This window comes from Mytilus edulis, chromosome 3, assembly GCF_963676685.1.
Source record: "Mytilus edulis chromosome 3, xbMytEdul2.2, whole genome shotgun sequence".
Taxonomy (NCBI): domain Eukaryota; kingdom Metazoa; phylum Mollusca; class Bivalvia; order Mytilida; family Mytilidae; genus Mytilus; species Mytilus edulis.
The window spans coordinates 54688544-54749491 of record NC_092346.1 but is presented as its reverse complement, the minus strand read 5'-3'; the positions used below and the strand labels follow the sequence as shown (position 1 = coordinate 54749491).

Sequence of the window (60948 nt, the reverse complement as noted above, 5' to 3'; positions counted from 1 at the left end):
TTTAAATTGACTGTCCCTCTGGTATATTTCGTCCCTCTTTTAAAGATACCATACAAATTCTTGACAACTAATGCCCCCTTTTTTTTTTACTAAAACCGCGCCGTATAATTATACTGTATCTCTGTTTGAATCGAGAATTTTAATAGTAAAATTTCTTGTCACGTATTCAGTATGAAAATGTAAAAATTTTTGCGCAGACATGTGAAATCTCACTCATTTGTGGATCTTTGTGAAGGGAAATGAAGTAACGGTCGTTACGAAAATAAGTATTTTAAAAGTTTATAAAATTAATAATATAAGATAAGAAAAGATCAGAAACAACCGTTATAGAACAGAGTTAAATTCGCGTCATTCATATAATGTTCACTTTTTACTACAAATACGGTAACAACCCATAATGTTATGAGATCATCCAGACGAACTATTTGTTATATTAATGCGCGCATAAACAAACTTACCTGTAAAGTGCATAAAATATTTCGACACAAAATATCTATCTTAAAAAAAGTTTAAATATGCATATCTACACAGATTATAATGAAACTAGAGATCTGTACTAGTAGATTAAAAAAATGTAGTGAAATATCAAATTACAACTAACGCCGATCACGCACTATATTTCATTCAATCGGAAATTACAGAGTCGGTTCCCGCAAATCTTCAGCAGCCAAAAGCCGGTTGTGTTTACCTTGCTCTTGCGTATATTGAAAGGGATTTAAATTTTGCTAGAAGGGGACTTAGACAGATTATTCAGGTAATGTATAATGTCTTCTGTCAATTGAATTTTGCATCATGGCTTGAATATGAAACCTGCAACAGTGGGAAAACCGGTGCCAATATTTTCAACATGGCGGTGATGTATCGATGAAAAATGATAAACATGTTGACCCGAATAGTAGATCTTTGATCAGTTTTTCAGGACGCAGGTAAAATTCACCCATATTTAATAGCTATACTGGATAGTAATTAAACGTGCATATTGCGTTTAATTAACGTAATCAACAAGTTGCATTCCGATACTTCCATCACATCACAGTATGCAAGATGTTGAATCAGCTTCACAATCAATGATTTAGTGGATGTAAGCTTCTGAATAGATAAAGTGTTAATCATAATTGAAACAGTCATTGTTACTAGTAATGTTGAGTGATCATATGCAAAAGGACTAACAATATTTTCGTGTTGTAATGGGTTTCTTTATTTCAATATCTGCATCTGTGTTTTGATAGCTGGAAGAACTTCAGGATACCAGCGATTTATCTTTTGGATTGCATTAACTCTGGATATATTTTATCTTCTACATATAATCACCAAACGTGTGAGTGAAACTACACTTTTACATTTGCATATCTTGTATGCATCTTGACCAAATCAGTTCAGTTTAGATCTCAATTAATTTATTGTAATCGTAACATAAGATTAACAGTAGTCTCGGTCTTTGCCATATATTATAGTAATATGCATAATATATAGAGTAATGTGAAATACCATTTTAATTATTGTAAGTTTGTGGGTTGAACTAAGCATTTTGTTTACCTATATAAATGTTTAAGAAGGGCAGCAAAAATTGAAAATAAGAAACCTTGTACAATGTAATTTATCTATTAAAGCAAAATAATCTGAATCCAAAGAAGATACTAATCAGTTAAAGAAGATTGTAATCTTTAATAAAATAGTTAAATTGTAATTATTTTAAGCTGTCAGAACAGAGCCTTCCATTGTAAGAGTAAAAAGAATTGTGTATTCAAGATGCAAGATCTGTATCGGTTTTGATTCCCAAACTTCCTGACAACACAAAGTAGCACAGAGTTTTGTCTTATTTTGTTTGTGAATTATGGACCCAGGATAAGTTTTTCAATGTGTTTGGACTATTGAGAACTTTGTTACAATAATGTACAAATGTATATTAAATAGTACATGTACATGGTACTTTACATTGCAATAATTACTGTAATCTATTAGTAAATCGTTGTTTGTTTTCTTCAGCTTCTGACAGTGAAGTACAGAGTTAATGAGTACTGACAGAACAATTATTACACCATGTACATGTACTTATTTAAAACCAAATCTACATCTACATACAAGCATTTATTATTATAAGTGACTTGTTTTCTGTTTAATTGTTATTTTTAAGTCAAATCAACTGATCCTCTCCCTAAAATAGTAGAAATTTTATAAACTTTTACAACCTTTTTATACTGTGATTTTAAAGATATCATCTGCTTAATTACTTGCCTATTTTTGAAAACCCTACAAGCTCTTAGACATGGTGTGTACATTTATCTCTCATGTTGTTGGGTTGCTACATGTATCTTTAGATTTAATAATTGTATAATGTTGCCTTTATCAACATTTATACTTTGTAAGCATGAATAACAATACCTACATTTGAAGTTGGTGTAAATTTTGTCACTTCATTTGTAAGAAATATTTTTAACATATTTGGGGTCACCTTGACCTACCTTTAACTCCAGAACTTCTTTCTTTGCATTCGTGTTTAAATTAAAAGCAGACACCCTTAGAAGTAAAAATAGTGCAATAATTGATGTGTGTCTATATATATAGCTACAAGTACATTATCTTGCCTGAAATTTCATCTGAAACCTGAGCTGATGAAGTATTTTTGGTTTCCTTAAATTTATGATACTTATATGATAAACTAATCCGGGCTGCACTGAAAGCTTTTTTTAGTTACTGGTCCAATAAAAATTGGTTCAATTTTTTTTTATGTATATGCACAATGTATATTTATGTATTAAGGCTTGTTATAATTACTTGTCTTTACAAAAAACTTGTTACTGGCTACAATAAGTTCACTGTCATGCATTAACAAGTCAGCTCTTGTGTTTGGCTATTCAAGGAAGGATGCTAACTATTCATAATACTGCTACTATTGTTGTCATACTCAATTGTATATACAAAACGTACATGTATATGAAATACAATGGAGGTTCTTAATGGTGATGTCAGATGTATCTAAAAATAATTCCTTTTAGAATCAAGTGCTTTACTATCTTTTTTGTACTTGCATGTAGCTATACTGCTACAGCTAATAAGATTTAGATAACAATCCAATATTCCATTTTTCAATGATCATATAATTTTTTTGAGCTGCCTGTTCTGTTAGTATGAGTTAAGTGAAGAATATTTATGCAAGTTCTATCAAAAAGTCGGTTTTGAATTTCATATTAATATTTTATATTAACCCTTTCGCCGATGAGTCCCGGTTTACCGGGATTCACGCTTCAGACAGCTGACGATGAGTCCCGTTTTACCGGGATCAGAATACATCTTTTATATTTCCCGCTCAAAACAGTGCAAACATGAGTTATCTTTCTTTGATGAATACCCGGATGAAAGTGTAAACATGTCGCTTCCGTTTGTTGAAAACCTTGTCAAAATCGAAGGAAATTTACGGAATTTACGAGAATTTGAAATGAGGGAACATTTTTTTTGAAAGAATATGGAAGAATTGAAGCCAAACTAGTATACTTTTTTGACATAAAATGTCGTTTTATGTACAAAACACTTGGAATGGACATCGTTCAGTGTGAGGAATTTGTACAGCCTCATAATTTTTTTCAAAATTTTGCCGTTTTGGGTTAAAAAATTACGATTTGGGGTCTAAAAGCAGAATTTTGAGAATTTCACATAAATAATGCCGAAAATTTGAAAATTTGAATATTTTATGAAGAAAAAATTATCAAAACATAAACAAAACTGTGAACATTGTGTTAGTGAATGAAATAAATACACAAATAACTACAAACAAGTTTTTATTGACATTTATTATGAAGATCTCCCACTTGAGTAAAAGTAGCCAGGGAAGCTATCGTCTCAGAGTAGCTTCTGTCTGGGCAGCAATCGGTGAAAGGGTTAAGGACATTTCTTTGAGAGGAAATTGAATTACAATCAAACATGTAATAGGTTACTAAATGTACTTTATCAGTAGATTTCCTGAAGTACTAGACATTTCCTGTGATGTAGTGTTCATAATAATTAGCTCCCTATAACTTTGATCTGAAGATTAAAGGCCAAACCATTTCTTAATGAATTAATGTCATTGTGTCACTACAAAGTATAAAGATCAAGTTTTGTTAAAAAAGAAAAATGCTGTTTTTCTTTAAAGACAGAAAAAAAAGGGTATGCATGTAAACTATACATATATTTCTGCCATTTTCCATCCTGTATATATCATCATATCCTAGATAATTTTACATTTTGTTCAAGATGGGATGGTTATAACGGTTATAACCAGGTAATTTTACCTGCCTGGAATTAATGTTACATGAACATAAAGATGATATTACGGTCCTAAAGTCATTCAGTTGCATATTACTGAAATTATCTCCTGAACAAATGTATTTTGAAACATATTCACATGCATATAGATACATTGTATAAGAAAATGTGGTTTGAGTGCCAATGGGACAACTCTCCATCCAAGTAAGTTTTTGAATTAATTGTATAGATGTGTATGTTGTTGAACTTGATTGGGACATCATCACATGTACAATAAGTTGAGTCCATAAAATTTGACTCCTTTCACACTGTGTTTAATTCTTGCCACAATAGAACACATCTAAAATAGTCAGCTACATGTACTCTGGTGAAAAATTTTGTCATTCAAATAAATACAGGTACTTTTACACTGAACAAGCAGACTACTGTTTGGGTATATCAATATTACAGCTGAGTATATTTGATACATGTATATGTACAGTACTTAAGGATAAATGTTAATGAGTTTCAATAATACTTGGGGACAAATGATCATGAGTTTCAATAATAAGTTGTACTACACAAAAACAAAATGCATGTTCAAATGTATGTGTAAATGGTTGTGTACACATGTACAATGTACATGTATGTTTCAATTTCAATTTTGTGATTTTATCAACAAAGTTTTATTTTGAAATTTAACGGTTCATTTAACAACAAAGTCTCAGTTACATTTTGTACATACTAATTTTAACTGGGAATAAAAGGTTCTGATTATGATCTAGATATACTGATCATTCAATATTTTGGCATATTTGACATTTTAAATTGTTTAAAAATTGATGTGTTTAGGACACATAAAGTGATATTTTAAATTTCATTCAATTGTTAACAAATTGTAAAGGATTTGAGTGAAGCAGATCTATGGGACACCTCAATTTATTTAGATACACTTAATTATATTTGATTTTGTCTAGATCATATGATTTTATTTTCAGGGAGTTGTGGCACCTTAAGCCACCATGACTGAAATAGAGTCCTACCAGAATAACACTGGTGTACGGTGGGACCCAGGCCAGATAGAAGATGACTTTGATGCTGCAAGTAATTCAGCAAAGTTGTTTGAGAGGTCCAGAATTAAAGCTCTAGCAGGTAACCTATTATTTATGATAAACTGATAAATGTTAAAATTCAAGAGATTTGTAGCAATACATATTATGTATGAGTTGTGGTACTGTTTTAATCTTACATGTAAAGTGCAAGGAATTATTCTATTAAAAGTCATGTGACTAGTGTTGAATAAACTTTTGGAAAAAAATTATAGCTATATACATTCTGATTTGAATTTATAGGTGAACTTAAAACAATAAGTTGAATAACATTTGTATTTATGAATATTGTGTACACTTCATTGACTGTTATTATGGTCTTCATAAAAAATCTCATTCATAAATTTAAAAGACCATTTACGATAACATTTACAAACAGGTAGTACTGATTACACTGTTGTATTTATAGTTATCGACAAAGGTGACTTTTCAGGTGTTCCTCCATGCAGAAAGGCTTGTGTTGTCAACTTACAAAATGTATTTTCAACAAGTCAAATGTCATTGTGTCTGTAAAAGGAAAATTTGACCTTCAAAAATAAGTGTTTTTTTAAATGATATTTTACTGTAATTCTACAATTTTAAAGTAGTTTAAATGTATGTAAAGCTTTCCCTTGAACAAATTGTCTCAAGAAAGGAACAAAACATACTTTTATTTTGTTTTGATTTTTTATGGATCATTTAAAAAACATTTAAAATTTGATACTGAAGGATTTCGTTTTAACTTCGTCATTTAACTGATGTTATAATTGAAGTAGTTTATGGGCCATTGCCTCTTTTTTAAGGTGCATATTTCTCACTAACTTCAATAATCATTTACATATTATAATAAACAAAAAAGCTCTCAAAATGTTCATTTGACATCTTAGTTAAATTTTTAATTTGTAGCAAAAACTTGCTTCTTGAAATATTTTAAGGTTAAATTTATGAAAAATATATAGCAAATCTGTAAAAAAAAAAAATGATTTAGTTTTTTCCCCTTATGGATAAATCCATTTTGCTTTCATTTTTGTTGAAAGGTCCATGTGCACTGAATAAAATTATCATAATATAGCTTCATTATCAGGCCTTTCATTTAAAGGTGCTACCCATAACTTTACCAGTACCCCTTTCTAAACTTAAAAGTTACATTGTAAACCAAAATCAAAGAATTATTTTAAAACAAAAAGTACCATCTACAGATATTAGAATATCTATAACCAGTCAACATTGAAGACATATAAGATGACGAAACCCTTTGTACACACAGACTAAAAATCCTAAATGTCACAGGATGTACTGTATTGTAGACCTGACTGCTTCTTCAAATGACAAAACCATTATAAACAGATCAGTTACATTTGGTCTTTATTCACATGCTTATCCAAAACTCTAATAAGGGACATATTGACGTGCATACATGTACATCCAAAATTGTGTACAATGTATTAGTATAAATTTATTTTGTGTATCTACAGTAATAGGAAATGACTTGAGGAAAGTACTTGTATTATAATTTCCTTTTCCCACTGTCTAGGAGTTGTCCCTAATTTATATTAAGTAACTAAATTTGTAAATAGTACACTGATAATAGAAGATTGTATTGAGAAATACAAATGTCAGGTCAAATTATATCTGGGTTCCAGGAAAAGGAATATATCAGCAAGATCCGTCAATTATCAGGTAAATGTACATGTATACTTGTGTTCACAGATTTTCCAAGTCTTTTTGAGTTTGATATATTCAGTTATTCACCAACTCTATAGTTGATCATGGGTTATAAACTTTTTTCTTTTCCTGACGCCTAAGGTCTAGGTCGTTGAAGAAGGTTTGAGTAGTATGTGTTAGATTATGTCTCATCAAGGTTTACTCTACTCATGTAAATTCTATCTGAATTACTTTTTAAACATGATTGGTCAATGATGTGCCAGAATTGCTATGATTTTTCTGCAGTCCTGCAAGAAATATGTTTAGTGGTTGACATATTTTGACAGCTCTGTCATTTATGCTGAATACCAAATAATTAGACAGTCAATGACACTTCTTACTGTGAGATTTTGTGTCCACTCCATTATACCCACCTCCAATAAATTGTAACCTAACTGAAAAATGCTTTCACATTTTTCATTTGAATTTGAAATTAAAAAAAAAAACCAATTTGTATTTAGATGAGAGAGAATCTGTACAGAAGAAAACTTTCACAAAATGGGTAAATTCCCACCTGATCAGGACAGGCTGCAGGATAGCAGATCTGTATATAGACTTGAGAGATGGAAAGATGCTGATGAAATTGCTGGAAGTGCTTTCTGGAGAAAGACTGGTAAGTTTGTAGTCTACTGATATTATGTGCAAGTGAGAAGGTTTAAGAAAATGTGATACTTCTTAGTATCTTACCGTAAAACCTTTTCCTTTCTGAAATGTCTATACAACAGAAAAAAATGTTTTGTTTTAAAGAAGAACAGAACTTTTGTTGAACTATTTATTATCTTTTAATCATTATGAGCCTTTCCTTGTTAAAATGTCCATAATACAGTAAAAAAAAGAAGATAACTATTGTTTGTTTTTGACTTTTAACTTTCATTTAATTATTCACATTTTTTTTATAAAATTTGTATTGAATTGAATCTCTTTTGCTATTGCTTTTAATTATAACCTTTTTTGTAGCCAAAACAAACCAAGGGAAAGATGAGAATTCATTGTTTAGAAAATGTTGACAAAGCCCTACAGTTTCTGTATGAACAGAAAGTTCACTTGGAAAATTTAGGTGCTCATGACATCGTAGATGGAAGTTCTAGATTAACTCTAGGTTTAATATGGACCATAATTCTTAGATTCCAGGTATGTGCTATATAGACAATACTTAAAATGATGATATGAACTCCAGTTTAATCTGTGGAGGCAGATATGTGATAACTAACTAGTGGAACATTGCATGTTATTTCTTGATGAATTAACATTTTACCGGTAAAATATTTTCAAGTCATTATTCAAATTCAAACTTTTCATTTCTCGTTTAAAATTTTATACAATAAAGTTTAAAACTAAAGCATAATTTAGTTTATTTGCATCTTACAGAGAACATAACATTTTCAGTCACAGAGCCTTTTCAGACTATAGTTGGTCAAATTACTTAAATGATATTTAGACCAAGTCATTATTCAAATTCAAACTTTTCATTTCTCGTTTAAAATTTTATACAATAAAGTTTAAAACTAAAGCATAATTTAGTTTATTTGCATCTTACAGAGAACATAACATTTTCAGTCACAGAGCCTTTTCAGACTATAATTGGTCAAATTACTTAAACGATATTTAGTCATTAATAAACTTTATTAGTGTTCAATGCTTACAATTGCATATTGTGTTTTAGATCCAAGACATCACAGTAGAAGATGCTGGAGATACGAGTGAGACAAGGTCAGCTAAAGATGCCTTATTATTGTGGTGTCAAATGAAAACTGCAGGATATCCCAATGTTAATGTCAGAAACTTCACAACAAGCTGGAGGGATGGTTTGGCATTTAATGCTATCATCCACAAACACAGGTAAATATGATTTCTATATTATTTCAGAAATATTTTCTTGAATTTCATATGATAAGGACAAAGTTAATGACAGTTCCCCATTTGCAGTCCATATGGGAACAGATAAACAGATCTAGTTCAATAGATGCCCTTTATTTTAATTGGCAATCAAATGAACATGTCTGCCGATTTTGCAGAAGATTATTGTCATTAGTATGAGATTTCTTCAAAACATTGTAGTAAATTACTCAGTGCTACTTGTATATCATTTTAAATATTTTGATTATAAACCATTGATCATTTGGTCCAGATGTAACACAATGTCTGCATTTTTAATAAGTTTCCACTCACAATGATTTTGGAATGGGGGTTTACTTAACTAACCAATACTGTTTCTCATCATCAATTAAGTACCTTCATTCTTTATCATATCTTCAAATGAATATGGAGGTGTTCATTCATCAAAACTTAGGAAAAGTCCAAGATTAAATAAGATAAATCGGAAATGGGAAGTATTCTTTTAGGTTGGGAGCATAGATGTAATACCCATAGATAAAGCTCGCCAAAAGTTCCCCATTACAATGCACATAGAACCTTTGAAGTCAGGGTTGAGCTTCATCTATGGGTATTACATCTATGGTTGGTATAATCCATTAAAAAAAGACTTAATTTGGAGTAGCAGATAAAGGATAAAAACCCTTTTTGAAGTAATGGCTTATTCCATGCTACATATACAATAATTATAGTAATCTCCCCTTAGGGCTGTTAAGTAGCATGTAAATGTGATGCAATCGATAATGAATATTGAAAAGATTGTACATCAAGATGTTAAAGCGTATTTTTCTGTTTACTAGGATGCTATTTGAAATGTGTTGGAAGAACACTTCTATACACAAACCCAACACAATATTTTATATTGGTATTGATGTGCAAAATGTCATTAGGTTCTTAAAATTCTAAGAAAATTTTAGATATTTTAACCAATTTATGGTTCAAGGATTAGTGTTATTCTTTTCAAATCAGATTAAGTTTTACATGTAGTTCATTAAAATGTTCATGTGTAGTTGATTGAAAAAATAGCATGGAAAAACTTAGTTCTTCAGTTCAGCTGAAAGTAAAACATTTGGTCTGAACTTGTCAGTAAATGAGGTATGTCGGGTTCCAGTTATGTAAAAAACATTCTATTACTGTATTTCCCTAGACTATTGTAACATAGATCAATATGTTTTCCATGTATTGGATTTTTCTCCTTACTGTTAGTACAGTTGATGGGTTTTGTGATACATTTGATAGATGATAGGCTTGATCAGTGGGTTTATTACACATAAAGGAAATATCAACATAGAAGTTGTTGTTGAAGAGGGAAATCTTTGTTTTATCATCATTGTACTGACTCTTATAACTGTGATCTAATTCTGACATGGGTAATTAGTGATCTTTGTAAACATGGACAGGAGCCATTAATTGAAATAGAAATAGCAAAATACTAATTTTATGACTTATAGTTTCATTTGCCTTTTCTCTGACATTTGTGTATTTTTAAATGCATTTCTGAACATGTTTTAACCCCTTGAGCCTTTTCTACAAAAATTTGTTAAAAAATATTTTATCCAGCAACTCTGATGAGCTAGGTTAAGGGGTACCTGTGTTATGTTATCTTTTCTAACATTTTTTCTAACTCTTTCACACTTCTAAGAATGTTGGGGATGTGCCAACATTTTTGTGTACACATTTAAAGAAAATCTTTAGACTATCCAGATGGCGAAGAACAATGTAAATAAATTAAATGAATAGATTTCAGCAACCCTTTGAACTGAGGGTACCCTTTTTATCCTACAATTTTCAACCCAGAATTTTGATAATATTCTTAAGGAAGGATATTTACTAGAATTTAAAGAGAATACTTTTGAACGCAAAGCAAATGCCTTTTTCGCGACCTTCTGGTCTAGTAGTATTGCCTTGTAGAATACAAAACATAAATATTGCAATTCGTCCATTTTGGTCTATGATCACTTATTCGATGTTACTCTGGTATATGAACATGGGAGAAAAAATGTATGTGGGTGTTTTGAGTAGCAGTTAGCTTTATATTGATTTGAGTTTTGTTGAAACGAAACTAATTATCATGATCCTGTAAATGCATGTAGAATGACTAAAAAAAATCTTGCATTTTTCTATATCTGTATTGCAAGGTAGACTCTTTTATTATACATGTTAGACTAAAAAATTAGTTTTATTACTGTATGAAATTTAGAGCACCAGGATTAATTGTAAGCTCTCACATTCCTTTCGATTTCTAGCAGACAGTCGGTAAACATGTTCAATATTTATAGATGTTTATAAACAAGAGGAGTTGGCTACAAATTTAAGAGGTGAATTACAGAATGCCAAAAAGATGCTTTTAAATTATAAGAGAAAAATCAATGTTCTCGTAGAACAACAGTCAGATAATAGACTAACATACAATATTGATCATCTGGGCACATTCCCCTCGCTATTTTAGTCAGAGAGAAAATTATTGCTGACTAACTAAATTACAAATGAAGTGGAGGTTGTTTACTGTATAATCCTGTATGACTAGGCACTAGACTGTACATAGGCGTGGCTTATTGAAGCATGGAATCGATGCAATATTGACCTTGAATAAAGTTTAGGAATATTATGAAATGATGATAGCTCAACGATTAGTTTAGCATTCATAAATAATTCTGTTCATGTAAAGGTGTGGTCTGTTGAAGCGTGAAAATTTCAATGGTTGTTAGTATGCAAGTTGTCGATCACTTCAATACATAGATATGTAAATTTGAATCTATTTCCTATACAGAATAAACTGTTCATTTATCACTTTGTATCTACAAAGATCACTGCATTTATATTTCTGACAAGTGTTTGTGTGTGTATTCGAGAGAGGTTGGGTTTTAAGATACTGTGAAACCATTTAGCTTTGTGGATAGTTGATTTCAAGGTTTTAATGTTTTGTACATACAAGAGTTCAAATTGTACTGTGTAAAACTTTGAAATTGGTTGTTCACCTGTGTGCATGAAATCCATGACTATTAGTATCCCATAAATAATGATGAATGCATAATAGTGAAAGGTCATTTCCTACTGGTATTCAAGTCAGTCACCTGATCAAAAACCACTAAATGTTGTTTTATAAAATGTGAATGGATGAATGGCCTGGGAGTATTTGAAGTGACAGGATAATTGTCAGCATAACATCTTAGACATTCATTTACCTTGTTCTATGACCTTATTTTACCTATAAACAAAATATGTAGGTGTTAACTTGTATTGATAGAAAGTTTTTTGTAAGAGTCCAAATAAAAAAATGGTTTTTATACTTTGATTCAAATGTTTCAGGCATTTGGAATGCGAGATAAAAATATAGCTAATGGGTTCATTTATTGAATTTTCATCAAAACATTTCACATCATACATATGCCTTTAGTAATGGTTTGTAAAGGATAATCTTGCAGCTGAAATAGACATTGTCTATTCCCAAGTTACCATTCTTTTCCAGGATAAAAAAAGTATTAAGAGAAAAACATTAATAAAGATATCCATAGCCTAGATAACCTGTTACTGTAGAAGTAATTGTGAAGCATATGATACTCTTATTAAAGTATGTAACATAACTCCACCCTTAAAACTTGTTCATAAGTCATTATATACCATACTGTTATAGTTAAGATATGAAATATAGTTACTCCTAATATTTTGTTACAGAATGAATTATGATAGAAAGGTTCAACTTTTAAAATGTGCAAAACTTTTTTTCATCTGATCCATTTCCCTAAAATAGTGTTCACTTGAACATCTTATTGTTGTGTTAGAAATCAGTTTAAATGAATTTTTATCTTCATTTCTCGAAGTCCACTTGTGATCCCATTCTCCTCTGATAAAGGGGTAAATCTGGAATCTATAAAGTAAACATATGCAAATCTAGCTAATAAAACAGTGATTTCCTAAGAGATTTAACCAAAGGTCAGCTTAAGTCTTGATCTTTATCTTGATGATTGACTAAAAGAATGATTCATTATTCAGTATTGATAGCTAGAACATTACATTCTATAACTATCGATGATCCCATGTGACCTGCTGAGCTCATAGTTGGAGTTTGACAACTTATGCCATGCCCCTTTAATTAACCTTGGCATGTAGCCCATATTTTGTCAAACTGAAGCCACCTGGTGGGGGATGCTACTGATAGATATCTGTGGAATGCTTCTTACTGTTTTGTAATTTAGTTTCCATGGTAACTGAATCATCCAGAGGGATGTGTCAATTACCAGAAATAGATGATTGTATCTTGTCTTGATACATGCCATCAGATTGTGTGCCAGATGTGGAGCTTTTATTTGATCTAATTATTTATCTTCCACATAACACCCAATAATAACACATAACTTTACTGATCATATATAATACCATAGTTGTGGTAATAAACTTATTAAAGGATTAGACATCATTTATTCAAGGAGTATTAATGAATAATGATATTAGAAATAAACCCTTGAAAGTTTCAATCTCTAAACCAAACATATTACATGTATCTAGTGGGTGGATAATTCACACTGTATAAATACACTGAATTTAGTAGTGTTTAATGGACTGAGACTACCCACTGGTGCAGAAATTTGACAAGTTGACGTGAAATATCTGATTTGTTATTTTGTAAATTTAAGAATGACATGTCAGGAGGGATGTATTTCTTAGATGGAAGATTAAAATTAGAATTGTATAATTGAAATGAACATAAAAATGACAATGCTTTAGTTGCCAATTTAAGTTATTTTTTCATAACTTCACAATGCTTGAAAAACTGTGGAGGGATACCCATATGAAAAAGTTTATTTCATATATCTTGGTCTAATATCAGTGCTAAAAACATTTTGTTAAAGTTAAAAATACACCCACTTTTGTTAAGATCTAAAAATTACACTTACAAAAAAGATTGCTTTCTGACATATTTTTGATTTACCGATTACTAATAAATGCTGTGTACTGATTTACCACTTGTATGATTTCACATATTGGCAGCAGAACCTGTTACTGACTTAGAGGAGAAATATTGATAAATAACAGTTGTGATTCACTACTAGGTTAATACAGAAATCATGTTGCCCCATTAACTTAATTTTAGAGAACTGAAGAAGGGTTTACAAGCAAGCCATTGATGATTTCCTTTGAAATAGATAAAAAATATTGCCTTTACACACTGTTTCTATGATAATTTATTTTGGATTGTAGATAAAATTGTATTGATAATGAGAATTAACTCTATGATATTTATGGAATGCTTACAATTAAATGTAAAAAAAAATCTGTTTCATGAGTTAGTTACACTATTTGATTTATTACAATATGTTATTTAGATTTAAGAATATAAAAACCAGTGTGTGATGCTTCAAAGAAGAAAAATTAGGTTTCTCTCTTTATGAGGTTGTAAAATCAATCAATGTGTCAGGCAACAAACTATACTGATGAATGAATCTTGGTAAGCAATTAAAATGATTAAATGTAAACAAAAAGGTGAGAGGAGAAAAATATACAGAAAGTCGACTACACAATTTAAATAAATGAGTGATTAATGTAAAATTTCTTTTATTTTCAGACCTGACTTAATCCAGTATGAAAAACTACAGAAATCTAATGCCTTGTACAACCTCAATAATTCTTTTGAAGTGGCTGAGGACAAACTTGGTCTTACAAGACTTCTTGACCCAGAAGGTAATTCAAAGTACACACTAGATAATACCTTCATGACAATAAATACATCTGGCCTAAATCCAGGGTTTATAAAATTATGACAGTTTGTAGTATGAGCAGATAGTGCTGTTTGATTTGACTGCAGATAGTCAATGTTGAGAATTTCAGATAAGCTGTATCTGTTGGAAAGGATTATAATGGTTAAATTTTCACCTTGAAATCATTTATCTTCAAATCAAAAGATTAATATATGAGTTCAATGCTCAATATTTCCGCATCAGGAGATTATATATATTTTCTATTACAATAACTTGCAACAAGTTTATACACATCATACAACCTGGTGCAGAAATCTGTGTATGCTGTAAAAAGCATTTACAAGTTTTCGCATTGTAACAGGTGTTCAAAAATGTCCTTGAAATCAAGTTGGTGTATGAGTGTGTTCGTTTACTACACAATATATGTGGTTGCCATGTTAACAAGTAGCAAATAAAAATAAAAAAATGTTTGTGCAGACACGAGATTGCTACTGTTTGACTTTTAAAATTTATTGATTGATAATTGGTGATTTAATGATACTCTCAGCACACATGGCTACATCATGAAGGTCATGCTTGCCTTTAAGAAGTTTTGTTATAATCCCAGATCTAATATTGATTGATTGTTGGTTGCTTAACATCCAGTGGCAAATATTTCATGCATGTTCTGGATGACCCAGATCTAATACTTTACCATGCTAGTAGTTATATTTATAAAAAAAATAGCTAATTTAACAGAAAAAATACAAATATTTAATTTCATTTCAGATATCAATGTTGAATTTCCTGATGAAAAGTCTATTATTACTTATGTTGTCACATATTACCATTACTTCTCTAAGATGAAGGCTGAATCTGTCCAAGGAAAGAGAATAGGAAAGGTGTGTATCTACAGGAAGTGCAATACTTATTAGATTTAATCACCACTTGAGGTCTAGTTGAGATTTGCAGAATGATAAATTCAAATATAATACAGTGGAAATAAAGAGAGCCCCACCTTCCCCAAAAATAAACCAAAATTAAAAATATTGCATCATATTCATAAAAAATGTTGATGTAAATCACTAAATAAAATACTTAGTCACTGTAACACCACAGTCAAGATAAGAACTTTAATTGCAAATACCTCTGTTGTAGCAAAATCCAAGATAGTTCTATTGTCAAACGGAAATCACTTCTTAACTTAACATTTAATTAACTAATGGGAAGTGTAATATGGTTATCAATATTATGTAAAAAGGAGTCTTAACCAAAAGCATGATAAAGTTATTGATATAATATAAAAGGGGACTTAGCCAAAAGCATGATGCAGTTATAAATATAAAATTAAAAGGGAACTATACAAAAATCATAATACAGTTACAAATATCACATAAAAGGTGGAATAAACCAAAATCATAATACAGTTTCAAATATCACATAAAATGGGGACTAAACCAAAATCATAATACAGTTACAAATATCACATAAAATGGGGACTAAACCAAAATCATAATACAGTTACAAATATCACATAAAAGGTGGAATAAACCAAAATCATAATACAGTTTCAAATATCACATAAAATGGGGACTAAACCAAAAGCATAATACAGTTATCAATATTCATTAAAAGAGGACTACACCAAAACAAAACACAGTTTTCAATATTACATAAAAAAGAATAACAGGAATCAACTGATAAAAATCACAGTATAAGAGAATTAGTCAACCACCACTACCCAACTCCTAAGGAAAAATAATGAACAGCACATGATCAAGGTACTAGCCTGACTTCGTGCATGCTCACAATTTGTTGTTGAACAAGTTTTAAGTAGACTATTAATTTACCTCATTGTTTATTAATAAAAAAAACAAAATAAAAAAATAAATCATAGAATAAATTCACTTTCCTATTTACACTTCTAAATTTTTTCAGCATTAAATAAATTTTCTGAACACTTTTTTTTTTTACAGGTAATTGATAATGCACTGGATTCTGACAGATCTGTTCAAGAGTATCAAACCTTCACCTCTGATCTCCTGGACTGGATAGAACAGACCATTGTTATTCTGAATGACCGACAGTTTGCCAATTCTATGTATGGTGTTCAACAACAGTTGGCAGCATTTAATACCTACAGAACCAGAGAAAAACCAAAGAAGTAAGAATGGTGTGAAGAGATGAAACTCCATAAAGAATAAATTTATTAAAGCATAACTTTGTTTTACACATATTTATATTTAATAACAGCAGAAGTTAGTCATATAAACAAATGCTAACTATATTTTTGATTAGGTTATAATAGTATATGATTGGGAAAGCATCACATATGATTTTTAATTGTCCTCAAATATACTGTCTTTTTAGCTCACCTGGCCCGAAGGGCCAAGTGAGCTTTTCTCATCACTTGGCGTCCGTCGTCCGTCGTCCGTCGTCGTTAACTTTTACAAAAATCTTCTCCTCTGAAACTACTGGGCCAAATTTAACCAAACTTGGCCACAATCATCATTGGGGTATCTAGTTTAAAAAATGTGTTCGGTTACCCGGCCAACCAACCAAGATGGCCGCCATGGCTAAAAATAGAACATAGGGGTCAAATGCAGTTTTTGGCTTATAACTCTGAAACCGAAGCATTTAGAGCAAATCTGACATGGGGTTAAATTGTTTATTAAGTCAAGATCTATCTGCCCTAAAATTTTCAGACGAATCGGACAACCGGTTGTTGGGTTGCTGCCCCTGAATTGGCAATTTTAAGGAAATTTTGCCGTTATATGGTTATTATCTTGAATATTATTATAGATAGAGATAAACTGTAAACAGCAATAATGTTCAGCAAAGTAAGATCTACAAATAAGTCAACATGACCGAAATGGTCAGTTGACCCATATAGGAGTTATTGCCCTTTATAGTCAATTTTTAACCATTTTTCGTAAATCTTAGTAATCTTTTACAAAAATTTTCTCCTCTGAAACAACAGGGCCAAATTTATCCAAACTTGGCCACAATTATCTTTGGGGTATCTAGTTTAAAAAATGTGTCCAGGGACCCGGCCAACCAACCAAGATGGCCGCCATGGCTAAAAATAGAACATAGGGGTAAAATGCAGTTTTTGGCTTATAACTTAAAAACCAAAGCATTAAGAGCAAATCTGACTATTAGAAAATTGTTTATCAGGTCAAGATCTATCTACTCTGAAATTTTCAGATGAATCTGACAACCTGTTGTTGGGTTGCTGCCCCTGAATTGGTAATTTTAAGGAAATTTTACTGTTTTTGGTTATTATCTTGAAAATTGTTAAAGATAGAAATAAACTGTAAACAGCAATAATGTTCAGCAAAGTAAGATTTACAAATAAGTCAACATGACCGAAATGGTCAGTTGACCCATATAGGAGTTATTGTCCTTTATAGTCAATTTTTAACCATTTTTCGTAAATCTTAGTAATCTTTTACAAAAATCTTCTCCTCTGAAACTACTGGGCCAAATTAATCCAAACTTATCCACAATCATCTTTTGGGTATCTAGTTTAAAAAATGTGTCCGATGACCCGACAATCCAACCAAGATGGCCGCCATGGCTAAAAATAGAAGATAGGGGTAAAATGCAGTTTTTGGCTTATAACTCAAAAACCAAAGCCTTTAGAGCAAATCTGACAGGGGGATAAATTGTTTATCAGGTCAAGATCTATCTGCCCTGAAATTTTCAGATAAATCGGACAACCCGTTGTTGGGTTCCTGCCCCTGAATTGGTAATTTTAAGGAAATTTTGCTGTTTTTGGTTATTATCTTGAAAATTATTATAGATAGAAATAAACTGTAAACAGCAATAATGTTCAGCAAAGTAAGATTTATAAATAAGTCAACATGACCGAAATGGTCAATTGACCCCCTAAGGAGTTATTGTCCTTTATAGTCAATTTTCAACAATTTTTATAAAATTTGTAAATTTTTACTAACATTTTCCACTGAAACTACTGAGCCAACTTCATTATAGATAGAGATAATTGTAAGCTGCAAGGATGTTCAGTAAAGTAAGATGTACAAACACATCACCATCACCAAAATACAATTTTGTCATGAATCCATCTGCTTCCTTTGTTTAATAGTCACATAGACCAAGGTGAGCGACACAGGCTCTTTAGAGCCTCTAGTTTATTAGTGCATCTGGTATTTAATTTACTTTGCCTGTGTTTTCTTTAGGAAACCAAAATACCAAATAAAAGAATGTTTATACTTGTAGTAGCAACAATTGGGTCACTGATCAAATTTGGTTAGTCCAAATTTTAAAATCTGGCTTCCTTGGCTTACTAAATGGCATCAATTGACTGACATCAGTCACTTTTTGTTGACTTGTAAACAAAATTTAATGCATTTTCTCACTTTGTTCTTTTAGGTTTGATGAAAAGGGAAACTTGGAAATAATGTTGTTTACTATCCAAAGTAAAATGAGAGCAAACAATCAGAAACCTTACCTTCCCAAAGAAGGTAAACTGATCTCTGATATCAACAAAGCCTGGGACCGACTAGAAAAATCAGAACATGAAAGAGAACTGGCCTTGAGAGAAGAATTGATCAGGTAAATATTAATCTCTAGATTTAAATTACATAAGTTTTACATAAAATATGTTTCTGAGCCTTGAATTAATATAAGAATACAGAGATTTGGTATGATTGCCAATAAGACAACTGTCCACCATAGTTCTAATGAAGTGGATAGTTGTTAGTGTGGAGATTATGTTAAGGTTAAAGGAAAACTCACTGAAGGATGGTTATGGTCTGCAAATTAGAATTGTGCCTTGGATCAAATGTATCTAACAATTACTCTTATTTACCATGAGACTTATTAGTGACGCTTCTAAGATGACATATAAGAAATTGATGAAGTTTTTGCAGAATGCAATCATTTAATGAATTTTTATCTTGAAAATTTAAATGAATTTGATTATATTTTTTAGACAAGAGAAATTGGAACAGTTGGCTGCCAGATTTGACAGAAAAGCTGGTATGCGTGAAACATGGCTTAGTGAAAATCAACGTCTGGTGTCACAAGATAACTTTGGCTTTGATTTGGCTGCTGTAGAGGCTGCGACAAAGAAACATGAGGCTATAGAGACCGACATTTATGCGTATGAAGAACGGGTTCAAGCAGTTGTGTCTGTGGCTAGTGACTTACAACAAGAAACCTACCATGATATTGACAGAATCAATTCAAGGTATATAACATGATGATAAATAGATATAGGAAGATGTGGTATGAGTGCCAGTTAGACAACTCTCCATCCAAGTCATAATTTATAAAATTAGTCCCTAATTTAAAGTATGATCTTCAACACACAGGAATTGCTCACACCGACAGCAAGCTATAAAGAGTAAAAAAAATGACTTGTGTAAAAATTCAAATAGGAAAACCAACAGTCTAATCTAGATAAAGAAAGGAGAAACACTTATGAACCACATCAACAAACGACAATTACTGAACATCAGATTCTTGACTTAGGACAGGAGCAAATAAATGCAGCGGGTTTAAACGTTTTAATAGGTACCAACCTTCTCCCTTATCTAAAATAGTAGTATAACATCACAACATGGAAAGATACTACACTATGAAATATCAATTGAAATGGCCTAAGTCAACAGGTGCCATGTACAGTATTCCAACTGACACAATTACATTGTGCTGTTCCTCAAATGTCAAGTATATGAAAATTCAAATTATATTACTCAAATGCATTTTGCTGAACCATTACAATTTTTTCTTTTGTGTAAGAGGCATTGGAAGAGCAGAACCATTGTGATTGGAATTAAGCTACAATAGAGAGTTTATAGCTTTGGTGTATAAATTGACTAGAATCTATTGTTTTATGACCATTATTTTGAATTGCTTTTTCAGAAAGGACAATGTACTGAAATTATGGAACTACTTGATAGAACTTCTCAAAGCCAGACGTCTCCGTCTGGAACTTTCGCTTGGCATACAGAGAATCTTCCAAGAAATGTTATATATTTTGGACTGGATGGAAGAAATTAAGGCAAGGTTGTTATCTGAGGACTATGGTAAACATTTGATGGGTGTGGATGATCTGTTACAAAAACACAGTTTGATTGAAGCAGACATTCATGTTCTAGGAGAAAGAGTTAAAACAGTCAACACACAAGCTGACAGATTTGTTGATGGGGACTTCTCAGATGTTGGAGGTAAAAACTTTATTAGGTGTAGCTTAAATATGGAAATCCCTTTGTTTAATCCAAGTTGAATAAAAAATGAACATTCAATTTAGAAGCTTAAACTGAATACATTTCACAAGTTAAGGAGTAAGAGGAAAGAATTTAGGATAAAGCTCCTTATCATACCAGCATGATCTGAAAATAAAAGAAATGTTTCAGTATTCTACACATTTGATGATTGTTACAAATGAATATAGCTAAAAAGATTAGAGAGGTAATTTCAATGCTAGGTTCATACAGAAAGACAATGAGCTGTTGAATTTAGTCACATATATCACTATTTGCCTTATTCTACTATTCCATGAAAAATTGTTTAGACTGACATATGAAATTTAAAAATATCTTTTTATAGGCTATCGTCCCTGTGAACAAGAAGTAATTAAGGAACGTATGAACACCTTAGACACTGCATATGATGAACTGATAGCCTTAGCTGCTGAACGTAGAGCTCGCCTGGAGGAATCAAGAAGATTATGGCAATTTTATTGGGATATGGAAGATGAAGAGGGATGGATCAGAGAAAAAGAACATCTCATGTCATCACCTGATCTGGGTCATGACCTCACCAGTGTTCATCTTCTTCTCAATAAACATAAGGTATAGTCAAGCTTTTTGAATCAGAATGGAAAAATTATATAAGAGAAGAGAAAAATGGACACAATTTATTCAGACAAAACTTAAGTGATGTTTTCTTTTGAATTTGTTTTCAGTTTAAAATAATGATTGTAAAACAATTACTATAATTAAAATTTGAGAGTTAAGATGGAAATTTGTTTTTTACAGGTACACAAGTATTTCCAGAAATTTTTAAATTTTGTTGTTTGATTTCAGGCCCTGGAAGATGAGATGACTGCCAGACATACCCACTTGGAATCTGTCTTACAAATTGGCAATGATCTCATCAACGCAGGAAATTTCGGAGCTGATAAGGTACAGCAGCGTATTGATGAGATCAACCAACAGTGGGATAGTCTGATGGATCTAGCTGCATTCCGTAAGAAGAGGCTTCATGAGGCTGTCGACTTCTACCAGGTAGGAATCAAGATGATAGATTTTAAGAAATTTGCATGTTCAATTACAGAAAAAATACAAAAATTTACAACTATTTTTTCTGACTATTTATTGATTGAAATCTTATGTGGAATGAATAAGTCTTGTTCACAGATGAGTTTGATAAGGTCATGAGTAGTGTTATTCATAAAAGAAATAAACAAAGAAATAATTAAGCTTTGATCTGCAATACATCATTGAGATCCCATGGTAGTAATCCTTTCATTTTCACGAAAAATTAAGGTTCAGGGGTTGTATTACATTATCTCAATAACATACCTCCCACCAAATCATTTGATACTTGTTTCATCATTCAATTTCTGGATTCTTGTTTTGTAGTTCTTTGCTGATGCAGATGATGTTGATGCCTGGATGATGGATACACTAAGATTAGTATCCAGTGAAGATGTTGGCAAGGATGAAGCCAGTGTTCAGTCATTACTGAAGAAACATAAGGTTTGCTTTTACTAAATGATTTAATAAAAGTAACATATACATTTGTAAAAGATTGAGAACAGTACATTCTAACCATGTTAAATAGAATAGAACTTTTCAGTTGCTTATCTAAAATGAAATATAAAAATGATTAATACCTTTGTGTCCTAAAATCCATTTAAAGAATCTTTCTTGTCTGGAAAATAGGAGTCATCTTTATAAATGAAAAATTGTATTCATGGTTATATATAGCATTCATATCATATGAATTCTAAGATAATATGTTTACTTTTAGGAAGTGACAGATGAGCTTAAGAATTATGAATCTACAATACAAGCCTTACACGAACAGGCAGCAAGTCTTGGTGAAGAGGTAGGTTTTATAACTGAGTTATGAGTTGTCATCATTTCCCATGTCTTAAAATGTTTAATGATTTTATTGGACAGATTTCTTACAAAATAAATACTTTTTAAAATTGAAAGCCACTTTCTTCTTATTGATATTAGAAAGCTTTAAAAGGAGTTTTAAAAAACTGACCAAAATAAATCGTTTGTAGATATCCATTTTGGATTTTTTTTCATGTAACTTCCATTGTTTATTGTATCTTAATATATTTGCCTTGTGACTACATGCTAAAATACTAACTTCTTGTAGGACTTGGAGAATCCTGAAGTACCAGCTAGATTAAGCCAGGTTGACAAACGATACCAAGAACTACTAGAACTGGCCAAACTACGTAAACAGAGACTACTAGATGCTTTGTCCTTGTACAAACTCTTCAATGAATCTGATGGTGTGGAAACATGGATAGATGAAAAGGTTTGATATGATTTGATCTATATTATTATATATTTTGATTTGGAACTGTTTAGTTAGGCTATAAACTTTTAACAGTTGAGTATAACTTTCATAAAATTCCATTAATACTGTTGATTCATTAATATTTATTGGTTATCAATTTTCTTGAATTTCCTGGGTATAGAAGAACCCAGATTTTAATGTTCAATGTATTACAATTCTTCTAAAGGAATGTATGCAAACTTTGCCAAAACCACGAAATTAAATATCGACGAATATGCAAGTTTTCCTCAAACCACGAAGATTGGTACACAGAAAGTTTAATGAATCCACAGTACATCAAAATGTTTACAAAGTATGTTGACAACATCAGTAATGTTTCCAATGTTTTGTGTAAACTTAATTCCTTATTACATAAGTGTCTAAAATACAGTAAACGATACAGTAAACAGTGGAGAAGATGGAACTAAGTTGAAAAACTTGTGTCTAATCCATTTGTTTTGAACAATAAAATATGTTTAAACTAGTAAACAGTAAAAGATATAGTGAAAAATAAAAACATAAAAATAGTTGTTAAATTTGTTAAAATCAGACTTGTTACCAATTTGAATAAGTTAAGTAAATAGTTAAGTATATTAATTGAATATTTATTTTTTTTCCAGGAGAAATTCTTGACCACTATAATTGTTACAGATGACATTGAGGAGCTGGCAATAATGAAGCATCGCTTTGATAGTTTCGAACATGAGATGAATGCTAATGCATCAAAGGTTGCCGTAGTTAACCAGCTCGCTCGTCAACTTCTCCAAGTGGAACATCCAAACGCTGCTGAGGTTATTGAGAAACAGAATGAGCTTAATGACAGGTTGGTTTATATATAGTTAAATGAGATATATTTTCAGAGTTATGCAAATTAGAAATTCTTAGATGAATTTTATAGGGCAGATAATTTGAAAAAAGATAATTACACTATATATCATAAAAAGTAATTAGTGTTTAAGTAACTTGAAAATTTGTAATTCTAAAAAAGATGCCCTGAGACAAAACATACTTATTGTGAAATTGTTGGAATGCTTCAGATTTCTTAAATGGAAAATGTCTTTAATTTTGTAGCATATTAATGCATTGTTATTTCTAAATGATAAGGTATAGAAAGAGAGACCATCTTTTTCTAGTGGTTATATTATGTTGTTATTTTTCATCATGAAATATTTGATCTTATGTGAATTACAATAGTAATACCAATCAACAATGACTAAATTATGTATTTGTTAACAGTTGGAATGAGTTGAGAGATCTTGTTGACCAGAAACGTGAAGACATCAACTTAGCCCATGGTCTACAGAACTTCCACATTGAATGTAATGAAACTATTGTAAGTATAACGTTTTTCAATCATTGATTTTGGTATAATTCTTATTTTCTTCAGAACTGATTTTGAACTGATCAATTTTGTTTAATTTTGACTGTCTTAGTTGTTTTCTTTTAATTGCTAAAGTTAATTCAGTATTGTGAAATTAATCTTAATCAATTCATACTGTTAGTTCTAGACAAGATATTAAATTCTCTTTGAAGTAGAATTTTATCTTTTATTCACAAATCATTACTTTATTTGTCTGATGTAGTATTCTTTATCTACTTATCTACTAAAAAATTGTTACCTCAATCACAGAATGAATGAAAAATAAGCCTAGTAAAACTTCAGGTTTTGTTTACCTTTTTGATTTGTTGTTGTATTATATTTGATTGGCATATGTGTAAACAATTCTATGTATCTGTACTTGAGATTTGTCTGATGTTTTAATTAAATGATCTTCACAAAGTGTGATCTTTATGTTTCAAACAAGATACATATATACAAATTATCTTGTACCTGTGATGTTTGAAATAACATTGGAACTTAGGTCAACAGATGTACTGTGTTTTGGTACAAATTTACAAATGTTACTTATTAATGTGATTGTCCTTTGTAGAGCTGGATCCATGAAAAATCTAAGGTTATTGAATCTACTGATGAACTTGGAAATGATTTGTCTGGTGTCATGACATTACAGAGACGTCTCAGTGGCATGGAGAGAGATTTAGCAGCCATTCAGGCTAAGGTATAGTTACTGACTTTGATACACATTAAAATAGCATGATTTTTAAGTAGGTAAATACTTGCTTCTAAATATAAAAGATAAGGACAACAAAAGGAAATCCAGCAAAAGTCATAGGATTTTGTTGTTATTGAAATTAAAGCAATGCTTTACAACATTTCTTCAACATTAGGACAGTTTTATGTAAACATATATGTAACCAATGGGTGTCACTTTAAAAATATGGTAACCATATAGGAATTTCTCTTTGCCCTTGGAGAACATGTTTAAAAATGCATTCTATTTGGAATAACATTTTAAAACCTTTTATTATTACCTTTAACAGCTTGAGTCCCTTCAGAATGAGGCTGATAAGTTACAGGATGAGAAACCAGAGGAAGCTCAAGCCATCAGAGAAAAGATTTCTGAAATCAACAATGTCTGGATGGACCTCAAGGAAATGGTAAGTACTATCTTCTTCCTTTCTTTGTTCTGTCTTTATTAAGAAGTATTTTTTAAAAGTTCAAATTTCGTTCAAAAAAAGAAAAAAAAAATTCAAATATTCTGGATGCTTTAAAGTTTCTAACAATTTGTATTTGTCATAACAAGTATATAATCAATCACTAATAATAATTACTTTGCATTTTCCAGTTGAAAGAACGTGATGAGAAACTTGGAGAGGCTGGTGAATTACAGCGTTTTTTGGGTAACTTGGACCACTTCCAACAATGGTTGTCGCGTACACAGACAACTGTGGCCTCTGAAGACATTCCTAACAGTTTATCTGACGCTGAAAAATTACTGAACCAACATCAACAGTTGAAAGACGAAATTGATGCTTACTCTCCAGAACACGCCAAAATGAAAGAATTTGGTGACAAAATCACTGAGGGACAAGAAGATCCACAATATATGTTCCTCAGACAGGTTCAAATTTTATTATTATTTGATAAAATTTAAGGAATCTTTGTTATTTGCAAACAATGAATATTAATATGAAAATTTTTTTAGTTAAATTTTAAGTTTCATATCAAAATGACAAGATTAGTTTACTTTGAAACAGGATTTCATCAAAATGGGAATTTTGTATTGTTAATAGTAATGGAAAACTGAAACAGCTAGAAATACTAATACTCAAATGATTGAAGTTTGAATGTTTATATTGTTTGTAGAGAATACAAGCCCTTGACAATGGATGGGAAGAACTTCTACAGATGTGGGAAAATAGACAAAATCTTCTGTCACAAAGTCTTAACTTACAGGTAATTATCAGTGTTACATTTTCAATTTATATAAACGATGTTAATGTTTTGTTGTTTATTTAGACTTGAGACAGTTCCTCGTGTCGTATGCTTTTTAAGACAATGAAAAATTGTTCTTTACGGTACCCCATGTCATTGCAAGATTGTAGTTTATGAGAAACTTTCACTTAAAGGTAAAGACGATCTCAAAAATAAAAAAAATAAAACCAATCTAATCAGATCCTAATACATGAATATTAACCAATTTCTTGTAATTTGTTTATTAGATCATTATAGATCTTCACAAGTTATCATTTACTGACGTATATGCACCAACTTATATGTTGTGAATTTATTTTCTAGATGTACTTACGTGATGCCAAACAAGCTGAAGTCTTACTGAACCAACAAGAAAATTTCTTATCAAAAGAAGAAGTTCCTGTAAGTAGATCTCCTTCAGTAATGCATGGATTTGATACCCCTTGTCTCATCATATATCATTGAAGAGAAATTTGTTGTCTACAAATGTTAATTTAATATGAAAACTGATCTAATTTAATCTTAGAATATAATCAGTATTATCCTACACAATTTTATATTTCATAGGAGAAATGGACTAGGTTTCAGCTGAAGTATTAGACAAATTATATGTATTGAAATATTAGAAAAGTTTTATTTGATCAATATTGTTTTCATCAGGTAAAAGTTTCAGACTTAAATTAAAGATTTAATATTTTTTACATTCTGTGATAAATTCATTCATTATATGTTTCATGATCATTACATGTGAAGTAAATGTCTCTCATGTTCATTTCTCATAGACAACACTTGGATTGTTTGATCATCAGGTAATGAAGGTGTTGTCATCATATACATGTGTCTACATTTCTGTTGTTATTTTTGCCATATTCCCCTGTTAGAATTTAAGTATGAATAGTTACATGTACTGTAACATCTAAAGTGAATTGAGGGACTTCAGAATACATTAGAAAATGTAATTGTTTCAGAAATTATGTAGTTTGGAAATCCCCAATTTTATTAATTATTGGTGAAGGTTTTAAACTTTCCATCATCCTGTCAATAAGTGCCTTCATTTTTACCAACTCCCGGTTGCAAAGTTCAGAGGACTGGAATTTGGTTTCATGATTCAAAATTTTAAAACTTTTTAATAGCTATTACTAGAATTGAGTACATGTGTAAGCACATTTTAAGAATTGCAAGTTAGAGAAAAGAAATACTCAGGATATTAGATAAGAGTATTAATCCATAAATGAAATCAGCTTGAAATTATATTGAAAAATACTTTTCAGAGTGAGTAGTACATGCAACAGCTAATTTTAGGAAGCAAAAAAAATAAGTTTAATTTCAATAATTGACAGCATAATTAAATTTTATGGCTATCTAAGTTTTAAAAATCTATTAGGTAATTTACAATCGGTATGTACAAAGGCAGTTACATAACTTATGTATTGTCAATGTTTTAACAGAATACACTTGAAGCAGCAGAAAACCTGATCAAACAACATGAAGCTTTCATCACTACAACTGATGCTAACGATGAGAAGATTAATGCAGTACTACAGTTTGCTAATCGTCTCATTGAAGACAATCACTATGCTGCTGACAAAATACACAAAAAAGCTGAAAACATCAATGAAAGGTGAGTTACAATGGGATTTTTGCCATATTTTGACTAAAATTCTGGCAATATTTGTGATATTTTAGATACTGTGGATTCATTTTTATTCATGGGATATCAATTTTCGTGGTAAATGGTGAACCAGGAATTCAAATGTTCAACGAAATGCAAGTGTTTTATTGGCTTGTATGCAGAATTTGACCAATCCACGAAATACGATATTCATGAAAAAGCAATTGTTACTGTATCACGAAAATTGATACCCACGAAAATAAATGAATCCACAGTATATTACAGTTTAAATTATGCACTTCTTCAATGATTCTTTTTCTCTTGTGTAAATCACCAAAACTTCATTTTTGTAGTCAAAAAGAGCCTTTCTTGCACCTTCTCTTTTAGTGCTTACATGTTTTAAAATGTAACCCTACTTAGAATTATTATATTATGGTCATTATGTTATTAGAATTAATGCTTAAATAAATTTCATTAAATGAAATGATTTAATATTTCAGACGAGATGTTAATAGAAATAGAGCTGGAGATCAGCTTGACAAATTACGTGACCAGTTGTTGCTGCAACAGTTCTTACAAGAATGTGATGAGGTATGTTAAATAAAAGCTTATATGTACACAAATGTTTACTCTAAATGCCATAAATTCCCTTTGAATGTGCATGTAATATTTTCCTCTTGATAGTAGTCAAACATAATTCAATAACTTCATGAAATTTAATTTTTTTAAATCCACTTATATTGTTCAGGACCATTACTTGCAAATTTAGTCCAGTGGAATACAAAAGTATCAACAAATATGTGGTCCTTGAAAAATACTTATTTGACCAATTTACTGCTGCTTAAAAAAGTATTTTTGAAGTTGTATAATTTCATAGTAAAACATAAAATGTTGTTTTTACAGTTGAGAGACTGGTTACATGATAAGATGGCTGCAGCTCAGGACGAGACATACAGAGATGCTAAGAATCTACACAGTAAATATGTCAGACATCAAGCCTTTGAAAAGGAAATAGCTGCTAATAAAGACAGACTTATGAGACTGATGAAGGTAAATACAGTAAATCATTACTAATCATAGATTTTTTGGGGAAAGGGTTAATTATTTTAACAATACATTATACGTTAGATTGATTAACCAGTATCATATAAATCTGGTGTGTGAGATTTTAGATTCAAGATTCAATATTTTATTACATATAGTTGCACAATAAAATAATCATACAGGTACATATGACAAACATGCATAACATAACAACACACTTTTAAATTAACTGTATGTGCCAATCTTCAATTTGTCTTTAATAAAAAAAAAAAAAAAAAAAAAAAAAAATACAGCTTGGATTTTTGATCATTATTAAGCAAAATGAAAGAGAAAGGATTATCTAAAATAGAAAAATTACTGTCTTGCGTTAAATTATAAAACTTACAATAATTATGATTTCTAGGCTGGAGAAGATCTGTTACAAGATAAACCAGAAACAAGAGAACAGATAGAACCAATTCTAGCCAGTCTAAATGAGCAGTGGGAGGAACTTGAACGTACAACAAAGGCTAAAGGAGAGAAATTGTTTGATTCTAACAGATCAGTACTGTATGAACAGAGTTGTGATGATATTGATGGATGGATGGACCAACTAGAATCACAGATTGTCACAGAGGAGGCAGCTAAAGATCTGACAACAGTTAATCTTCTCATGCAGAAACAAAATGTAAGTCTACTGGAGTGTTTGCAGTTAGGTGTCACTTAATCCTCATTAAAAGAGATAATTGTCATATTTGTAGTTAAAATTGTTTCACTCAACTAGTACACGTTTTTGTTAAGGGGCCAGCTGAACCCTGCCTCTTGGTGCGGGATTTTCTTTCTGTGTTGAAGACCCATTGGGGACCTTGACCGTTTTCTGCTCTTTGGTGGGGTTGTTGTCTCTTTGACACATTCCACATTTCTAATTTCAATTTTATTGAAATAAGCAAAAACTTTCATGCAAATATTGGAAATGGAGAAGACTTCTGATGGACAAAAACCTTTTTTTCTCAAATTTCTTTATTACACATTTTTGCACCATTGGTCAGCTTCTTTCTGAATTCATACAGGTATTTAAAAAATAGTGACTGAACAAGCACATCATTTCATAAACAAAACATTCATTTGAAAGCTTTTAATAATACAAATATGACCATTTCATAATAAAAAATGACAAAGTTTATTCTGACCTGTAAGTCCTTTCTGTCGTTATTCTTATCATATGGAGTAACATTTTAAAGTCTTGTTGGGAGTGAAAGTTAACAAACTGTTTTATATATTGTCTACAGCTTTTGGAGTCACAGATGAAAATGAAAGAACAACAGGTGACAGAGTTAGATGAACAGGCTGTAATACTGAGAAAGATTGACCCTAAACAGGAAGCCATCATTGAAAAGAGAAAAGCTTTGGTTGCTGAAAGGTATGTACGAGAGTTTTGATATTTCTGATCATACATTATTCTTGTGAAAGGTGTAACATTACTATTAATTTTACTTCCTTGTGTTCATAATCGTGTAAAATTTTTAGACTTTTACTTAATACATAAGAAAAAATATTTTCTGAAATAGAATTTGGTTAGAAGGCTTTTAACATACAAAAATAAAGAGATGTGGTAGGATTGCTAATGAGACAACTGTCCACTGGTTACCAAAGGATGACTATGTGAAAACACTGTATGGACTTCATGACCAGTTGAAGAATCTTCCGTTAATATTGCCCATTTTCTGAAGTAATTTAGGATTTTACCCAGACATGAATGTTTACAGATGCAATTTGTTAGTTATTTTACAATTGAAAAAAATATGAATATGTGCTTTTTAAATTCAGATTTGCTAAGATACAGCAGCCATTAGTTCAACGTAGAGAGCAGTTACAGAAAGTCAAACGTATTCATCAGTTTATTAGAGATGTAGAAGATGAAAAATTGTGGATCAATGAAAAAATGCCACAAGCCACATCCAGCCAGTTTGGCAATAGTTTGCTTACAGTTCAAATGCATGTGACTAAAAATCAGGTAAGAGTAGTGAATTGAAAATGAATGTGTAATTCAAATATTTGTATCTCATTTGTTTGTATGTGGTTTATACATAAAATTTAAATTTATGAATTTAATTTTGGAATCTCAGATATTAATAATTTATAAATAATTGATATAGTATTTGAAGTTAAAAGAAAAAGAAAAATGTATTCTAGAAAAGCAAAAAAAAAATTAAAAAAATGTTAAAAAATTTTTGTAGGATGTTTAAAATTATATTGTTCTTGAATATTTATTATTATATTGTGTGTAGAACCAAAAACCAGGCGACAGAAAGGTAGTTCATTCAAGCTGCTATAGAAATATGTAGATATATATGGGACTTTTTATTTGAATCTTGAATTATAAATTATTAAACATTTCAAGTCTTCTAATACCAGAATGAAACATATCAGACACTTGTGTATTACATATAACTATGCAGAATGTGGTTACACAGGGCACAGATTTATAAATATATTTATATATAGTAATCTTTGAAAGAAAAAAAATAATACTGCTGCTAAACTGATAAATCTTGGGAAAATGATAATACATAATTGCTTATTCAAATAGAAAAGTGAAGCTTCTTTGCTTTTTCAGCATGATTTTTAAAATGATTTATATAACAAAAGTAAATAGTAACCTTGCTGACCCAACTTTTTATTGCCAATTATCAAAGAAGAAAAAAAAAGTTTGTCTTGCCCTACTCTTGGCATTAAACAGGATTTTAAAGAAGCAAAAGTTTTAGATCTGGTAGACCGTCCTTGTCCGCAATTGATAGAAAACACTTGCTTCATATTTATTGCATACATTTTTATTTTACACTAGATATACACAAATATTGTGCATATATTCAGTTCATATAATAAAATATGACCAATTAATCCTAACCGATTTTAGGCTGCAACAATCTATTTTTTCTGTGATTTATATAATATTTTAGAGATTTTAAATCTGTAGCTTTAAACACATCATTTTTTTGCTTGGATGTGATGCACTTATTAATTTTTCATTTAACAAAGAATGTTATTCATGAAAACTCAGTTTAAGGTATGTCCTCAAAGTTGCTATAGGCACAGACATCATATGACAACTATATACAACTATTTACTCCTATATCTTTATACTCATATTTGGGTTATATTTATGTATATCTTTCTTTTCGGCTTTTTTGCACACTCAAAAAAACATCTTTATTTTCTGAAACAAAATGAATTCATACATTATGTTATTAAAAAATATCAGTGTTAAAAGTTGTTTTTATTTTCATAGACAAAAGAATGTTAGTTAGATTAAATCCATTTGTCCTGTGTTTACATGAATATTTGTTGTAATTTGAGTTTTGTTTAAGTGTTATATTAATAAAATAATGCTGCCTAAAAAATGTATGATGTGAGATTAATTTGATATTCAATTACAGTCATTACAAACAGAGATTGAAAATCATGAACCTAGAATTAAGACAGTGGTGGATGTTGGACAAGAACTGATTGATGAAGGACACCCACAGTCAGAGGAATTCAAGGCTCTTATTGAAGACCTATTGAAGCACTGGCAAGATCTGAAGGATGCTGTTGTTAAACGTAATGAAAGAATCCACTTATCTGATATTGCACAACAGGTATGTAGTTTTAGGCTTGACTTCAGAAAAAAAAAAAGTTTAGATATTTGGTTCTATGCCAAAGTGACCACCTCCTGATGACATCTAAACAATTTGTTTTTATGCCCCATTTATGGATATATATTTTCTGGTCTGCATCCATTCGTCTGTTCGTTCTATCGTCCGTCCATCTGTCCTGCTTCAGGTTAAAGTTTTTGGTTGATGTAGTTTTTGATGAAGTTGAAGTCCCAATCAACTTGAAACTTAGTACACATGTTCCTTATGATATGACCTTTCTAATTTTAATGCCAAGTTAGAGCTTTTTCCCCATTTTTACGGTCCATTTAACATAGAAAATGATAGTGCTGATGGGTCAACTGTGTACTTTGGACACATTCTTGTTTATCTCTTTACTGAAGTTAATATTTGAACTAAAAAAGATTTTCATTCATTATACTCTTGGGATCTAAAGATATGAAATAAGAAGATCTTGTATAATTGCCAATGAGACAACTCTCCACTAGAGAATGAATAACCTAGAAGTTTACAACTAAAGGTCACTGTATAACCTTCAACAATGAGCAAACCCATACGGCATAGTCAGCTATTGACAAATGTAAAATAGTCAAACTTAAAAAAAACAACGGTCTAATTATGTTTTGTTTGACCAGAATTTGAATATGAGTTATTTCTTTCAGTATTATTATGATGCCTCAGAAGCTGAAGCTTGGATGAGTGAACAAGAACTTTACATGATGGGTGATGAACGGGCTAAGGATGAAATTGGTGCTCAGAACTTTATGAAGAAACATCAAGTATTAGAAAATGCTGTAGAAGATTATGCTGATGTTGTCCGACAACTTGGTGAAAAGAGCCGAGCACTTATTGATACAGACCATCCTGAAAGGTATTTAAAATCATTGTCATTTAATGAAAATGTTGTGTGTAAGTCTTTATATCCACGAATGACCAAGTAGTTTTCCTATCTGTCCGACAATGATGTCATGTTTTTCTTTTTGTTTCAATTATAAGTGTTGGTTGCTTAACATGACAAACAAAGCCTGTAACTTCTTGTTCAACATGTGGTATGTAAATAAACAAGGCCTTAAAATGGGTTCACGTTTCAATTATTGTTCATGTACTTTTGCATCTGCTTGTGAAGACAATTTTAAAACAAATGTCATGAAATGATTCAAGTCTGATCAATGCAAACTCTTGCTTCTTTGAAAATCTTGTCTTTGTTTAAGTTACATTTTTTCTCTTTTATAGTGACCAAATAGCAGTAAGACAGTCCCAAGTAGATAAATTATATGCTGGTTTGAAGGACTTATCCAGAGAAAGGAAGAGTAAATTAGAAGAAGTGTTGAAATTATATGTACTGAATAGAGAAATTGATGACTTAATGCAATGGATAGCAGAAAGAGAAATTGTTGCAGGATCACATGAATTAGGCCAGGATTTCGAACATGTCACAGTATGTATTTAATTTTTTATTGTACATTACAAAATTATTTTTAAAAAATGAATCAGAATGCATGCATTCAGTTAGAAGAAAGATTTGTTTCTCTAAACTGAATTAACAAATGTACACTAAATGTATTTGATGAACACAAGATTTACCAAAAAAATGGTAGGAAAGGAGAATAATAACATCACCATCTTCTAGAGACTCTGGGGGGCTTCATTATTTATCAGATATATACTGCTCTGTACATAAATATAAAAAAGAGTAGATGTGGTATGATAGCCAATAAGACAACTCTCCACAAGGGAACAAATGACACAGAAATTAACAGCTAAAGGTCACTGTATGGCCTTCAATAATGAACAAAGTCAATGTTATACAGTCACCTGTAGAAGGCCACAAATTCACAAATGTTAAACAATTCAAAAGAGAAAACTTATGGCCTAATAAATGTACAAAAAAAAAAAAAAAGGAAAAACAAATATGAAACACATATATACAAACAATAACCACTGAATTACAGACCCATGACATGGGCTGATAAATCATTGATATAAAGTATTTTAATGATAATTAAAAAAAGATTGTCACACAAAGAAGTATTTTGTTCAGTTAGAGGAATCAATTTTACTATAAAATCCATTACTTGCAAAATTTTAAACCATGATATATGTTTATATTCCTATTAACAAGCTAATTTATTAATTTCAGATGTTAAAGGAAAGATTCAAGGAATTTGCTCGTGAAACAGAAAGTGTAGGTTCTGAACGTGTACAAGCTGCATATGACAATTGTGATCAGTTAATAGCTGCGGAACATTCTGATGCAGCTGCTATAGCTGAATGGAAAGACAATTTAAATGAAGCATGGAATGATTTACTGGAATTAATAGATACACGAACACAACAATTACAAGCTTCATGGGAATTACATAAATTTTATCACGATTGTAAAGATCTTTTAGAAAGAATATTAGTAAGTATTTATAATGTTGTTTATAGGATGGATGAAGTGATATTAAACATCCAGTGGCAAATATCACATACACATACATGATGACAACATGGTAATGTTGTATGAATATAAACTCGGCTCTAGACCTACTTAATAATCTGGAATTTTGAATTGATCCATTCTAAGATAACTAACCTCACAAATGCAGAAACGTGGCCTTACCTAAAAACTTTATTCTGACTCAGTTTTTCAACCTGGTTATACTCTTACTCCTAAACACCTTGTGCATTTAAGAGAAGCAGAAAATACCAATTTTAAAATTTGGTTTGTCACAGCTTGGGATTAAATCCATGACTTTCACACTGATTTTAAGTACTACTATAAATCAACAAAAAATGATAATAACCTTCAGGGACAGCACAAAAATTATAATTGAAAGAGAAGACAGAAATATATATATTCTAGATTAAATACCACTCATAAAATAGAATTAAATGTAGATCTTTCTGATGAAAATTTACTTGGAAGTTTGAAAAATGGAATTGAAAGGATTATACGGAAATTTAAAAATGGACAAATGCTATTCAGTGTTTGTTAAAATGTACCTCAGGGAAACATTTGGATTTTTTTTATTGACAATTGTTCTAAAATGATTTGATTGGGATTACTTTGTGTTGTTACATGTCATGAATCAAGTAATTTTTTTTTCATAGGAAAAACAAAATTACATCCCAGATGAGTTGGGCAGAGATGCTCAGAGTGTTGCAGCACTACAGAGGAAACATGCTAACTTTGAAAATGATTTAGTAACATTAGGAACACAAGTAAGTTACCATGATACTAATTTCTAGTTACAGAAAGAATGTTGTTAAATTATAGATTTATAGATAATATAGCCTATAAATCCAATATAAAATGGAATTTAGTTAGGGGGGAAGTATGTGTGTTACAGAATATCAAAGGAGTGTTTTACATGTTCAATATAACAATTGCAGTTGTATTGGGGCATCACATTTTAAAGTACACAATGTAATAGTTGTTAAGTAGGTATTACTGCATGTACAAGTCTGATTTCACAATCTCTTGTTTAAACTGTTCTAATAATTGATATAATATACACTTTCTATTACTGTATGTTCCCAAAGGAACCCTTTCAGTTGAAGAAAAAAATTGTTGACATAATTGTCCAATAAGAATTAAAATAATTTATGTATTATATTCTCCTGTTTCAGGTGCAGTCAATACAAGAAGAATCGGTAAAATTACAAACAGGATATGCCGGTGATAGATGTAAAGAAATCAACTATCGTGAAGAAGAAGTTGTGAATGCATGGAAAAATCTTCAACTTAATGTTACATCACGTAAAAATAAACTTGCTGATGCTAGTGACTTGTATAGATTCTTTAATCTTGTTAGAGACTTGTTATTATGGATGGAAGATATCATCAGACAAATTACTACACAAGAAAAACCAAGGTAAACCATTTTTGCATTAGAAAAGATTCAAACAAAAATCAAGTGGTTGATTCAAATATTATAACAAGACCTCTTTTAAAGCAATGTTTGCTGTTTAAATCAAAGTCGGTCGTATTGAACTGTTTTGAAAATTTTTTGCAATAATGAAAACCGACAAATTAGATACTAACAAGCACAATGGTTAGCAAAAGAACAATTGTTGTAGTTTTCCTCCAAAAATATTTACTAAGTATTATAAAGTTCTATGTTTTGACCTGTATATCCAACATTATAACCATTCCTTCTCCTACGAAAATAGTAAAAAAGCATCAAAAGAGAAGTAGAATTCAAGGGAGGATTACATCATTAAAATATTGAAATCTTGTACAATTTCAACTGTTGATGAAAGGTAGCACAGTGAAAAAGTAGAACTTGACAAGTCTGATTTTCATTAGGCCAGGGTTTTTTAATTTGTTGGTTTACGGATTTTCCCCATGAAAAAGTCGGGTCGGTCGGTCGGGAAAAAAAAGAAAAAAAATATCTTTCAAGACAGAAAAATATGCAAATAAATATATATTTCACCTTTCTGACAATATGTTTGTTGTGCTATTTTGTCATCATTTCTTAGATTTTAGTTAGATGAAATTGTATTGCTCAGCTGTCATAAACATCGCATGACATTCTAATAATTTTCCGTACAAAAAAGGGGGGATGCACGGAAAAGACGAAATTAAATCGTCATTTCACAAACAAGAAAAACAGATTCGCGTAGCTCTTTATCAACTCCAGAAAACTTGTTGAAGTATGATCTTCAAGCACGAAAACTGATAAAGAAAAAAAATGTAAAAACGTCGTACAAAAATAAGTTTCAACACACGTGTCAAAAACGAAATAGACTCGTCCACTGGAAAAACGAGAATATCGGGTTAATCTGTTGTCATGCATTTCCGTTTTTTTATCCAAATGGACAATATTTTTTTATTATCTATAAAACAAGAAAATTCAAAATGATTATTTAATATTCAGTACTTTAACTTGATGTCTTCCACCTGTGTACATTTGGACAAGTCTATTTCTATCAGATGATGCATCTTACGGACTGATTACAAATACGGGAAACGAACTCATTGTGTAGTTGGTTTTAAACTCAGGTTTCGTTTCGCAAAATTATTTGCGCAAACCACATTTCAAGGTCATTTATAACTGATTTGTCAATTTTTAGAAACGTAAACTGGAAGTTTTATTTTTTCACTACAGAAAGTGTTATCAATTTTGTTAGTGATTAAAGCATTTCATTTCATAAAAAAAAAGATTGTTTAATTATTTTCCAGGGATAATGCATTTGTTAAGGTCTGCGGGAATAAAAAATCATGAAAGTCAATTTTATTTTTATTCTGGAAATCGGCAAAATCGGGTCGGCGGATCCGTAAACCAACAAATTAAAAAATTCTGGCCTTACATAACTTCAAATATTTTATCTTACTTATTTAGAGATGTGTCTGGTGTTGAATTATTAATGAACAACCATCAAAGTTTAAAGGCAGAGATAGATGCTAGAGAAGAAAACTTTGCCATCTGTTTGAACTTGGGCAGAGATTTACTGGACAGAAAACATTATAGATCTGATGAGGTAAGACACAATTAAGGATTTCTTAATCCAACAGAAGGTCAAATTGAAATTGTCTAAAAGCCTCATCGAAGATACCTAGGCAAATTTGGTGTTTTATTTGCATCTGCGCTTCAATAAAAACATTTTGAAAGCAAGTACAAAGTTGTAAAGCTCTAAAAAACAAAAAATCTAAAACTCAGAGTTAACAGTGTTGAAGTTTTGGATTGATTACATTCTAAAAGGATAGGTAATACAAGAAAAGTGTACCTTGAAAATAAATTGCAATTGAATTTTTTTTGAATTTTTTTAACATGCACAAAATAAGACTTATTGTTACATCTTCAGGTTAGAGAAAAATTAATTGCATTGACCACAAGAAGAGAGGATATGTCTGATAACTGGTCAGAAAGATGGGAATATTTACAACTTAGTAAGTATTGTCTCAAAAAATAATGTTAATATCATAATCTGCACTTAGTTTTAAAACACATTTCCAATTTCCAAATACCCCTCAGTTTTCCATACATTTGCAAACTTGTGAATAACCTCCCCATATCAATGTCACTAAAAAAGTCTGTTTATCCTTATCAAGCGCTTTAACTATGTTCTGTTGTTGCAAGTGTTTTAAAATTGTAATCAAAAACAGACACTTCATTGATCCAAAATTACTTTGTGGTTTAGTGGAACTCTGTTTTCAAACTTTTAATAAAGTCATCTTAATCAAGCTCTTTACTGGACAATTTTCATTTCAACAACTCCCAATATTTTCAATAAAATTGGTTTAAGTAAAACAGATTTTTTTAAATTTCTTTAACTGTAAAGTTTATTATTCGAGTTTGTTATGTGTTTTTCAGTTTTGGAAGTATACCAGTTTGCCAGAGATGCATCAGTGGCTGAAGCATGGTTGATGGCACAAGATACATACTTAAATAACCAAGATCTAGGTGTAAGTTCACCATTACTCATGTTGATGAGAGATTATATGTATTGTCTATACTAATGAGTTGGACATTGTTTGCTGTTGAAGAGAACAATAATTAGATGTGGTATGATTGTCAATGAGACAACTATTGACCAAAGTTCAAAAGAATTGGATATAAGCAATTATAGTCGCATGAACAGCTTTCAAAAACTTCAAGAATTTATTTTACTAGTATGAATTGAGGAAAGGAAATGTGTTTTTTTCGATGCTAGATATCATGTTTGTTTTTTATGCCCCATTTATGGGCATTATGTTTCCTGGACTCTGTGTCCGCCCGTTCGTCGTCTGTCCTGCCTCAGGTTAAAGTTATTGGTTGAGGTAGTTTTTGATGAAATTGAAGTCCAATCAACTTAACTTAGTACACATGTTCCCCATGATAGGATCTTCCTAATTTTAATGCCAAATTAGAAATTTTCCGCCATTGCCATGGTCCACTGAACATAGAAAATGATATTGCTGATGAGGCATCCATGTACTGGGGACACATTCTTGTTTGTTACAAATTCTGTTAACGAACCGATTTGGAATTAGTAATTTAATGTAAACAGAACACAATATATTTACAGACATTAAGACATGTATTTTTTTTTATACATTTAAATTTTGATTTCTATTATTTATTTATTTTTATTTTTATTTATACAGCAAAATCTAGATGAAGTAGAGATCTTGATAAAGAAACATGAGGCATTTGAAAAAGCAGCAGCCACCCAAGAGGAGAGGTTTATAGCCTTAGAAAGATTAACCACAGTAAGTGTTCAATAACAAGAAGGCATTCAGACATGTGTAGATCCCAATGACTTATTTCACAATTATGCTGTTGGGTAGATGAATATTGCAACTCAGCGGTCCAAATATTTGGTATTAAAAAAAATGTGTGATCCTAAGCCTGGTACCTTTGAAAACTATTTACAGCAAGAATTTCCTTAACTTTTAGATGTGGTTTATCTTGTCCTTAACATTGTGTTTGCGTCTTTTACTTGTACCTGTTATTCCTTACTTTATAAATTCATAATTTATTGTCAGAGTAAAAATCCTGAAATTCATAATAGAAATTAGAACTTTTTTTTTTTATTTATTTTGAGAATGTGCTAACTACTGGATACAGAGTATGAATCAGAACTAGTTTTAAAAACACAGTGACACTTACAAATCTGGTATAATTTGATGAATCAGTTTGAAAAATGTTTTGTGTTTCGTTGTAGTTTGAAATGAAAGAGAGGGCAAAAGAAAAAGATGACCCAGAGAAATACAGATTAGAAAAGGAAGAAAGAAGAAGGAAGTTGATTGCAGAATTTTTACCACCACCAAAACCGTAAGTTGTCTTTATATTAAATGTTTTGTTCATTTAACTAATTTTATATAACTAGGAAGTCTGAATAAAGCAATTGTTTTAAAAAAAATTCTAAAACTAACAGTTTAACAATTACACTTGATTCCCAAGATTGACAATCTGGAAATGTATTACTAATGTAGAGAATAAGTTGCAACATTTGTTATAATTCATTTGCATTCTGAACAATAGTTTAATGCTCCTTCAAATACTGTGGAAGTACTTTAATTCGTTGGTATCAATTTTCGTGGTTTAAGCAACATTTACATGTTCCTGGGTTTTTAAATTCATGGATTTTAGTTTTCTAAAATAAAAATGAAAACATTTAAGACATTATAAACGAAGGTTACAAATTTAATTAGGCCATAAACATGTCACCTAAAGAAAACAGTTGCATAAACAAATGCTATAAATGTCTCTTGAATGTTAGAATAATTCTTATAAACAGCAAGCCCAGCATGAAAATAAAATTGAATTATTATATCCCATATGTACGAAATTTATGAGGACATAAAATGGGCACTTTAACATACATACCTGCCAACTGTCACTATTTGCGGGGGATTTCCTCCATGGAGGCTCCCAAATTGAAATTTTGAAAGAGCAATTTTGTCCACAATTTAAACAAAACAATTAATTTTACAATGACATTAGGCTTATAAAAGTATGAACAAGCCAAAAAAACAACAATAGAGTGTATTTGAAGGCCCCCTTCAAGGTTTTTTAGGACTATGTCAGCCATCTTGCACCCAAAACCCCCATGGGCATTTTGAAAAGTTGGCAGGTATGATCATAGCATATCAATAGCAGAAATCTGACTATCATCGATTATTTTTATGATAAGATCAAAAGTGGTACAGTTTAGGTTTTTAAAGATTAAATGGTTATAACCCTGTCTGCAGTTGTAGTTATGGTGCGTTTGGCCTGTGACTACAATTATAGTATTCTCAAATTTGGCGATATTCAATATATTCTCTAGATCATATCAGTAGCCATGGGGATCTTTCCATTTCTTGATTTGGACAACGGTTGTTTTATTTCGTTGGACACTTAAATTTGTGGATAAGGTCATCCATGAAAACCACGAATATTGGTTCCCCACAAATAAAAGTACTTTCACAGTAGATGGTATTTCCAGTTGGAATTACTGGTATCATCCAAAGTTCTTGTAAATTTTAAAATGTCTTATAATTAATAAGTTTTTATTGATCAAATTATTACTGATTAAAAAGTTATGTGAGGTATATATGCCAATGAGACAGCAACCAAACAAGACATCTAGAGTTCAACATATACATGTAGTTTTCAAGAATAGAAAAGTATTGACAATATGTCAAGAACTTTACCAAGTGGAAATAGTTGTAGATAAATGTTAACACAGACAATCAAAGATCTACCAGCACCCTGAAATTCTTTTAAGTATTAAACTACCATTAAGATATGACCCACAAGATGCCTGATTTTAAGTTAATTACATTTGACATCTTGCAGACCAACTCCAGAACCAATAGTAGAACCTGTAGTCACTGCTCCAGTAGAAAGTGAAATTCAAGCTGTATCAGATGAACATATTGCTAAAGCAGATGAACTAGATGGAGCTAAAGCTGAACCAGGTAAAATATTTAAGCATGTAAAATATTTGATGTGGCTTCTTGTATAGCATTGAGATTTGAGGGAAAAAAATGTTAATAAGAAAGAAGGAAAACATTTAGTAAAATATTACAGGTGGCATTATGACAGGAAAAGTGCCATCAACAGGAAACCATTCACCAACAGGACTGGAATTTATGTTAAAGAAGCATGATCTGTGAACAGGAGACCAGTTAGATTATCATTATTTTGTCCAAGCAATTTAGTAATTGCTGGTAAATGGTTGTAATTTAGATATTCTAGATGAATAGCCAAAAAAACAAAAATACCAGAAATTTCAGTGACAGATTGGATTCATTTATAATTCCCCATTCTGATATTTTACACTTTAATTACAATCTTAAACTCTGTCTATTGTTCTCTTGCTTTTACTAACATTGGTCTTTATACTCTATACAATAAATGAAGGCGTTCATTTTATATAGTCTTTTTCTGCTATAATGTATATAAAGTTCATATATATGGCATTCATATACCCTTCTATGATGATCTAATGGATATGGTGATAACAAAGGGACTTGGAAATTGCTTATTAACCTTATAACAATTTGCCTTGTACAGGGCCTTCAAGGGAGCCACCAAAACAGACCTCTACTCTACCTAGAGGGTCTACTATTCCAAGAGGTGAAATAGCATAGTTATGAGTTTCCCCATCTATTTTTCAGACCCTTTGGGACTTGCATGAACTTACTTCTTGACAAACACTTCTATCTGAGATTTGGTACTTTTATCTTCGTGTGAATTTTACTTTGAGAATGTACTTTTTCTATGCATTAAAAATAATTCTTTAATGAACAATTTGCTGGCTGGTTGGAGCATGTTGAATATTTAAGGCTGCTTGTTTGTTGAATGTGTTTCTTTTTTTTTTGTATCATATTATTTTCTTTTCATAGTAAAATAAAACAATGTCATCATAGAAATGTTACATAATTACTAAATTTTGGAAGCACTGATAACTGACTATACAAATGACCTTGTTTTATTTATACTTGATGTTTTTTTTTTTTATTAATTTGGTGGTTAGAGTGTCTCTTTAGCTTAGAGGTGTTGAAGCACATTGGGAATTATTCCTACAATTTTCAGTAATTTGAAGGGATTATGACTTTGTATCTGATTGATTCCCTGTAGTACAAATATATATGTTATGTTCTAATTTGTGTGCATTTAAACAGGTATTGCAAGAATATATAAGTAAATTTAAAATCTTACCATATACCTTTAGGATACATGAAAATATCTTCTGACAGATAATTGAAAGAACCAAATTTTTGTCATATTGAAAAAAGAAAAGAAAATGCAAAGGAAATTTGGTGTAGAGATAGATAGTTGTAATCTTGCAGACCTGTATTTGTGTTTTCTTAACTATGTTTTAAATGTGTTCTTTGTATTAATATTTGTTTGTTGTTCTAATCAACATGTTGTTAAAACCACATATGTGTTAAATATTTCTTAAAAATAATAAATTCTTGCATTTTAACATCTTTCAGAAGCTATGGAAATAAAATTGGCAAAATACGAGTTAATAAAAAAAAGAGAAGAAAATAAAACAGATTTTTATTTTAGCAATTGCTTTTGTGAGCATAGCTTCTGAGATGTTAACTTCACTGTCTGTTAATTGTTAAGCACTTTTGGGTTATGGTTGATGTAGTAGATTTTAGTTGTTGCATGAATGTTTGTTTGTGTCTATAGATGAAGTAGCCTTAAATTCAGAGGCCAAGAAACCTACTGTTGTCATATCAGAACCGGATATGCCAATGTCACGTACCGGTGAAGACCAACCACCAGTAGAACAGAGTATGTTTTACATAATATATTTCTTCCCTTACTTATATATTAACTTACTATTTAACCTTCCTCTTTTATTCTTTTATTTTCTTCTTCAAAACTATTTTCATCAGTCTTTTGATACATAATGTGTTGATCTGAAATACTACAAGTCAAAGAATATTACCAGCATTGTTTTCTAGGGGTGAATGCTATATGAAAATAAAGTTTCATGAAGCATTTTGCAGAGGTTAAAGTAAAAGAGGAAATGAAAGCAACTCAAATATAGATGTTGGTTGTAATGAAAATAACTCTTTTTATCTATGGTAATTATTTGAAGCGCTTAAACTGTTTCAAATAGGTTTACATATGATAGTAAAAAAAGTTGATAAAACAGTATTATGGTCTCAGTGTTGTTATAAATATTTTCTTTTGAAACTTGTTAATCAAAGTTAGCTTTAAATGTTTGTCTCTTGTAAAATATAACTATGTTTACTTGATTCTTCATCTTTTTCTGTTTTTCTTTATTTAATTTGTTGTCCGTTTAGTTTGCATGCTTTGATTTGATGTTTCAGTACCAGTTACTGTTGTCTCCTCAAATCTCCAAGGAGAACCACGTCGTGCTGGAAGGGCGAGTTCAAAAGCAAGCCCAAAACCAAGTCCTAGTAGTAAGACTCATAATACACAACGTATAACATATATAACCAGAGCTAGTATTGTAGTGGTGTATTATTGGTCAGTTCTAATCATTTTGAAGTGTTTTAATGAAGGAAATAAAACTTTTTTACAAAGTTAAAACTGTGTGCATGGGGGTCAATGTTAAAGAATATTCAAGTAAATATTTTTGGAATATTTTTAAATACAAATATTTCTGTCTGGTCAAGACTATCAAATAAAAAGATGATACCTCTTAAAGTATAACCTGAAGTTTTTGATATCAAGAAACTTTATTAAGAACCTGAAAGATGCCAATACTTTTGGTAGCACAAAGTACCTGAACATTGCCTATACTATCGGTAGCAAACTAAATTTCCCTTATCACATCATAGCTTTTTGTAAATACCCAAATGAACATGTTTGATAGGGTTGCCAATAACATTTTAGTTTCAGGGAGCTAATTTTCATAGCACATTTTTTTAATAATTTTAGTTTTGACAAATGAATTAACACAACATATAACCATAACCTTTTATATAGTTATTTCATACAAATAGTTTATACTTTTGTTCAAAAACTAATAACATTATTAAAGTAAACGTTTACATTTGAATTTGCTTTAATTTTTACTAAGTTCTTTTCTTTACAATTAAATTTTAGTTTCCGCAACCAGAAAATTTTCTAGAGAATTTTAAATTTATTTTTAGCTGCATAAGAAAAGTTTGAATTTGTTCATTTTTTAATGTATTGAACCATTTATGTTTGTTAGATATATATTTTTCTTCTTTATATCTTTCAGTCAAACTTATATGTGTTTAAATGCTTATACAATTTTATTTATTAGCTTCCTGCGTTTATAGGCTGATATATATTTTCCTTATTTTAATTTTAATTAACATTCAAATAAGAAACAGTTTTCTATAACAAACTTGTTTCTTTATATTAATAGTTTTATTTTGAGAAGGGAAGTTTTTTTTATTAGAACTGCATGTTCACCAATAATATGAATGGATTTTATCCCATTAAAAAAGCAACAATTAATTATAATCCAGCTTGTTTAGCTATAAAATAGAAAATAGAAATTTTCATACTTTTAAAGGGTTTGGTAATTATATCTTCTAAATAAAATACAAATGCTTGCTTTTTTTTTAACACTTAAGAAAACGTGTGTGTTGAAAACTAAACATTGTACATTTGTACTAGACTTAATCAATTAAATAAGGGCCCTGCTGCACTCTTGAATTGTAATACATGATTCCTCTGTGATTGATCATTTATTTTTGGTAATTCCATCTATCACATCTTGAATACTAAAAACCAAGCCTATGTTTTGATAATAAATAAATAATGAAATAGCATAGAACATATGATATACAATAATTTCTTTAACTCAAAATATGTTGAAGTCTCTGGGTTGACCTGAAGATGTCTACTCTTCGTTTTGTGTGCTGTTGGGGAATTCTCTGGAAACAAACATTCCACTCGCACCCGTGAAAATAAATATGTTTAAACTAAACATTGCCTTTTATCAAAATTTATAATTGTTAAAAAAACAGTGTACATAAGTGAGGGGATAATTGTTAAAAATAAAAATCCCTCTAAAAAAAAAGGGAAAAAGAAAAACCTGAAATAACCACATTCCTCATTGATTTTAATAAGGGAAAAAATGGCCTAATTTCTTCTGATTAAAGATTAGATAGATATTAAGAAAAGCACATCCTGGTTTCAATTTACAAAAATTGAAACCCATTTTATTTGACAAAGAAATAATTTTGGCAATAAAATCATAAACTAAATGGCTTACGTAGATATTAGCTTTTATTACACAAAGCTTTTATTATTATACAATGACCACAGCATGACAGGGTGACAGTTAGCTTAGGTTAGTGGCTTTATTGCTGGCACTGGCTGCATGATCTTGCATTTCATGCTGATAAATGTCAGTTTCTATGATAGAGCCAGAGAAGAAACGATCACGTTCCAAATCACCATTTGGGAAACTGTTTTCTCGTAAAAAAGACGATCCTTTGCCAGCTTTCCTAGGACAAGGTAAAACGTCCACACTAAAAGTCATTAAAAATAAATTTGCATGAGTTAAGGTTTATATAACCAAGAATACTTCTGAAGCAGATATTGTAGTTGCTAGATATCGAATGTAAATGTGTCTTTGTTGTTTGTAAAGAATTCTTTCTATACATTACTTTCGTTTGCACTGTAAAATTCCTTTCTATATTCTTTGTTCTTCAAACACACTTATGTATATGTGTGCAGTATAGATCTGCATGATCTTGTAAAGTATTGTCATGTTAGCAGTGTAGTTGTGCATTTTGTCTTTTTAAATGTAAAATGTGAATTATTTTTATAGCTGAAGAAATATTCAGGTAAATTTTACAATTCTTGTGTTCCTTTTAATTGATTTTATGTTAATATTGTTTTCTTCTTAACATTTACAGAACCATCAGCTAGTGCTAGTGAGGCTGTACACCAAGAGGGTACATTAACACGTAAACATGATTGGATTGCAGAAGGCAAACGATCCCAGAGCAGGTACGAATAATTTAATGGTGTATTTTGACATACATGTATATTGTTAGATTGGATAATGTACCAGGAATTGCAGAACAAATAAACCAAATGTTGATTGAGCAAAAAATCATTATTTAATACATAAGAAATGCAATTTAAAAAAAATGATATTTCTATAAGCATTTCTGTTTGTTAAGGCTACACCATAAAGAATATATTGAAGGAGGATGGGGAAAGTACTCTTAAAATCTGATGCTTGATGGTGATTACTCAAATACCTTTAGAAATGAAGAAAGTAACAAAAGTATGTTAGTATTAGAATTGAAAGCATATTAGATTATATTTTTAATATTTTTTATCTGGAAAAGCCATTATCATAATAATCTTTGCATTTGTACATTTGCATTGATTTGATTTTATTAACTATGAAAAAGAAATGACATATCTTTTGATGTTTTTCAGATCCTGGGACAAAGTACATGTGGTGCTACATGGTAATACAATATCCTGTTACAAAGACAAGAAGATTGCCAAACAGGTCAGTACATGCTTAGATAATACTTAGGCAATTTTCAGATGGTCAAACTAAATCTAGTATGCTTCAAACATGTCGTTGAAATTGATGATGTTTAAACTTTTCTGATTTGGCTGACTGCCAAATTTAAGAGAATTTGTACATGCCCAAGAATAGCCTCTTGCAAGTTGTTATTACTTTCAGATTGAATGGCTATGATATTTCAATTCATTCTTGCAACCCTTTCAATATGTATACATTTGTGAATCTTACACTTCTAGTGCAGCTGTTAAATTTATGTTCTACATCGCCTGTTAAATAGCACAGTAATAATTACATACTTATTTATTTCAGGACCCTGAAAATAGAGTTCATCATGAATCAGCAATAGTTTTAAATGATGCTACATGTAATAGGGCTATGGATTACACCAAACGACCATTTGTCTTACGTGTCCACCTTCCAAATGGTGGCGAATATCTCTTCCAAGCTAAAGATGAGGTATTTAATTTACGATAATGTTGAATTGATAAAATAGTGCCTAAGAATTTTCTCTGCAGACATTATTTTACAGCTTGAAGAAACAGTTGTATTTTCTTCACATCGATTTTAATTATCAATTCTTTCTACACAGTTAATATTACATATCTGCAATAAAAAAAAAAATGGTTATAAACATGGCATTCTGCAAACCACTCAATTTGTGACTAGTGTGATAAGAAAAAAAACACAAATTTGAATTATAGGGAATGTGTGAAACTTGGATCTTTCTGTCTTAAAATATATCAAGAAAATTAGGAATTACAAAAATGAATGACCATAAAGTTGTCTAAAAAGAAAAATGATGAGAAATAAAATATGCATGCAAATAATTTTGTTTACTTGTTATTTTCAGGTTGAAATGGAACAATGGATACAGATGATAAGCCAAGGAACTGGTGCAGAAGGAACTTCCAGAATGCCATCTAAGTCTCAAACGCTACCAGCTAGAATGGAAACAGAGAAGAAAGAAGAACATAAGAAGAAAGGAATATTTACATTAAAACGCAAATAAATTGAACATTTTGTTAAACAGCTTTGTTAGGAATCTCACATCTTAATTGTTTATTCATTATTATGTTATAGGAGAATTAATAGGATCTGACCCAGAGAGATTGAGCCAGTAAATTTTAATATGTTATCCAAGAATGAAATTAAGAATAAATAAATTTAAGTAAATGTCTTTGCTCAAGATTTAAAGTTCCTATAAATGTTTATCTCTATAAATAGTAAAGTCCTAAGATGAGATTCCTGCCAAAGTAATGTGGTGGCCTTGTATGTAACGCTGATGTGGAATAGAACAATATCAAAACATAATTTCTACATTTTCATGTTGATTGTTGTCTTTACAGAGTAGCTCTGTGCTTACGTTGTATGGAAGAGTGAGTAATTCACCCACATCATAAAGATCAAAAACTTGGAATAAATGTGAACAAATATTAGAGACTTGTCAAATCTTCAAGTGAATATGGGGACAAAGTGCATTATTTAGTTTTTGTATATAAAGCTTTTTTTATTTGTTTTGTATGTAGACGATGTAAATTAGTGTCCACTTTTAAGTTAAACTTGTTTTTATTGACCGTAGTGATCCCCCTTTTTAAAGATCCTAGATCCATCATTTAACCAATTTGTTATGTTTTTATTACTATTTAAATTTTTTTAAATCTATTATTTTTTTTCTGCTCTTTGCTTTAAGCCATAATAGATAATATATATAATTGTTAAACAAATTGTTAAATCATTATCATTTATATGTTAATCAGCTTATCAGATATGAAACCAAGTGTTGTGTCCTCTATCACTTGTGCAGCTAGTATGTCACGTTGTAGTCTGCTGTTTTTTTCTTCATTGGTGATTTTGTTTTTCTTTAAAATAAATTATTTAAATAAATTACTTTATAATTAATTCAGCAAAAACTTAACTTTTTACATGTAGCTGGGCATTTAGCAAACTATAATTGTAGTTCTATTATAATATGAATGTAATTGCTAGACCCCTATAGTGGCATGCTAAAATATAACTTGTTAACTTTTGGTAGGTTGTTTTGAGCAAAAATATTGTAATAGGATGAAATTAACAATTTTGAGGCATTTATAAATTTATGAATTATGAATTAGTAACTTTTACATAACAAAATGTTCTTTTTTTACAAAGTGAGTGTGTTCATATTAGGTGCACAATACAGAAATGTCCCCCAAACTAAACAAGAAATATGTAAACAAGATGCTTTCCTGGGATGGGATGGATTCATTGCATTATTTATAGTTAAAAGGTTGTATTTGTAATACTAATCCTACATCACAGAAGGATGCCAGCTTCATGGGGTTTTGTATTGCTTGAATCATGAAAAAATAAAAGAATTACAATATACATTTTGTTCTTTCTATTTGTTCTTTACACAGGCATTTAATTTCCCCTTGTGTTACATTGATGATATATTAAAAAGTGCTGAAGGTCCTGGGTTTTTACAAACCAAATTCTTGAAAATAGGTATTTGCTGCATCTCCACTAAGCACACATTATTAAACTCTTGAATTCCATGTGAAATGAGGAAAGGCCTTCCAGTCATGAAAAATATCAATTATAAGTGTAACCTTATTACTCCTCTTGCAATCATTTCTTCAATATGACATACTAAAGTATTGCATAACATTGGTGATGAGATTCGTTAAGTTTAGCATGGTCTTTTCAGAAAGTTGTTCCAAACTTTCACAGTAATTCATTTTATTGCACACAACTGAGGATTGCAATTAGAGGACTGTTTTCTAATACTGTGCAATTTTTCAACTGGCAGCGTTAGTACCTTTGTGATAGAAATAAATGCGCCAATACAAAGTTTTCTGTATTTTAAGAAAATCTCTCGTGGTATTCCTTAAGCTAACATCAAAACATTGAAATATTTAAACTGCATAGTTGGCGTCTGTTGCATTGAGGTATCTATCCACTAGAGACCAAAGGACGTGGATGTAAGAAACTAATAGGTCAACTACATGTATTTGCTACATTGACAATAGATATAGGAAGATGTTGTATGATTGGTAATGAGACAACTCTCCATCCAAGTAACAATTTATAAAAGTAAACGATTATAGGTCAAGGTACAACCTTCAACATGGAGCCTTGGCTCACACCAAACAGCAAGCTTTAAAGTGCACAAAAATGTATATTAAAACAACAAACACTTATGAACTACATAAACATACTACAACCAATGTACATCAGATTTCTGACTTAAGAAAGGTGCAAACATTTGCAGCTGTATTAAACGTTTAAATGGTACCAAACATTCTCCCTTTTCTGAAACAATAGTATAAGATCACAACCTAAAAAGACCCGCTATAAAATATCAATCGGAAGGCTCAACTCAATTAAAAAAAAAAAAGCAAATTAACATGCAATAAATGAATAAATTTGATCTGTGATTCAATGCAAATATATAGTTTTAAAGAATAAATAATTTAGGTGAAAAATAAATAAACAGGTTTAAATTAAGGTAAAAGTATGATACCGCTGTGAAATGTAAAAACAATATTTGGTAAATATAAACAATAAAAATACACAGTTGATGTTTAATAAAACTGTTCTTCCTATACAGGTGAAGGAATGGTATTTAAGGAGAAATGAAATAGTTCTGATGTTCATAGTACAACAGGTTAATTTAATGTGCTTGGTGAAGTGTATTTCAACAATTTAACATGCACTCTAACATAATTTTGAGTGCTGTATAGGTTAGTTTTGTTACAAAATTATAAATTTTCAAATTTATCGTGAAATTTTGATTTGAAGAATATCAAAAATTTGCATTTTTGTTACTGAAGTCATTTTTTGCTTTGTTTAATCCATGAGAGACAATAATTTTGGTGAACATTTCCTTATTTATTCATAGACTTCTATAATACTCAAAATTTGACAAAATTTTTCAGAACAACAGTTTGTATGCCCCATTAATGGGCATTATGTTTTATGGTCTGTTCGTTCTGCTTCAGGTTAAAGTTTTGGTCAAGGTAGTTTTTGATGAAGTCCAATCAACTTAAAACTTAGTACACATGTTCCCTATGGTAAAATCTTTCTAATTTCAATGCCAAATAGTAAGAGTTTTGGCCCCAGTTTCAAGGTCCACTCAACATAGAAAATGATAGTATGGATGGGATATTTTCTTGACAGTCATTAAGCATTTATTATTTGGTTACCTGTAATGAAAATAATCAAACACAAACTCAAGTACATACATGAAACTGTGGAACTATAACATTGAGTGAATACGGAGACTATATGTCTCGGGTAAAGATTACATTACCCTCTGAAAATGAACCTAGCGTCAAATTCATTAAAGGGAAATTAGCCCTTTATTTCAATGGAACCTGTTCAATGATGCCGCAACCTGTAATTTCAGCTAAATTATGTTCGATGTGTTATAAGAGGTCCTGAATTCAGTGTTTTCCCAATGACATTTTAGAATCATGTTCATGTGATTCTATCTGAAATGCTTTACTTATAGATAGTGTTATGAATGTGATTCTATAGTTTATAGAACCAAGGTAGTATTTAATCATTTCCTGTTTGCCATGATGATATAAGAAATTTCTAATCCAAAGGAGTACACAGGAATTCCAATATTTATTTCAAGTTCAACTCTCCTTGCAGAACAAATCTCGATCAAAATCAAGACAGTAACCTACATAATTGAGCATCCAAGAGCAAATTCCAGCTCCAAACAAACAACTGGTAGACCAAATTTGACATAAGGCATATCTGTGTGTAAACTAAAACACAATCTTTGCAAGCCATACTGGAGTAGCAGGGGTCTATCGAACTTGGCCCTGGAATAAATTTGATAAAAGTTTGTCCCCAAATTGCTTGAGATGAATGACAAGTGGTAAAATTCCATCAAGGTCAAAACTCATGGCACATCTGAGTGCTCCAATGATTAAGGAGTGTGGATTAATTCACCTTCAATAAAGTCGTGAGAAAAAAATTGTATACAAAAATATACACCTGTTTATAAATTAACTGTTAACTTTTTCAACCAAAATTTAAACTAACACAAAATAATTAGTAATTGTACATCAAAGTTGACTTGGACTAGAAGAGATAGGGAAAACTTGAAACGCGTCGGATATATCATATTTACATAGCCACGAATAGCTCCCTTAACGCAAAAGTATATCAATGGTTTCATCAATCTTGACATAGAAAACTGAACGATATTTTTTATTAATTAAATCATTTATGCTTTTATGTTCATCATGATTATGAGGGGAAGACGAATCTAATATCAATCGTTTATTGCTTAAGCATAACCCCTCTATTTCTATGCCTTTTGAACTAACTCTGTAATACTGAAAGCGAATGTGTTAAATGGCCCATGTATGTAAAATTGAGAATGGAAATGGGGAATGTGCCAAAGAGACAACAACCCGACCATAGAGCAGAATGTATCCATTTTAGCCTCAACTGATATTCAATAATTGTAATTTTGGGCCGAAGTCTATTTCTGCATTCCTGTGTATGTAAATTTAAATCTGATATCATTGTATCAAAACCTTGTAGTAGATTATTGCATAAGTGTATGCATAAAACGGAAGCTTGATATAAACATCCCCTGGCACCATTAAAATTGTTGCAGATTACGAAACACGCGTCTGGCGTATATATTAAATTTAGTCCTGGTATCTATGATGAGTTTATCTACCCCTTTCTAAAAATAAATGGTTTCTGATAACAATGTCTGTCTTGTCAGATGTATGAACTGAATCAATGTTAGCTTCAAACTGCCTGGTATTTTTGTTAGAATATGACTTGTATTTGAAAGATGTCTGTGTTGAACAGAAAGCTGTTGCACGATCTGCTTTACTACAGATTTTGCAGATGTTTATATTAGCCCCAGCTGTAACCAAATTAAAAATATTGCGATCCGTCTTGCTCCAATCTATTTTTACAACCTCTTCTCTTAACCAAGTTGCAGCTTTTTGCAGAAAACATGTTATAATAGTCGTAAAATTTATCTCCAAAAGGTTGCAGATATCAATGATGCCATCTTGATAGTCGTCCAATTGGGCACATCCTGAAAGGTAGTTGGTATGACCCTTTTATATTTTCCAAAAGACATGATGAATTCCAGCAAAGACAGTTTTCTGTTCAAAGGTGTATATTATATATCATTAGCCCAAGCATTATTATTTGTTTGGGGACATTCATATTTTGGTATTAACAGAGATACCAAGAAAAATCATTACCCTCGATGATCTGTTTTTGAATAGTGAGAGAAATGATGTCCACATTGGAAAAAGAATCAGAACGTACTCCTTGGGGTCCATGTTGAACAGATGAGGCTCGAGAATCAAATTGGTGTAGGTGGAAGATGGATTCACTGAATCCTTTTGTGATCCTGTTTGGACCATGGGATTAATATTCCTAACATGATCCATTTGATTAGATGTAGAACTGTCACCTGTGTGTTTTATACCACTGCCTAATGTTAAATCCACTGCTGCCAGTACAAAACCGATATAAACTTTGTTCAAAACCACTAAAACAATGTGTCAACATGGTTGACATTGTAGCCATACTGTTGAAAAGGAGTGTTGATTAAATTATAATCCTGGTACCTTTGATAACTATTTGCATTGAAATGTCACTGTGAAGTGCACCTGGATTACTGCTTGTTACTTGTTGATCAACGCTAATTGTGTCCTGTTCTGTAAAGGAAATATTGTTTATATCCATTGAAGATAATGGTGGCCCATTTAACGTACTCTCTGTAGTAACAACATGACCCGCACACAAAGGACCGAGGGCAAAGGGGATTGATTCAATTATTTTGTACTTTTTTCAATATTTAAATATGTTTCTAAACGTCATTCTCTCTAGAAATATGAAAAAATCACAAGAATGTTTATATCAACAAGTTTCAATTGGACCCCTTCCTGTGTATGATGTTTTCATCTTAATCTACTTGGTCAACTTGAATCAAACTTGATATAAAAATGTTGAGGGGTTCGTAGTTCGGCTAACCATCATTCATGCACATTTTCAATTTGCAGCCCATTTCCAAAGCCCTTCGCCCCGTTCGAACTATGATTTTTTTTTAATAATTGCTACTGGATTTATGGCAAACTTCAATTAATCAATCAATATAAGTGTGTAACAAGCAAATACATATTGCTCTATTATTGCGTCGACACAAAAGGCTTGGGGATTTCGGATTTCATATGGGCAAGCAGATGTCCAAGCAGGAGAGCAGGCATACTCTCAACTGTTGGTCTAACAAGGGAGATATCGGCCTTTTCATTGATATCGCTGTTAGAGATAATGAGTTTTCTTTTGAGAAATCCGATTGTTTTAATTGCCTTGATACAGATGTTTCTGGTATGGTTTTCCCATTTAAGGTCTGATGTTAAAGTTACCCTTAATTACTTTTGCAGATATTACGTGCTCCAAAGTGTGGCTATGCCAAATGTAATCCTTTATAATAGGTGTTTTGTTCTTTGTTACTAATAGTACCTGGCATTTATCTGGATGGAATTTCATCATCTATTTTTCTTCCCAGGCAGCCAACTTCTTGAAATCTTCCTGGAGGGTATTATCATCTGATGTCTACTGTCACAGTGGTGTATGCAATGGTGTCATCTGCAAATAGCCTCACGGTCGATTTAATGTTTTATGGCTTTTCGTATATATAGAAGAGGAAGTAGCTGAGTCCTATAGCACATATCCTTGTGGTATCCCAGACACAACATCGATGGAGTCAGATGTTTTCCATTATATAAGTACTCGCTGGGTTCTCTCACATAGGTATCTTTTAATCCAGTTGTTTGTTTTTCCTGTTATTCCATAGTGTTGAAGCTTGTGTGCGAGTAGACTATGGCTGACCATGCCTTCGAAAAGTCAATGATTATGCAGTCAGTTTGTTTGCCACTATAAGTTTTTTTGTGATGTCGTCGGTGAATTCTATCAGCTGGGTTTCACGTGATAGTTTCTTCCGAAATCCATGTTGGAGGTCATATAGGATGCTGTTGTTATCTGCACGGGCCTTTCTTCTTATAAGTCTTCTCATGTCGGTATACCATGGGAAACCATCCCTTTTACGAGCTGTCTTTGTTGGTATATTTTTATTAACGCTATCTTCTAGTTTTGTTACAAAACTTTGATAGGTTCCAGATGTCATCATAGATTACAGAGATGATTTGTTAGCATAAAGTGGTTTGGCTCTGGTATTGACAATCACGATCTCAATGACATTCAGTTTCTTACATATACTGCCCACATTGGCATATTTAATAATCTTCCATTATCATATACTAAGACTGCCATAAACGAAATTACCAAGATCAGAGACATATAATAATTGTATTCAGTATATGTCGTTGCCAAGATTCAAGATTCAACTCAGATTTTATTATCCAATGATGGATATTACCATATTCTATTACCATACCACAGTATTATGGTAATATCAGTTTACAATAGCGAAACTAACTATACCAGACACATTGAGTTCATTTTATGATATGTCTCTCACTAACTTTATCAGATTCGGATTCATGTTTTTGAGGGTATATCGTGTATATATCAAATTACGGAATTTGTACTATTCTGCGCCGGATTTGCATCTTTTTCTATTATATCTGAATAAAGCAATCAAATCAGGCTATGTCAGTAAATTCAAACATCAGTGGAAAGATATAGATAATGAAACATATCATAATCATATCAGTAATGAACTCTCTCAGCACAATATTGAAAATCACTCAATAGAAGAAAGCATGAACTTTCTATGCAACTGTCTTAACTTGAAAAGCTGCTACAGCTGCTGTATACCATCAAAAAGCATCAAATTAAAAGGTCCATATTTCAAGGCATCTCCAACCACTCTTATGCTGCTCAAAACTAGTAAAGAAAAATATCAACTCTGGAAATCTCATGGCAAGAAAAATGATCATCTTAAAACAGACAAAATACTGGCGCAACGAAATCTTCGCAAACAACTCCGAAAGGAACAGTATATGGATAGAACCCAATTCTACAATGAACTAATGGACAATCCTAGCAATGATATGTTTCATAAACTCATTCGTCCTAACAGAGGCTCCAAAAATAAAGATGCGATCTGTATAATAGAAAATGGCGAGCACCACTACTCTGCAAAGGACCAAACAAATAGCTTCTCTAGATACTTTGAAGACTTGGCTGTTCCGAAAGACAATGGTTATGATCCAGAATTTTTAGATCTCTGCAATATCCGGCGTAACATATTTGATGAACTCTGCAAACAAAACAGCGACGAACCACAATTTAGTTCTCAAAATATCTGTGATGCAATCAAACAGCTACATTCTGGCAAGGCAACAGATGAACTAGGTCTTGCTGCTGAGCATTTTAAAAACTCACCAACAACAGTTACTCATTTTCTTACAAACTGTTTCAATAACATTTTCATCAATCATCATATACCTGATATCTTTAAATCTGGTATCGTAACACCTGTGCTAAAAAAAGGGAAAAATCCAATGTTAATGGACAACTATAGAGGAATTGCCGTTACACCTGTCATCTCAAAACTCTTCGAATGTACTATACTACCTCGATTAACCTTGAATTTTGATCAGTCATCTCTACAATTCGGCTTCACAAAAGGGTTGTCGATGCTTATGGCCAGTCTCATTATCACTGAAGCTAGGGCAGAAGTAAAATTAGTCACAATGGAACCTTTATTTCTTATTACTGTGGACAGTCAAAAGGCATTCGACGTCGTAGATCACATTATACTATTAGATGCGTTATATGACCATACTCAGAATCATCCTCTCTGGTCAATAGTGAAAAATCTTTACTCAGGGCTAGTTTCAAGAGTCAAATGGAAGGGAAATGTTAGTAATAGCTTTAATATTCATCAGGGAGTCCGACAAGGAGGCATTCTTTCACCTTTTCTATATAAAGTCTATGTAAACAATCTGCTTGAGGATCTTAAATCGCACAGTCTTGGTCTTAAAATTGGCACAAATTATGTTGGCTGCCCAACTTGTGCGGACGACATAGCCTTCTTGAGCAATAATCATCAGGAATTACAATGCATGCTCTCTGTTGTAACAATAAATCCCACAAAAACTAAAGCTGTCGTCCTCAACAAACCGAAAAAGATAAGCAAGTCCGATTTAAACTGGACCCTAGGCAACACCCTTGTTTATCCATCGGAAGACACAACACATCTTGGCTTAATAAGAGCAGAATTGAAGGAAAACAATCAAAATATTGATGCACGCATCAGCATTGCGAGAAGAACTCTTTACTCTCTGATGAATACTGGTTTACATGGAACAAATGGGCTAAACCCACAGACATCATACAAGATATATCAGAGCTATGTTATTCCCCGATTGCTATATGGAATGGAAATACTCCCTCTTAACCAATGCCAACTTGATATTATGGCACGTTTTCACACAAAGGCATTGCGAAATATTCAGTCTCTTCCTACACGAACAGACACTGGATCAGTATTTATGCTGTTGGGAGCGCTACCAATTGAGGCAGAAATACATAAAAGGCAACTCTCATTTCTGTACAGTGTTCTCTCATGTAACAATTCAACAATCCAAGGTTTAGTTGACAGACAAGTCGTTATGAATATTGATAACAATCTCAGCTTCTTCTGTAAGGTCACAGGTGTACTAACTTTATACGATCTGCCAAGTATATCTACACTTAGTCAAAATTTACCGTCAAAATTAAAATGGAAAGCAACAGTTAAAATAGCAATTCAGGAATTATTGGACTAAAACTCTCAGTAAAGAAATAGAAACAAAGTCCACATTAACATATTTGGACAAAACCGTGTTAAGAATTGGTCATACACATCCGGTCTGGACAAGTCTTTCTTCAACTGTATCAGATGTTAAAAAGGGAGCGATAAAAGGTCGTCTATTAACTGGGACTTATATTCTTGAATCTCACAGATCTAAATTTAGTGGTGGCAAGGAATCGGCATTATGTAAATGCTGCGGAACTTCAGATGAAGATATAATTCACTTCCTTCTATTGTGTCCGGCTCTACACAAGCAGAGAAAAGAAACATTTAGTTAACTCAAGTCTTATGTGATCTCAGTCATTGGCACGAAATATTGGTCTAAGAATTTTAAAGAACATTTGGATCTGATAAAACTTATTGTTGACAGCTCTTTTCTACTGCCAATGCTTAGAAATAGGACTGAACTGGACAAAATTCATCGATTGGCTACGGACATGTGTTATAGCGGACTCCATGCTCAACGTGTATGGAAATTACAAGGAAAATAATATCTCTATACTCAAAGATAAATATATGTGTAGGCAATATATTCAGTGCAATAAGGAAAGATATGAAATGAACATCATGATGTACATATGTGTATAGGTAGAGGCAGGGGTGTCCTGCTTTCCATTGTATAAAGCACCCTATATTTTTAGATTTTAGTTGTGTATAGTAAATCTTATATGTAAATATTGATAGGGCCTAGATATTTTTACCTTTTATTGCGTAAATTATTTTATCAGTCCTTACATATTTTTGATTTTATCTAATAGGGTCTAGATATTTTTACCTTTATTGCGTAAATTATTTTATCAGTCCTTAAATATTTTAGATTTTACCCGGTCCCGTGTACAGTGAATTTAAAATTTTTAAGTTAGTTGGGGAATTTTTTTAGTGCATAAATTTTAATTAACTCCCGTCTGGATGATATCCGCTGATGAGGAGGTGTTCCATAACTGGAAGGATTTACGAATAGAAGAAGAAGAAGATATCTACTTTCGATTTGGCCTTTGGTTTGTTTTGTTATTTCGAAACTATCTTATGTATAAAAATATGTCTTATTCTAAAGAAATATTTGGAAATCTTTACTGCACACACAACGACAACGAACAAAGACAGATAGATGTTAGGAATTGCAGGTAGTAGATCAAATACAAAGTGAAACAAGCAACGCAAAATCTAGTTGAACATCTTCAAGGACCCCACTATAACGTTGGGTCATTCTAGGGTATAAGGCTGTAGTGAAAATTTAGTATGTATAATAACTGATTAAAATCTAGTCTGATATCAAAATATCATGACAATTTCCATAATTGTATTCTTTAAATTACAATTATTAGTATAAACTGTGTTTTAAATCATCTAAGTAAGTATCTGTAACTATTTATGCCTCAGTAGTACTATATATATTTATGCCATTTTAATTTCTTGTGTCTGTCAAAATTCCTGCCTTTTATCTTGAAAAAATATATATAGGCTAATTTAAATTATGTCTTAGCCAAACATTCAACTTAACTATTATAGTATTGTTTCATATATGTATAATTTAGATTAATTATTTTTTACAGCATTTGATTATTCATGGCAACATCAAACCTATCACATTCTAGAATATCCAGTAGAGTAGACCAGTATGAGAGACTTAGCAATACACATTCTAACTGTAAGTACATGCAACATACCAATCACGTTCTTACTTTAGGTCTGTGTTAATTTCATATCAAAACACATTCCTAATGTAAGTACATACAACAACTTCAGTCTAAATTGTTTGTTGGTAATGCCTTAAATTTAAAAGTTATAGTTTCCCAGGTCCCAAATTGAGTATGGAATTAAAACTTAATAAGAGTTATTGCATGATCTTTCTTGATAAATCTGGTTTTCTGCAACAAAGAGTCAGTGAAAAGAAGATTTCAATCTTATGATTTTTTATTTGTTTGTATAAATTTGTTTTATTTTGCATCTGACATACTTGAACCATTCATCAAAGCTTTATACATGTATATTATTTAGATAACTACAATACTTTATCCCAATTAAAATATTTCACTACTGGTATATTTTTAATTTTTGTTTACATCTTCATGTTATGCTGTTGTGACTTCACAAATAAAGGTAGTCATACATGATGACTTATCTGGGAAGAGTAATATTTTTAGAACACAGATAAGAAACTAAAATTTGCCTATGTTTTGTGTAAAAATCATTGGATAAACAGGATCCTTCACTTTATCTCTTCAATAAGGTATTGCATGCAATAATTTTATGATAATATAGAAATATGAATGTACCTTATTATAGAGCATTTCTACCATATTTATTTGTAGTACCAAGTAGAGGCAACAATAGCTGGCAGACTGGTCAGCGGGTTAATGGCAGACCGTCACAATCATGGTCTCATAACTCGCTGAGTGATCACAAACCTGAGAATCAGAATGATATGCTTTCAGGTGATAATTTACTGTAATTACTTCTATAAATCTGTTGTAACTTCTTTGAGTGTCAAATGTTTTATTGTTACCAAGTTTA

The 60948-nt window shown here is 31.1% G+C and overlaps 2 protein-coding genes across 29 annotated transcripts in view; both read left to right on the top strand.

The window, feature by feature from the left end:
- Positions 1-414: 414 nt before the first annotated feature.
- LOC139516872 (spectrin beta chain-like) lies at positions 415-50000 on the top strand. 28 transcript variants are annotated; one of them, XM_071307264.1, is made up of 50 exons: positions 428-754; positions 5220-5373; positions 7475-7626; positions 7971-8144; positions 8677-8852; positions 14449-14564; positions 15350-15462; positions 16537-16724; positions 18956-19138; positions 19518-19775; positions 20453-20757; positions 21140-21384; positions 21619-21819; positions 22177-22293; positions 22568-22645; positions 22928-23092; positions 23734-23936; positions 24350-24446; positions 25045-25173; positions 25496-25612; positions 25801-26076; positions 26322-26411; positions 26754-26831; positions 27878-28050; positions 28542-28632; positions 28945-29091; positions 29489-29752; positions 30354-30484; positions 30892-31078; positions 31353-31376; positions 32502-32702; positions 33380-33588; positions 33951-34155; positions 34858-35121; positions 35814-35924; positions 36333-36577; positions 38048-38186; positions 38511-38595; positions 39020-39111; positions 39793-39897; positions 40353-40462; positions 41972-42093; positions 42692-42754; positions 43820-43924; positions 44470-44562; positions 46508-46600; positions 47005-47098; positions 47540-47615; positions 47946-48092; positions 48487-50000. In XM_071307264.1, exons 2-50 carry the CDS (start codon positions 5244-5246, stop codon positions 48643-48645), a joined length of 7326 nt encoding a protein of 2441 aa, XP_071163365.1. In that variant the 5' UTR covers positions 428-754; positions 5220-5243; the 3' UTR covers positions 48646-50000. The 28 variants fall into 28 exon arrangements, with proteins under 28 accessions (XP_071163368.1, XP_071163372.1, XP_071163376.1 ...); XM_071307266.1 differs by having other exon boundaries at positions 461-1318; XM_071307265.1 differs by lacking the exon at positions 428-754 and adding an exon at positions 823-926.
- Positions 50001-59412: 9412 nt separating this feature from the next.
- LOC139516871 (ankyrin-3-like) overlaps positions 59413-60948 on the top strand; it is a 55196-nt gene continuing 53660 nt past the window's right edge. The window contains exons 1-3 of the mRNA XM_071307263.1: positions 59413-59558; positions 59988-60082; positions 60747-60869. Coding sequence (XP_071163364.1) covers positions 60001-60082; positions 60747-60869 — 205 coding nt within the window. The 5' untranslated portion in view covers positions 59413-59558; positions 59988-60000. The remainder of the gene's footprint in view (positions 59559-59987; positions 60083-60746; positions 60870-60948) is intronic.

Excerpts from the sequence above, each read along its gene's own strand:
- LOC139516872 (XM_071307264.1), top strand. The coding sequence starts at position 5,244 with ATGACTGAAATAGAGTCCTACCAGAATAACACTGGTGTACGGTGGGAC. Across the intron at positions 22,646-22,927 it reads CAGCAAGTCTTGGTGAAGAG|GACTTGGAGAATCCTGAAGT; the intron begins GTAGGTTTTATA and ends AACTTCTTGTAG. Across the intron at positions 34,156-34,857 it reads AGGATTTCGAACATGTCACA|ATGTTAAAGGAAAGATTCAA; the intron begins GTATGTATTTAA and ends TATTAATTTCAG.